Below are 60,948 nucleotides of genomic sequence, written 5' to 3'. Positions count from 1 at the left end.
TATGTTATGTTAAGGGGACAAAATGGGTTGCAAAATTCTAAAATCTATGCCCTTTAATAGTTTTATTCTCCAGTGAGATACAATTTCACATCCACAGTCCTGGCTATATAAAGTAATATCAAGTGCTGACAAGAACACGGAAAACTTGGAGGCTTCATACACAGCTGGGGGAACGCGAAAGAGTGCAGCGGGTTTGCAGGACAAGGGGCAGCTCCTCAGGAGGGGAAGGAGGTGAGCAGAAAGAGTAGCAGCTCATGCGGGTCACAAGCAGCCCAGATTTGAATTGTAAACTGTGCAGCCAGCCTCACTTCCAGCCCAAACCCAGGTGGCCCAAATGCAGATCCTAAGATTACTGAAACCTCAGGATGGTATACAAATAAAACATACTGACATCCTAGAAAGGGAGCCCAACAGTGGAAGAGGAAAGAGAAGAAAAATGAAGAAGTTTAAATCCATGAAACTAGGGACGCCTGGGTGGCTCAGTTGGTTAAGCGACTGCCTTCAGCTCAGGTCATGATCCTGGAGTCCTGGGATCGAGTCCCGCATCGGGCTCCCTGCTGAGCAGGGAGTCTGCTTCTCCCTCTGACCCTCCCCTCTCTCGTGTGCGTGCTCTCTCTCACTCATTCTCTCTCTCTCAAATAAATAAAATCTTAAAAAAAAAAAATCCATGAAACTAGCTTTCTGATTTTTAGTGGAAATGAAGTGATCAGTTTTATAATCGTTATAACTTGTGCATTTGTTTGTTTCGTTGGGGGTTTAAGATGTTTAAGAGCATCTTACATATCAGACTTGTGATCTTCATTAAATGCATCAATTAGTCTAAATGTGAACCAATATTTAATGTTTGCATAAATTTGGTTTATTAAGCCCATAAGTTTTTTACAGTAGTTGTGTAAGTAGTATGTAAATAGAGGAATGTTGGTTAATGCTTAAATGTTAATTGTTTAATAAATTCATAAGGGTAACTTTAAACAGAAGTGCCTTACAGTCCTTTAGACAAGGGCAGTCCCAGGAGAGGAGAACCTGAGTTTGAAGGCTGGGACACAGGCAGCTACGGGTCCACTAACATAGTAGACTGGTTTTATCTTTCTAAATTCATCACCTTTGCCCCGTCCGTCACGAACAGAGTTAGCTCTTCTGAGTTCCGCATATTACAACGTCACAGTGAACAGGGAGCCCGAAAGCAGTGGGTATAAGGAGAGGGGGGTAGAGTGGGGTGAGGCAAGGGGCAAAGCCCAGCACATGGGACGGGCGGTCAGACACATCCCAGGCGAGTACCGACGGGTGGTCCTGGGTAGCCAGGGAGTGGTTTGAGCACAGGAAAGGAGACAGAGAGGCAGTGGGAAAGGTGCTACAGAAAACAGCTTCCGCTCCGTCAGTCATGACTGCCATGCTGAGGCCAAGAAGGACTAAATGGCCTGGAAACTATTTCACAATTTGTTTCTCCCACATTTCCCCGGGGGGGCTTGCCTAGATGGGCCATCGGCGATCAAAACGTATTGCACATCGGCCCAATGTGCTCCTTTAGAACAAACAACACCTATAGCCCCAGCTTAACTACCAGCCTGGGATAAACCACATCCACCCTCTTGATCTCTGTCTCCGCGGGGCCTGGATCAACCCATAGAGCACCATTGCTGCTGGGAGCATGCAGACAGCTGTCCCTGCGTGGCCGCGGCCACCCCTCTCCTCCCACGACCCCTTCCCTGGACTGTACCGGCCTCCACGACCAGGATGCTCTGCACACGGAAAGCCTGCTGTGACCATATTCCTGACGGCCCGTGTGCTCACTCTCACGTGTGACAATATGGGTTAGTAAAAGTGTCTCCAGGGTGTGTGCACCAGCCTCCTGACAGCAAAAGGGAAATGCTGACCTAGAAAGAGGCAGGGAAAAGACAACAGGGGACATCTTTCCAACGGAGTAAGGGGAACCCAAGAGGTAAGCGTTTGGTCCAGAGAGAGAAAGAAAACCAGAACCTGACTGCTGGTCTTCGGTGGATTTGTTGGCGAAAGGACTGAAGGTGGCCGTGAAGCTGTGGGGGCTGGAGCGTCTCTCACCTGCTCTGCGCAGTCTGCCCAGCCATGTTTGCAGTTTCCAAATGGTACTATAACCAAGCTCCGCTGCCTACGGGCTGTGTGACCTTGGGCAAATTACCTACCCTTGCTGAGCCTCAGGTTCTTTGTCAGGAAGATGGAAATAATAAAACCTTACTTTTTATGTACTTATTTATCTAAGTACCTCCTGGAATTGTTGGAATGGAAATAACCCTGTAACACATTCTGTCTATGGTAAATACACGAAAAAGACCTTACCACCCAAGAGTATGTGTGTAAGTAAAGAACACCTGACTGAACACAGTTTGGGGAATGAAATACTTAAATGAGAAGCCAACTCTGCTTTCTGGATCTTGGAATAATTCTCCAGTGTAATTCCCATTGGGGAGCATCATGGGAGCATCACGCCAGCCTCAGCAGTCACCCGTGAAGTCAGCTACGGCCAGAGCAGCCTCCTGCTGGGGGCTCAGCACCATCCTTCTGTGTGGCCCCGCCTGACTGCCTTGGGGGGACCCCATACTGCATTGTCATCAATCCCTTGCAGGGCTTGGAGTTTTTCAGCCTCTAATGTACTTTGTCCTGATCTTAAACCGTGAGACAGACAGGATATCTGCTTTCATCCCATTTTACAGATGAGAAAACTCAGGTCCACAGAGGTAGGTGACTAGCTCACACTGGCGCAGCAGAGAGGCCGTGTGGGCACACGGAAGGAAACCCCGGCCTTCTGACTCTCGACGAGTGCGCTTCATACCCTCCCGGACACCTTCCCTCCTAGGAGCAGAGAAATGACTCCCGCTACTCCAGCCACCACTTCAACCGACGAACCACTAAGAGACACAGGAGAATCAGTAGACCAGCAGCACGTGCCCCCGCAGACCTTGGGACCTTTATCACGTCTCCAATCACTGACCTATCCCTGCTTAGTTGTTTGTTTGGGTGTTTTTTTAGCAACAACTGGCCTTAAGGCGAAGACCGCTCTGGTGGGTCTGGCCACAGGTACCCAGGACCGTCCATCAGCAGCAAGTGCCTGATGAACTTCACTCCCTTGGCTCAGTGTTACCTCTGTGCAGCCTTGACTCACTTCCCTCTCTGGGCCTCAGTATCTCCACCTGTACAGTGGGTCCAGCAGTGCCAGCCTGATGGAATTGTGGGGATTAGCTGGAAGGGTGGTGTGTGTGAGAGCACCCTATCCAGAGTCTGACACATAGTAAGTAGGTACTCAATAAAAGGTAGGTGGGTTTTTGTTAATTGCATATTGTACTTGAACACTCCCTGCACAGATAACGAGAAAATTTTGGTTTGAGTCACTGACTCTGTTCCTTGTTGGCTATATAACCTTGTGTAAATTGCTGAAGCTCTCCGGGCCTCAGTTTCTTCACCTTATAATACCTTCCTCACAGATAGTAATGAGGGTAAAATGATGGAGTATTCAGAGCATTTTATGAGCTGAGAAGGGCTGTGTGGGGTTTGTAAGGAAATGTCAGTGAGGCTCCGGGAAGCCCAGAAAGGAATACAGATTAGACTCAGTGTGCAGCCGTGTGGCTCAGGAATAAGGTAGAAGAAGAGAGAGAACAGGGAGTCGGAGAGGGTTCCTCGATCCAACCTTGGTCCAGACTTGCTGCTAGGGGTGCAGCAGTGAACAAAGTAGACACGGGGTGCTTACGCTCTAGGGAGTATGGGGAGCAGAAGAGGAGGGTTCTGACTTGGAAGTTAGAAGTGCAAATCGTCAACCAGAAAGAGGGAGAGAGAACTGAGACCCCAAGCCTGAGAGAATGAACTTGGACTTGTAGGAGAGACAGGTGCTGAAAACAGAACCACCTGCCCCAGAACAGGGAGAAACCAAGAGTCCAAGGTGGGAAAGAATTGGGGGAGCGAGGTTGAGGTGATACGGAAAGGAGTGTGGTTGGTGATGGGAAGGTGTCCTAAGAAGGAATTCTTGGCGTAGGATGGAGTATTGTGGCAGACACTGGGACGGGAGAAGTGTCTCTGAGAACACCCACCTCACGGGCAGGGGGTTCCCCATCCCTCCGATTCTGATGTTTATTCTTCTCCTACCTCCTCCCCACAACCTAACCAATTCCTGGGACTTGGGGTGATTCCCATGCTCTCTGAGGGTACACAGGCCTGGATCACTCTGTGAAGTACACAAATGGCACCGGGAAAGACATGGTGTGGCCACCAGGATTGTGCCCTTCTGGAAACCCCGTCACCCCCAGCTGGCTCCTGCTAACTTCCATCTGCACTTCCTGCAATGACCCTCCCCACTTCACTCCAACTTTGTGCAGGATGCTGAACTCCAGGGAAACCAAAGGGCGGCAGAGAGACAACTGTGTGACCAAAAGAAGAGACTGTGCCATCGCTTGGAATAAAGTGGCAAACCAGCTGCAGGTAAGATTGTTGACTCCAAGGTTTTTCTTTCCCTTTTCTTTCTCCCTTTGCTTTCTTTCCTCATTGAGGTCTACCATTCATTCGGCAAATGTTCAAAGTCTTGGTTCTCTAGGGCACAATGTGCCAAGTAATGCGTGTAAGGGAGGAGATCAACACATTCCTCCTGTTTCCAAGAAGCTTGCATTTTGGGGAAGAAAAGATAAGCAGAAACAAAATGACTTTCTCTGACTCTCTGTTTCTCTGTGAATCAAAGGCTATTCATTTCCCACTTGGCCCTGGTACTAGCTTCTTGGATCTCATCCTTCCCTCCTGCCACAGGTGCCATCTCTATTGGTCCTGCTGCCCCTCCTCCCCCTTCAGATTTCAGGACAATTCTGGAACCAGCTCTCCCACCTGGCTAGGGTGAGACCATGAAGCTCCACCCTCAAACACCTGGGCTTTGATCTTTTGCAAAGGATAGGGGACAGTAAGAGAGCATCTAGAGACCCTAGAGAGACACGGGGGTGGCTAGAGAATGAGGATGGACAAAACTCACTTCACTTTGCACCCAGAAACAAAGACACTGCAAAGGAGCAAATTTAATAACTGTTTGTGTTTTATTGGAGATCGGCATGGGGGGAGCAAGAGAGGCAGTGAAAAGTAGAGAGAATGCTATAAAACACTCATTGAATCTTCATTCAGCTCACACGCCATTCTTTTGATTTCCAACTTAGGGCTTTCCCCTCTGTCATTCTCCTAACCCCACTGTGACCCAGGGTTTGGAGGATTGGGGAGGCCAGCTGGGATGTTCCAAGAAGAGCCAGTAGGACGGAGAACTCTGGGAGGAAATTGATTATTAATACCTGGGCGTAGGTGAGTATTCCCCCAGCTGCCTCCTAGATACCGGTTAATATCTCCCCAGCTAGTACGTGGGTACTGATTATTGATACCCCAGATTCCCACAGGGTGTGGCATGGGCCTCGTTCCCCATCCAGTTCCAGGACCTCCACCTCCCCAGGACACTCCTGGATTCAGGGTTCCCCAGGGGTGCCCAGGCAGAAGTGGCTGCCGAATCCTGTTAATAAAAGAGGGTGGGTGTTGGACAAGGATTTCTCTCTGGGCTCCCAGCACATTAGAATGAGGCGACTGTCTAGACTTGGAGTCCTGGTAGAGGAGTGAAGCCTCAGGTATGGGGCCTGTGGAGCGTGCAGTGGGCCCTGCAGGCAAAGGACTGCTGCCCAGAGGGAGGGCGACAGCACCAGAAAGGTAAGACCACTTTTCAGGCAGCATGTCCCCCACGTGGTCCTCAATGGCAGCAGCCATCATCTGCCAAGGATCTTCAGAGGGCCAGGAATCCAGGGAGGGCAGCCCCTCAGTTGGGGGCCATCTCTGAACCCCAGAATCACCTGCAGGTTGGAAGCCAGCTGATGGAGAAGCATTGGGCTTCAAAGGAACCCTTGTTAAATCATTTGGCCGAGGGTCTGGTTTGGGCTGAGGAAGTTCAGAGTTGGAGTGGCTGGGCAAGGAAGGTTGTTCAAGCAGAGGCAAGTTGGTGCCCAGGTGTTGGAGAACTTTCTCCTCCACTGCACCAATGCTTCGGGCAAAGAAGCCTGAGGAAAAGGAAAGAGGAGGCAGCAAATGGACTGGGTATTTGGTTCCAATGCCCACCTTCCCTGATTCCCTGATGCTCTTTGCTCCAAGTCCCTTCATTTTCCCCAGGCACCCAAGGGACCCTCCTGCCTCTACCCCTTCCCTCAATCCCAGTTCCCCTGGGGCCCCAGTCTACCTGTGCAAGAGTTGGGCACAACCTCCATACCTGGGAGATGAAGACAGATCAGAAGAAGCAGGCCCAGAGGAACCCTGCTCCCCACCATGCAGCCCTGCACCTTGCTCAGCTCTAACATCTCTCTCTGCCCCAAGACAGCCAGCCCTTTATCCTCTTGGTGCGGTGGGGGACAGCAGAAACAAGCTGAACCAGTGGTTGTGCAGATAATAAGTCTGTACATTCCACTCTCATTCTTAATTCAGGCTGTGGCAACAGGTGCCACTTGAATGTCCCAGGGAAGCTGGGTGTTTCCGTCCCTGGTTCCTTTCCTAAAGTTCCCCACCCCTTCCTGACCCAGGTGTCCTGGTTCACAGCTCGTCACTGATTGCCAGTCCTGCCCTGCCCTGGCTCCCTACACCAAGCATAGGAGGACCTTCGCCCTTGGGGTCCCAATCTCTTCATTGCCTTCTCAGCAATAGAAACACTCACTTCTCTTCACTTTCTCTTTGGGATCCAGATCATTATCTTCCAGCACCCCTCATGCATCCCCATAGCTCCTTTACCTTGACCACAACCAATAGGAGTTCTGGAGTGCAGAAGTGCCCCGCATTGGAGAGGCTGCTCCTAGATGAGACCTTGTATGTAAGGAAATAGACCTGGTTCCCATCCTTAAGAGATGATGGTGTATTAATTTCCTACCACTGCTGTAACAAATAGTCACAAACTTAGCAGCTTACAACAATACAAGTTTATTATCTTACAGTTTTGAAGATCAGAAGTCCGACATAGTTCTCACTGGGTTAAAATCACGAGTCGCCAGGGTTGTGTTTCTTTCTAGAGGCTCTAGGGGAGAATCCATTTACTTGCGTTTTCCAGCCTCTGGAGGCCACCTACCCTCCTTGGCTCGTGGTCCCCTTCCTCCATGTTCAAAGCCAGAAACCAAGGACCTTCTTAGTTACATCACTCGACCTTTTCTTCTTTTTCCCTCTTCCACATTTAAAGACCCTTATGATTACACATTGACCCACCCAAATAATTCAGGATAATCTCTCTACTTTAAGGTCAGCTAACAACCTTAATTCCATCTGCAAACTTGATTTCCCTTTGCTGTGTAACCTAACACATTCACAGGTTCCAGGGATGATGTGGACATCTTTGGAGGTGCTGGGGAGGACAGCATTCAGTCTACTACAGAGGGTCAAATGGGTCCACAGAATATAAGAAATACTGAGAGGGAGTAGATGTTCCCAACTAACAGTAGAGGAGGGTGTTTAAATGCTGTTGTCAAATGGCCATGAATTGATAATTTTTGAAGCTGAGTTGTGGGGGCACAGGGATTCATTAATTCTTTTGTCCATTCTTAAATATGTTGGAAATTTTTACAATAAAAAGTGTTTAAATGCCTTCATTTTTTCTGTTGCTTTCAGGAGGTACCCAGACTAGGCGCCCCTGGTTACATGAAGTCTAAAATAAGCTGTTAGATTTTTCTTTTCCATCCTCATCCTCAGCACCTGATCACTAGCTACTGGATGAGTGGGGAGCTCCTCTTTGGAACTGGCCAGTGGAGGGCAGTGTCCTTTTTGAATGACATCCACCACATTTGCAAAAGCTTTTGACCTTGACCATACCACAGCCTAGAGGAGTCCCCACATCAGAGTCTGTATCCCTCCTGCATTTGTGGTGCGTGGAACCTCTAAGAGCCTTGATGCCTGTCATTGGCTGCAGTCCAGGGCCAGATGCTGGGCCAAGTGTAACTCACCAATGATGACAAAAACAGGACTATTCTGCAGCCCTTCTCTGTCTTCAGTCAACCCTGCAGTTTGGCTCAGCTGCCAGGTCATTTCTGATCAACAATAGCCCTAAATTTGGGACCAGCTAACACCATCCAATAGGAGGGAATGGATTAGATCCTAGGGTAGGGATAAATTCCTTTGTAGTCAAGCAGAGGTTCTGAGAAGTGACCTGTGCTTTGGGGTGAGGCCCTTCCTAAAGGGACAAGCATAGCCCACTCTCCCGTTCTTGGGCTATGAGGACTTCCTTGGCCAGAGCCTCAGTCTCCAGAACACAGTTGTTTGGCCCTCCCCACCCTCTGCTTTCTCTCACCCGTGGAGGCAACTCCCCTCCTCCACTATAGTGCTCTGCTCTCTCACCTCCCATAGAGCTCTCTCTAGAACTGCAGCAGAGGCAGCTAGAGTGTGAAGGTGGAGAGGACACTTGGCTCTGTTCTGCCATGGGCTGGGGCATTTTTATGTAGGCTAGTGAGTCACTATGCTTGGCGGCGCTCCTTGTCATGCTCCCATCCTCTCTTTTACTCTCTCCACCCCTAGTTCCCAGAACAACACCCACCTGGGCTCCCACTCAGTCACCAGGAATCCGGTCTGGTTGTTGTATTCCAGCCTTCCCAAGGTTCCAAATGTCCCAGAAACCCAGGAAATCAATGCTCAGATTCCTAGAGAGGATGGCATCTAGTAAATGAGGCAAACTAATGATAGAGAAGAAGGAGCCTGCATGGGGTGGGGAAGGGAAATATTAGGGCCCCATACAGGGAGAGGGGAAGACTCCAGGTGAATGGGGAGTAGAGAGAGATTTCCTGGAGCAGTGAGAGAGGAAAGAAGTGGGAGGAAGAATCTTGGAGACCAACCTCTGCTTTCAGTTCAACAAATATTTATTGTTTTCCTCCTTTGTGGGAGGAGCTATAAAGTATAAGAGAAATACTGTTCCAACTTATGAGTGAAAATGGGGGACATAGGGATCTCTAGAGGTATAGGAGAGCACCAAGCAGGTCCTAAGAGGAGACCCAGCACGCCAAGATGGCAAAAGTCTGCATCTAGTTCACACGGTTTATTGAATCATCTGTCCAGGGTCCAGAGAGAGCAGGGAAACTACTCTAGTGCCCAGGGGTACCCTGGTGTCTCCCTCACACAGGGAAGCATCTGAGCATTGAAGGAAGTGGCAACCAGGAAGGGGGACTGAGACAGAGACCTTGAGAGTCAAAAATGAGTGTTGGGAACTCACAGAGGGTGTGGTGGGCTCTATAGCGGAGGGTGGGAGTGGAATTGGGAGTGTGAGAAACCCATGGCGTGTCATGGTAGTTGACCAGATGGCAAAGAAGGTCAGTGAAAAGTGGTCATTGCTTTCAGGCAACAGTTTGGACAATGCTTTATTTGGCAAATAGGGAAAAGGGGGGATGACTTGTCCAGGAACCAGAGTTACTATGGGACATTTCAGGGGTTTCCCAGTCAAGAATCTGAATAGGTAGGGTTAGCTAATGGATTGTACCATCTCAAAGAAATGACAGAGGAAATTTTAGGGAATGGTTATCTGGCAGGGAGGGCACTGCACTACAAGGAGAATCTAAGCAGGAGAGAATGAGGAAAGGAATTTGGAGTCTACAATTTGGGGAGATGAAGAAAAAAGAGGTGATAAGGGGGGTCTGCCATATTGGAGCAATGGAGGAAATAGATCAGCTCTCTTGGGAAGGAAGAGGGAAACTGAGCTAACCCCATACCTGGGCCTCTGGACTTCTCCCAACTGAGAGATGGTGTGTGTGTGTGTGTGTGTGTGTGTGTGTGTGTGTGTGTACATGTATATGTCCACACATGCACTTATGCAAAAGCTCATTTATGGACTGTCAAGTGACTCTCCCTGGGGTAGGAAAACTTCAGGGTCAGCTAGCTGGGGCCCCAGAGGCTTTACTTGGGCCAGGATGTCCCGGATGGAGCGGCAGGGGAGCTTTCCGGAGCTGCTGGAGCCACAGGGCCTGGCACCAGCTGAAGGATCAGGTTGGGGAGAGCCATCGGGACCCCCACTCAATGTGGAGGAGGAGACAGAAATGCAAGGGTGACCAGAAGAGCTGGACTTGCTGCCACAGGGCTGAAGGATGATTTTGCCACTGGCCTGGGAGCTGGAGGTGCCACTGAAGGAGCCAGTGCCTGGTGGGAAACAGGGCCCCTGTGAAACATCACCGCAGGGATGGAAGGATGAACTACTGGAGACGCTAGAACTGCTCTGGGCTCCAGAACTCGAGAGGGAGCAGGGCCCCTTAGAGCCAACTCTGCAGGGCTGGACCCCACCAGAGCCCACTGGCTGGAACACAATGGCTGAGGAAGCTCCCGACTGGTAGATGTTGGAACTAGAAGAGCTGTGGCTGGGGATGATGGGGTTGCTGGAGAAGTATTTGCCCTCCGAGATGGGGGGCCCAGCTGCAAAGGAAGGGACACCTGGAGAGCCTTTGACAGGGTTATCTTTGGTGAAGTACCCCACAGGGTAGATTTTGCCCCCACTGTAGGTCATGCCTGGGACCAGATAACTGTCAGAAGAGCCACCCACCACTTCATAGCTGCCATAGGACTTGTCTACAGAGGTGATGGGGGGGCAGGGCTTGCCTGGAAGGCCACCACTGCCACAGCGGGCACCAGAGCCATGCTGCTCCACCACCACCACCACTGGCCTTTGACCTCCCGACACGGAGTCGTAGCTGGAGACGTAGGAGCCAGAGTGGGAGACAACAGGCCCCCCACTGCAGGGAGAGTCAGAGACATCTGAACTACAGGGGCGTAAGTTAGAGTTGACACTTTGGCCACCGCTGCTGGACATCCCAGAGCTTTGGGAAACAGATGAGGTCGAGCCGCCTCCAGACTGGGAAGAGCTTAATGGGGAAGAATCATCACTGGTTGATAGAGTTGAGCCAGATCCTGGTTGGGAGCTACTGCTTCCGTACTGGGAGCTGCTGCTGTCCGACTGGGAGGAGATGGATCCGGAGGAGTAGCTGATCTGGGAATACCCTGTTCCTGGCTTAGATAACGAAGATCTTGAAGAACCACCCTGGGTGACCCTGGAGCCACCAGAACCACTGGGGCCACCAGCAGAGCCACCAGCAGAGCCACTGGAACTGGAAATGGAGCTGCTGGAACTGCTGGAGTCACTGTGGCCGCTGAAGCTACTGGAACCACTCTTCCCAGTGAGACAGGGGTCTCTGGGGGAGGTGATACGCGCGTCCTTGCAGGGGTCTGAGAAGGTCCCGATGCTCTTAGCCGAGGCCCCTGGGGAAGAAGGAGTGGTTAGGAAGGGCCAGAGTGGCTTGGCTTCCTCCCTCAGCTTCCAAGCCCATCTCGGTCATCTGCTTCTGATTTCTCCCGAGAGGGCCCAGGGAGAGTCTGGGGCGAAACGGAAGGGAGAGCTGGCTGTTGTCTGTAAAGGAAAATGAGGTGGCAGAGGAAGGGCAGTTTCGGTGCTGGGAGGGGGCAGGGACAGAGAAAATGAGACTACAAAGGAGGGGGTGTTAAAAAAGGAGAAGAGGGGACGGAGGAGTAGCAGGAGCTCATGGGTCCAAAAGGAAGGACCCCGAAGAGACAGAGCATGGGGGAGACATCCTTGAGATGGGGCAGACACCATGAGGGGGGACATCCCAGGTGCGACTGAGGGGCCAAATGGAAGGAGGAGACAAGACAGGACAGTAACTGACCGGGGAGGAAAGGAAAAGTAGCAAAAGAGACTCTGAGAAAAGAGGAAGCCGGTGGCAGAGGGACTGAGGTAAGGGCGAGGGTCCTTGAGGACTAAGATCTGTCACCAGCCTCCTGGGAGAGTCCAGGCTTGGGTAGCGGGTGGGAGTTCTCTTCCCATTTAGTGCTGCCCATGCCAGGAAAGCTGGGTGGGGGCCAGGATGTGGGGGCACACGGTCGCTTCAGAACCTGCTGGTACCGCGTGACAGGACACCGCACCCTGAGCCAGCCCTGCTGTCCTGGCCCAGCCCAGGGACAGGGACACGAGGATGAAACCTGCCTCCGAGGCTCACCGCCATTATCAGCTTCCCCCTCTCCCCACCCAGCCAACAGCTGCCTGCCTGCCCCCCAGGCTCCCGCGTTTACATCCCTGGCAGATGCGGGACCACTTCTGTCCTTAACCAAGCCTTTGCTTCCAACCCCAGGCTCACCTTCCACCCATTCTTCCTCCGCTCCCTGCCTCACGGCCTTCAGGTCCCAAGCAGTGTGCGCCGAGCTTCACGCCAGCAAGTTACTAAACCTCTCTGAGCATTACTTTATACATTCGGAGAGGCCCAGTCTGTCCCCCAACAAGCAGTTTCTCCTCAGTCTGTGATGTCCCCATTCTCTCCTCAAAGAGAAGTTCTCTGTGGCCCCCTCCATACCAAACCCCAACTCTGCCCGCAGCCCCCCTCACCCGGCCGGCCACACTCATCATGGAGAATTCAAGCCACACAGCCTGCTCTCTTCCCCCGGGGGCCGTGGGCAGGATCTCCGCAAACACCTGCTGGCCCACAGCACAGCCCTGGTTTGGATCCCGGCTTTACTGCTTTCTAAGTTGTGATCTTGAGCCGGTTTCTTAACCTGTCCTAGCGTCCATGTCCTCCCCAGTACAGTGGAAATAACAAATCTCCCATACAGTTCTTCTAATGATCAGAAGTGCTAATGGAAAGTGCTAGAATAGTGTCTGGCACATAAAAAGCGCTCTATAGATGATAACAAGTATTCCTGTTAAATATCCAGTCTTCATCTTCTAATGCTCTAATAATTGATAAGAGCAATAACAACAACAACCAACATTTATGTAACCCTCTGGAATTTCCAAAGCACTTGTCACATACATTATTTAATTTGAGACTCAGAGAGACTAGAGCTAGGTGTTATCATTAACCCAGTTTTAGAGTTTCAGAAACTGTGGCTCGGGAAGTTCAAGTAACCTGCCTGGAGTGACAAGGCAGTGAGGGGCAGCCCTCAGGCCCCAGAGCCCCTGCCCTTCCCCCGCGCTGGGGGCTCTCCTGGCTTCTCCCCGGACGGCGATTCCTCCCACCTCCGCGCACCCGCACCACTGGATCCCTCGAGCCTTCTCTGACCTGGCATCTGCCTCCTTCCTCCCCACCTCTCCCCGCTTCCCTCCACTCCCGGGGCCTGCAGCCCCCTACCTGGCAGGAGGAGAGCGGCCAGCAGCAGGGCCATCGTTCCTCGCCCTCCCACACGCCCCGTCCGGGGTGCCCGCGAGGAGCCCATCTTGGCCTGTGCAGCCTGCTGACTGACAGCAGCTCGTGGACACCCAGGGCCTTTATGCCAGGGCTGGACATTCTCTGGGCAGGAGTCACCGTGGGGAGGGGTGGGGAGGTGGAGGGCAGGTGCCCGGGGCAACTTGGTGTGGCCGGGAGGAGCTGAAGTAATCAGTCAGGGCATCTGCCTACTCAGCGACAGAGGTGGCCTCAGTGTGGGGAACCCTGGCCACGGGGACCTTAACGATTCCCGCCTTCCAGCCAGCTGAGCGGCCTACGCACGGCTCTTCCCTGCTTCACCTGGAACCGGGCCCTCTGCCCACTCAGGAGGCTGCTCTCACCACAGGCCCCGGTCACCGGCTTCTTCGCTGTCCTGCCGCCCCTGGGGATGGCCTGTCTCAGTCCCCTCCTCCTTCCATGCACAGACGTGGACATTTCAACTTTCCCGTCCACAGCAAGGTAGCTGCTCTGGCCCCCCACCCCTGCCACCTGGCTTCTCATCCACAGCCCCTGGGTCTGCCCCTTTCCTTGGGATCCATCACTCAGCCCCCACTTTTCCCCTGCAGATCAAGGGGTCTGCACTGCACCCCCAGAGCCCCCCTGTTGTCACTGCCCAGGTTCATGCCTGCCACACACCTATCACGTGTTTCATCCATGAATGAGCCTTTTCCCTCTTACCAGCTGGGAATCTGCACTCCAGCTCCCTGACCTCTCCCTTCTGGGGGCTCCTGGGGTAGTCTGAGGGGCGCTGGGTGCCAGGGCCTCAGCCTGGGGAGAGGCCTGGGCTGGGAACCCTGTCATAGCTGGGTCTGAGCTTACTCACAGGCCACTCGCGGCCCCTCCCCCGCAGCTGGTGACCCTGACTCCAGTGGGTGTCAGAGCCAGTGGCTAATGAGGCTAATTGGGAAGGTGGTGGCCCTGCAGTCCATCAGCTGGCTCCCCGGCCCGGAAGAGGGGGCAGGAAACAGCCAGCTCTCGTCTGAGTGGGGTAAAGGAGGCCAGGCAGACTTCAGCGCCCCCGAAGGATGAAAGGCAGGACTGGCAGATCAGACTCCTGACTTCAGCCAGGAGGGAGGCAGGTCCTCCTGCATCCCATTCCCTCCCTCCTGCTTTGGTCCTGGCCCCACCCCAGCCAATTAATTGCTCACTAGTCCAGAGTATCAGTATCAGAGGGAGAGGCCTGGGAGTCGGGTCAAGCTGCCTCTCCTCCTCCCCCACCCTGCTCCCCTCGTCCAGACTCTCATCGCCATACTTCCCCACAAAGGCAGCCTGTGCCCCAGCCCTTGGCTGCCCTCTCCCATTCTCTCTCTCTCCTGTCCTGCCTTTCCCTCCAGCTCGGTCCTGCCCACGGGACTTTCTGTGATGATAGGGAAGTTCTGTATCTGCGCTGCCAAATTCAGTAGCCACATGTGGGCTCCTAAGCACTTGAAATGGGGCTAGTATGACCAACCTGAGGAACGGAATTTTTAATTTTACTTAATTTTCATTTAAATGTTAACAGCCACGTGCAGCTAGTGGCTTCCATCTAGTCTAGCGTTGACTCTGCCAGCACTCACATTGGGACTGGGAAGGGAGAGGGGCCTGGAGCCATGGTGAGAGGAGGTAATGGGACAGTGTCCCCTGAAAAACACAAACACTAGCTTTAGAATCAGGCTGACCTGGGCTCGAGTCCGGCTAACTTCCTGGCTTCAGGCAAGTCTCCAGACTTCTCTGAGCTTCAGTGTCGGCCTCTGTAAAAGGGAGGTGTTTTAAATCCCGCCTGCCTTACAGGGGAGTTGTGAGGATCAAACGGGAAATTATCAGAAAGATTAAATGGGCCTGAGGGCCTAGCGCTCCTGCCACAGGCGCTGAGCACATGGAGCCCCGCAGAGGCCTGGCTGGGTCCTCCTGGGCACGGCAAGCAGGACAGGCTCCCTCCACGGGCCCAGGCGCTCTTTTCAGAGTCTGCGGAGCAGCGACCAGCGGGCACACAGGGTGCTACTGAAAATGATGTCAGTCCCCCCAGCGGCCATCCCGGCCACTGGACTCCTGGGCCGCTGGGCCAGCGCTGGTCTCCCGGAGGTGGAGGGGAGGCCGTCGGGCAGGGAGCAGGGAGGGGAGTGCCCGAGAGAAGAGGCACCGGGAGCCTGGTGGGTGGGGAGAAGGGGAGGAACTGCAAGGCCTGCGGGAGACTCTTCTCCAGCCCCAGCAGAGGTGGGAAGTCTGTCCTGTTTTCCTCCTCTCCTTCCTCCCAGGTGCTGTCAGACCTCGGCCCGGACAGCCAGCGGTGGAGGAGGCACGATCTCTCTCGGCCTCTCTCCAGCCCTCCAGCCACCACAGCGCCCACTGTGCCGCGCAGTCCTCCCCCGTCCGCTCTGCCCGCCGCCTGCCACCCGATCCCACCACACACGCCTGCCCACTCGTGGGCCCTCCCAGCTCCTCTCCGCTCTCCCTGTGTCTTACTGGAATCCGCTCTGCTCTGCTGTGTTTCACTCTGCTACGTCCCTCGGACTCATCATTCACCCTTCTCTCAGCTGAGGCAGTGAAACGCTGAAGCTAATGGGGCTGAGGAGGGCAGGGCAGGGACACTGGCTGGGGGCCTGCCAGGCCAGGGCCGTCTTGTGGGCCAGCCGTCAATGAAACAATGCCCACGGGGGTGCGGGTGGGTCTGCTGTGTTCCCAGCAGCAAGGGCCCTGCCCAACACATGGTCTGGGCGAGAGAGCAGGGGCGGCCTGGGGCCACCCCACACACCCGAGGAAATCAGACTTAAAGCACGGGCCTTCCAAGGGCAGGAGACTGGGAGCCCGTGCCCCATACTTACGAGAAGGCAGGTTGTGTCGGCTTCTGGCCGCCCGGCGCTGCTCGGGGCTGCGTGGACCCCTGGTTCGGCTCCCGTGGCCCACACCGTGCTCCCCACACCGTGCTCCCCACACCGTGCTCCCCACACCGTGCTCCCCACACCGTGCTCCGGAAGGCGCCACAAGGAGGAAGATGACCTGTCCTTGCCCTTGAGGTGCTGAAGTCCAGCTGGGAACAGACAGCCTAGAGAGAAGCCTAGCAGGGAGAAAAGAGGCATCAGGACGTTCCCTGGGCCTTGGGGAATGATGGGAGCAGGCAGCTCAGACTCGGGGCCCTGGCAGCGCCGGAGGTGTGTTTAGAACAAGCGTCTGGCTTGGGAAGTATACACAGAGGAGCAGCGGGCTGTTGGGACCAAGGAGCAGAAGGGCGACTTGGACCAGCATCACAGGTGATGTGCAGCGGCAGGCTGAGGGAGGACTGCGGTCCGTGCAGGAGGATGCAGGGAACAGAGGGTCCTGAATGGGGGGACAGCACGGTCAGAGAGGAGGCGTGGCATAGAGGACCATGGCATCCTGCTGGCCAACTGCGGGCCACGTACTGTCCCGGGTACGCCCCACATGCTCTGGTGCTTAGACCTCACGACAGCCCTACAGGGTAAGAGTTTTTTCTCCCCCGTTTCACAGATGAGGAAACTGAGTTCAAATTGGTTGCTCAAACCAGCTGGTAGGTTGCACAAGAGTTTGGAAAGGACGCACCCAAGCCCGCTGGACTCCAGAGCCCATGTAGGTCCCATTTTCCAGCGGACACCAGGCCATACATTAATGGCAGTGGTCCATGGACAGACCTCAGAGGTTCCTTAGACCCTGGAAGGGTGTGTGCAAAATTCCTGTGTATCATCAAAGTCTCAAAGTTGAGAGGTCCTAAGTGAGGTCAACAGCACATGCTGTTCCTCCCACTCAATTTTGTCTCCTCTGCTTTTTATCCAGGACAGGAGTTCTAGAACAAGTGTTCCATGCAGGGGTGTTTGATAGACCTAGGGCTTCCGCTTGAGAGAAGGAACAAGGGAGTGAAAACACAGGAGGAGGGGCGCCTGGGTGGCTCAGCCATTAAGCGTCTGCCTTCGGCTCAGGTCATGATCCCAGGGTCCTGGGATCGAGCCCCACATTGGGCTTCCTGCTCCGTAGGAAGGCTGCTTCTCCCTCTCCCCCTCCCCCTGCTTGTGATCCCTCTCTCTCTGTGTCTCTCTCTGTCAAATAAATAAATAAAATCTTTAAAAAAAAAAAAAAAGAAAGAAAGAAAAGAAAACACAGGAAGAGAAGAAGCCCAAGAGAGGAGGTTGTTTTGTGGGGGCAGAAGGGAAGAGGCCGCTCTGCACCCCAGGACCTGAGGTATCCTCCGTCCTCTGAGCCTCTCCTCTCTGCTCCAGCCAAAGGCACTTTCTTCTCCTGCTTTCTTCCTCCGTCGCTCTTGCTCTGCCTGTGGTGGGCTCCTCTCTCCAGCAGTCACGGTTCCCTGCACACGGGGCAGGCTGACACCCCTGGCCCATTCCCAGGAGGGTCTCCCTGTTTCCCTGTAGTGGGGATGGGGGCCCCTGAGTCATCCACACTCTCCACCTGGTCGCTCTTGTGGCTGAGGATGTGGGTCCAGGAAGGAGAGGACGGATTTGCACATGGGACTTCCCACCTGGCCTGTGCCCTCTTCAGCCCAGCTGTGCCCATGGGACCGGCTAACCTTCCCTCAATTGTAATCTCTCTTCTCCGCCTGCCTCTGTGGTTTCTTCCCTGTGGGAGATGATCGAGCACAGAATCCACATGCCACGTGGCCTGACTCCTTTGCCCTCTGCTCAGATAGATTCGGCGGCACGTTGTGTGTGCGGCCCCCCCACAGCCATTGGCCCCGGACTGCGGGCTCCAGGACGGTTCACTGAATTCTGAGCACTTCCCTGTCGTAGGCTCTTGGTGACTCTTCCCCTCCTACCTTACTTACCCTGGAATGCGTCTCCTTCCTCTCTGCTCTCAGTGCCCTCCGCGCCTCCCAACCGCATCGTACGCGGCACACTCTAGGTGCCCAGTGGGATGCAACAGTGGCCAAGGCCTTGCCTCCAGGAGCACACGGCCTGTCCCGGCAGAGAGAGCAGCAGGCACGTGAACTTGGCTCCAACACAAAACGACTCTCCCGGGCTCTCTCGTGGGCCCCTCTGTCCCACCCTCATTCCTCATGGGTGAGTGTCTCCCCTGAGCCACTCTTCTCTCCACTGGATGATCTCTTTGCTCTGAGGGATGCAGCACACCATCCCGAACAAGGAGCAGAGCTCACGCGGCACCGTGACGAGGTCCAGGATGCCCCCCTGCACCCAGCGTGGACCTGAGGCCCAGGGTGGAGCGGGACAGGGCTGGGAACTTTAAGAATCCCTTAGGTGATTCTTGTTGGGAATGTCACCCAGGATACTATGTTGCCCTTAGCTAAGAATCACTGCTCTGGGGAGCAGTCTACACCTCATCAAAATATATTCTGCTCCCTCAAAACCTATTCAGTGGTGTTGTCTATACTCAGTTCTACCTTTTCCTCCTTCTCCATCAGCTCCCCAGTCCATCCATCCCTCCTCTAGGACTGACCTCCTGGAATTTGGCCTGGACAGCCTCCACTTCTGCGCTTCACATGCCCTGTCCTCACCCTCTCAGCAGCCTGCTGGTACCCTCCACGGGACCCGGGGGACCGCAGCTGGGATGCGGGAATGAGGACTGGAGCCCGAGACAGGGGCATCTTCAGGCAGTGAGTCCTGAAGACGAAGAATTCAGCAGGTGGGGGCTCTGCCCACCAGGCTCTCTGCTCACCCTTCCTTCCCTTCCCCATTTCCTGCAAGCCGCAGAGAGTCAGCTGAGTGCCGATCATGCTCCCTGGGCCCAAGACTGCCGGGTTCAAGTCACACCTGATTTGGCCACCATCTCTCTTGTCTTGTGAGGAGGTGACTGCAGGAGGTTGTGATTAGGTCACAGAGCAACAATAATATTTTCCCTCTTCTCTGTTCCGTGGAGTGAGTGCTAGGGAAACCAGCACCCATTGTCTGCTCATTATGCTCACCTTTAAAACAGTCATTCTTTCCACTGTAGCTATTAATGCTTTTTATTGTTATTGGTCCCCCAGAATTAGTGACTCAGCCTCCTCCCCAGCCCAGAGGACGGAGCCAGGGAGGGTGAAAGGGAAGGCCGGGGTATGGTGTGAAGGAGCTTTCGAGAGCACCTGGAAGGGCTTGTACCAAGAGGGACTCCCAGGCCAGGTGTGGCTCTCAGAGCTGCTGGGGGTGGATCGCGTGGGCCCATCTTCTCTCCTTCTTCTGGCCGGGAGCTCCACTCGGGCAGGGAGCTTCTCCTGTGTCTGTCCCTGGCACCTGATGTATCACCCACACACACAGGTGGCCGGAAAAGAGAGAGTCCTGTTGGAGAGACCGGCATCCCCAGTCCAGCTCTGTTCTCCCAGATGCCAGGGCTAGAACCAGAGAACAACAATGACTCCTCAACAGTGTGTAACAGTCAGATGATCACAGTCATCCATACGTGAGGGACTGATCTGGATGCTCTCAATGACCCCAGGAGATAGAAATTAGTACTTGTCCTTTGGCGCTGCAGACACAAGTCCAGGGAGTTAAGGCGATGCCTACCCCCATGGCTGGGGCTTCCCCGGCGCTCCGGATGCTATGCTCTGCACGCTGCGCCGAGCTGCTTTCTCTCCTTCTTCCTGGGTATTCCCATGGCCTGACTCCCTCCCTCATTTCATTCACTTCTTGTCACCTGCCATTTCCTCCAAAGGCCCCCCTCTGTCTTCTAGTTAAAATCACTCCCCAGGGACGCCTGGGTGGCTCAGTCGGTCATGATCCCGGGGTCCTGGGATCGAGCCCCGCGTCAGGCTCCCCGTTGAATGGGGAGTCTGCTTCTCCCTCTCCCCCTGCCCCTCTCTCCACTCATGCTCATTCTCTCTCTCTCTGTCTCTCTCAAATAAATAAATAAAATCTTTTATATAGTAAAACAAAATAGCACCCTGACCCCACATATGGGCCACCATGCTCCATTTCCTTCCTCTGCCTGAATTTTCTTTTCTTTTTTTTTTTTTTAAGATTTTATTTATGTATTTGTCAGAGAGAGAGCGCACAAGCAGGCGGTGCGGTAGGCAGAGGGCGAAGCAGGGTCCTCGCTGAGCAAGGATCCCGATGTGGGGGGCTCGATCCCAGGACCCCCGGGATCATGACCTGAGGCGAATCTGCCTGAATTTTCTTCAGAACACTTATCACAGCGGGACACCCGATTACATATGTCCTGTATACATGGGGTGTTGCTCCCTTCCCCCACTACAAGGTGAGCCCCCTGAGGGTAGGGCCCTCCTCTCTTTGACTCAACACTGAATCCACTGCCCAGAGCACTGCCCGGCTCATGGAAGGAACTCGGTACATAAGGAGAGAAAGAAGAAACAATGAGTATGTGAGCCGCTTGGCCAATCAGCCTGTGCCCCAATTTTCCTGAGGGCCCCAGAGCCTGCCTCATCTCACCTCAAGTGCCTGACTCACCTTAGAGGGGTCACCTTGGCGACCAAGAGGGTACTAGTCAGGGCAGTGGATGATGTTAGAGTCAAAGAGCAAGGAAGACTCTGGAGGGAAACACCTTGGAGGAGCCTCTAGACCACCCTCTGGTGGAAGAGTGTAGAATACCCAACACAAGGAATTCGGCTCTTAGAATTGGGTGGAAATTTAGAGATTATTAAAGAAATCCCCTCAGGTCACATCCCAAGGTCACACAGAGAATAGATAGCAGAGTAGGGACAAAGACTCGGGTCACAATCGGATGCTCTCACCACTATGCCATCCTGTCTGCCCCCATCACAGGAGTTGAGACTAAGCTGCCAAAAGGAAGGCTAAGGATATTTGGGGATATGGGGCGGGGCGGGGCGGGGGGGGACTTGGAAGGTGGATTTGGTTTAATTCAACAAGTTTTTTGAGCCAGTGCCAGGCACCCGGTGGGCACTTAATTGAAGATTAGAGGAAGAAAATGTATAGCAAGAGAGCTTAAATTTATACCAAAGCAAGTTTTCAAATGAATTCGAAACATGAAATTAGCAGAGGAGTTAGGCCTTCCCCTCCTCAGCACCTACCTCAGGGTGTGCCCCTCTGTAATTTAACTTCTATCACATTTCATTGCCATGATTTACATGTTTGTTTCCTCCCCAGACACAGAGCTCCTTGAGGGCAGGGAGGACTGGCACTATTTCCTGGGATCGTCACCACGGCCTAGCACCCCACACAGTAGATGCTCAATAAATGATTGTTGTATGGGCAAATGGATGAACAAATGAGTGGTTGGGGTTTCCCTGCCGAGAGATCTTCAAAGAAGAGCAGACAACCATCTCTTCTGCCCAGTCCAAAGACATGATTGGCCTGCCCAAAGGCTGAGGGCTGCGCCTGATGCCTTCTCAAGTTAAGTCAGCTTCTATAATTAGATTATACCATGATACAAGCTTAGGTTCTTTTCTTTCATTGGCCAAGCATTTATTTGACTACCTGCCGTGTCCAAGGTACTGAGCTATTGTTCTCTAACTCTGTGATCCTATTCTATTCTTTAATTCTCCGACTCCATGTTGACATAAGAAGCAACACTGTCCCTACCGCATTCACTCCTAGATGAGGTCAGCCAAAGTCGATGGGAAGGAAGCCGTATTGTCTAACCTGAACGGACCAGTTGGCACAGTGGGCTCCCCTGAGTTAATACTCCATACCCTTCAGTCCCACTCAGTCTCCTTCCCTGCTAATAAACATACCGTGTTTGCGTGTCAATACCTTCTGCCTATTAATACCTATTAAAATCTCCAGTTACCTCATGCCTCCCCCTTCTCTCTCCCACTCATCCACTTGTTGTGTCAAACTGGGAAGAACTGGTTTAGAGCCACGCCGTCCTGCACTGTCCTGACTTTGGCAAGACAGATGAGTTACCTCTCTCAGAGTAGCTTCCTCATCTGTGAAATGGGGCTAATAATTTGCTTTATTGAACACCTTCTGGCCAAGGACTAGGAGGAGAAGTAAGGCATAAAACACAGCCAAGACACAGTGTCTGCCCTCAAGAACCTCATACTTTACAAGAGGAGGAACACATGAAAACCACAATAATGTGCAAATTAAATAAGACAGCATGATGTAAAGAGCCCTAGATCCTTGCCTGGGCCACACCAAGAACGCAGTTCCTTTCCCTCACTTTTCCTCTCCTGTAAGTATTCTTTTCTCTTTCTTTTCCCAATGAACTTCATCTCACTGGCTTGGGGGGCTGCTACAGGTCAGTTTGAGGGGTCCAGATTTCTTCCCTTCCCTCCCATACCTCCCTGCCACAGCACACCCAGGTATGTGTGTGAGCCTCCGCACCACTGGGCACAATTCTATCAGAGGAGAAAGACTTTTGATATAAGCTCCCAAGCCTGGCTTCCCTAATTTCCCCCAAACTCACTTGTCCAACAATATCCCCCACTTTTCCAGGTTATAAGCCCTTCACTCTAACCATCGCAGTCTACTCTCTGTTGCCCAAACTTGCCATTTATTTTGTTTTAAGATTTTATTTGAGAGGGAGAGTGAGAGAGAGAAAGAGAAAGAACGAGCGAGCACACACGAGCCAGGGGTGGGGGGCTAGGGAGAGGGAGAAGCAGACTCCCCCCACTGAGCAGGGAGCCCCATGCAGGGCTGCATCCCAGGACCCCAGGATCATGACCTGAGCCGAAGGCAGACGCTTAACTGACTGAGCCACCCAGGCGCCCCACAAACTTGCCATTTACTAGTGAATTCAGCCATTTATAAAACATGTATGCAATGGTTAATTTTTTTTCAAGATTTTATTTATTTATTTGACAGAGAGAGAGACAGCGAGAGAGGGAACACAAGCAGGGGGAGTGGGAGAGGGAGAAGCAGGCTTCCCGCCGAGCAGGGAGCCCGATGCGGGGCTCGATCCCAGGACCCCGGGATCATGAAGGCAGACACTTAACAACTGAGCCACCCAGGCGCCCCTGCAATGGTTAATTTTATGTGTCAACTTGACTGGGCTAAGGGATGCCCAGATAGCTGGTAAAGCATTGTTTCTGGGTGCATCTGTGAGGTTGTTTCTTGGAAGAGATTAGCATTTGAATGGTGAACTGAGGGAAGAAGCTTGCTGCCACCATTGTGGGTGGACATCATCCAACCCGTGAGGGCTGAACTGAACAAACAGGAAGAGGGTGAATTTGCTCTGTTTGAGCTGGGACATCCATGTTCTCCTGGCCTCAGACATCATCGGCACTCCTGGTTCTCAGGCCTTTTGACCAGGACTGGGACCTACACCATCTGCTCCCCCGGTTCTCAGGCCTTTGGAACTACTCCACAGGCTGTCCTGGGTGTCCAGCTTGTAGATGGCAGACTGTGGGAATTCTCAGCCTCCACAATCTCAAGGGCCAGTTCCTATAATAAACCTCCATATATGTTCTGTTGGTTCTGTGTCTCTGGAGAACCCTAATATAACCTATTAAGACACTGTATTCAGTGTCAGGGTTACACCGATGAATAAAGGGGTGGGAAACTATAGTGGTTAAAATCAGAGACATTGGCATAGGACAGACGGGAGTTGAAATCCCAGCCTTGCCATTTGTGTCTCCTTGTATGCGTGTCACTACCTCTCCGGATCCAAAACGGCGAGGAGGATAGGGTTAGTGTGCGCATTAGGCGAGACGTTAATCTGGAGAGCATTGACGAGCGCGCCCTACAGCACATGCGCAGTCCTAAGTAGCTGCGGTGGTTGGTAGTGAACCCTACTTTGCGTCTTAGGCTGGGTTGCCCGGAAGTAGATCCTGAGACAAAGATTCAAGGAAAGGGGATATATTTTTAAAAAGCGGGGGTGGGGGGGGTGGCGCAGGGAGTGGGGAAATGGAAGGAGGCCAAGCAAAGTCTCATGGAGGGCAACTGGGGCTCAGAGGACTAGAGTGTTGCTACCCCCATATTTGTGGGTCATCCTTGAAGGGCTGCGGGCGCGGTGCGGGAGCGAGGATGTGAGGGAGACACATTTACAGGTGCTTCCAGCACTCCAGAGTCCCAGACGCGAGGCACAGGCGGGGCTGCTGTGAGAGAGGGGGAAGGCCCCCGAAATGGTGACGAGCTCCCAGAAGAAACGTTCGGGCCGCCTCTGGCCGCAAGAGGCTCGAGGCCTAGGAGGGGAGAACAGACGGAATAAATCATTTCCCGCCCGAGTTTTGTTCCAGGCACCGCCGCGCCCGCACACCGCGGTGGCGCAGGGCAGGGGGTGCAGGTGGGGGGGCTGCGGAGCGGAAGGCCTTCCCGGACAGCGCGAGCAGCAGGAGCCGGCGACCCCCTCCCTAACCTCCGGCTCACGGGCGCAGGGGCAGGTCCTGCCCGGAGTGGGCGGCGGGCAGCTTCGCGCCTGCGCCTTCCCCGGAGCCCCACAACCCCCTCACCCCGTCCGCCCCCTCCCGGCCGGACCCCCAGCCGCGGGGCTCCGGCCCTTCCTCCTGGAAGCCTCCCCTGACTACTGCAGCTCCCCGTGACTCCTTCTGAACTCACGGCGTTTATTGCCAAGGCTATTTGGTGCTTACTCATGTAATTATTTAGTCACATGCATCCTTACTGTGTGTGACACTGTTATTTAACTTTTCATGCAAATCCTTTCTTCCCCCAGCTGAATGTTAAGCTTCCTGAGAGCGGGAACTGTATGTTTTTTTATTTTCTATATTCCCCCGTGGCACCTGGCATTGATGGACATACTAAGGGAATAAATTTCGTGAACTTAGTCCACTTCGGTGCCTATTAAATTCTACTAGGCCCACCCCTACAATTCTTATATGTTCTAGGATTATTTCTAAACTCTAAAATTAGGTTTGGTTTGGTTTGGTTTTCAAACTGATCACATACAGATTTGGATGGGATTGCCACATAAACAAATTGGGTCCTAAGTGGTGAACACTCAGTTTCTTTTAACCCCTCTTCAGCCCCCGTCCCAGTAAGCCACTTGATTGACCTTAGGCCACTGAGATCTCTGGGCTCCTGACTTTTGAACTTTCCTGCTCTAATATTCCCGTAAAGAATTTGTTTAAATTATGTATGCCTTACACATTTTTAAGTCAACAGCTAACATTTTTAATCATAAGTTTAAATATTGTAAAGAGTATACTTTCCAGGGAATTGTACATACTCACCTGTTAAAAGTCACATCACTCTTTCAAATGTAGCAGATAGAATTTAATATGCCATAACATTTTTGTATCCACAATGCTTTTTTAATAAGTGAGCAAATCCTTTAAACAATCAGCAAATTTAACTTATATTTCTGTTTAGTTTTTTTCATTCCACTCTCCCTACAGTTTTATCCTAATGAAATACATTTCCATTGTATCACTTTTTTTGGTATTTTGTTGTATTTGGGGGAAGTCCTTTTGTATATCTCCGTAACAAAAATATGTATATAAATTGAAATTTATTTCCTGTGACTATAAGACCCTAAGTGCTAAAAACAATTACTCTGCAGCGGGTTTATTACTACAATTATTACAAGACACGATTTGTCAAAACTATAAATATTGACGGTAATGATTAAACAGAAAAGTAAGTTCTTATTTAAGATGCATCTCTTAAGTGAGATGGAAAGGGCTGATCTGTTTCCCACTTTTATTTGGCGACTCCAGGAAGAGCACTCCGGTCCTGTTCAGGGTGAGCAAGAGAGCCAGGCCTTTCTCCATCTAGAGGGAGAAGTGCGGTTTGTTAGTGGAGGCAGGTGGAAAAGGAAAACACAGTACAGTCCTCAGGCAGGTTCGTTTTAGGAAGGGATACATACACTTCTGGAAATTGATCCTCTTAGAACTTAGTCCTGCTCACATGCCTTTAAGAAAGTTTTCATGTTCAGCCAGGAGTGTGCAAACCATAAGCTATTAAAAAGAGACTTAATTTGGTTTCTCATTGTCCAAAATAGGAGTTCCAGAATGGGAGAAATGTGGGTCTGAATGTCCTTGTTACTCGATAGTTACATTTCCAACTTCCTCCTGCTGAGCTCCACATCCTTATGCATATGGACAAGACAGGAACTCAGACTACTTCCAGATCTCTGTAGGTTTGTGCTCTGAGGAGGGCATCTCAATATTCAAAGACCTAATCATTGGCAAAGAAGCAGCCGAGATTCAAAATTAAGAAAACACAGATTTTATTTTTCCATTTCATGGAAGTACCATCATGGTCTCCTGATAGTTCCCAGCTGTAGGCCACCAGGTGGCAGCAGAGAACACGGCGCAACCAGCCTGGCCCCAGGAGCCCCAGCAGTGGGGAAGAGGGAGGAGGTGGGAAGCAGGTAGAAGGGAGAGGACTGGACATGAGGTAGGGGTGTATGCTTTAGCTGTCAGAGAAAAAAGGAGAGGAAATGTGGGGCGGATCTCAAGAGTGGACAGAAAATATTGAGAATGACACTTTCAGAGTTCAGAATAAAATTGAAAGAATGAGGAAGGAAATTGAGGCTGATGGGAGAATTGAAGAGGAATCAGAAGGGTACAGATGGGCTTGAGGGGCACTCCGCCTGGAGGCCCAAGATGTCTCTGGGGGAATCCCTTTATCTGTACTCTTCCCGGGGTGGGTCAAGGTCTGGGTCCTCTTGAGATCCATGGTCCATTTCAGGGGCAGGTGGCCAGGGGTTTTCTGGAGGCTGGGGTCCTGCTGGCCAGGGGTCATCAGGTCGGGGAGGTTGAGGGGGATCGGTTCTCGGGGGCTCAGGAGGCCAGACTCCAGATTCCGGCAGGTCTCTCCAGGGACGACTGGGGCCTGGAGGTGGAGGGTCCTCAAAGAGAGGGGGTGGCCCTGGCCAGGGATCACCAGGGATTGGGGGTCCCTGAGGCAATGTTGGGGAGCCCTCCTCCTCTCCAGCCTCTGTGGGTGGGGGTGGGGGTTGCTCTCCGCTGCCTGAGATGCCTGTGGAGGAAGTAGGAGAAAGGGAAAAGGTGGTGAGGGCCAGATCCCTCCTCCCCCAGCTACAGACTCCAGAAGCCGAGCCTCTCTGGGGTGAACCACAGCCTGAGCTGACACCACAAATAAACCTGAAAGGTAACTCTCAAAGAGCTCTCCACACATTTACAAAATACCAAGTGATCTTAAAATGACATAAGAACCTTGACCAGAATCATTAACTTGACCAACTTTAAACCGACAGGAGCTGACATAAGCTCCATCCAACCCTGGTTGGGACTCCCACTGGCATGGCCTCTGTGCTGGTCTACACCTCCAAAGCCATCCACACCTTGGGCCCATGTGGCAGCCAGACCCCACCCTCTGCAAACACATCCACCCTCCACACAGTCCTCAGCTGTGATGAATACTCACCCACACACCTGGATTCTGACCTAAATTGCCACATGTACCTACACTTGAACCAGCAAAAACATTGAGCTAAAATGCACTTTTCTGCATCACCTTCAACCTCTTAACTCTTCCCCTCATGTGAAAACCCAGAATCTTCTGGAATCTCCTCCATATCTATGCATCCAATTCACCCTTGCCTCACTTGACATTGCAGCCCTGGCCTGTTCCCAGCTTACCTCCGGCATACAGGTAAAGGACCAGGATCCCCAGCAGCCTCCAGTTGAGCATCATGGCTGTCTCCTGGCCCCCAAAGTTGGGGGTGGGCTGAGTCTAGGTGCCTGGGAACCCCAAGAGGCTTTATAGGGGAGGGGTGAGAGGAGGTGTCCAACCTCTGGGGAGGGGCCAGCCCAGTGACACAAGGAATCCCATTAGAACCTACTGGTCAAACCTGTTTGGAAGGCCGTGGCTAATGCGTAACCTCTGACTGCGGCGTCCCTTATTTTGGGACCCAGCCACCCCAGCTCTATCAATGACCTGGACCTTGGTCACCCCACCCCTGTGTTCACATCCTCCTCCACACACACCCTGCAGGAATCAATACCCACCTGTCATCTCTATAATCACAAGGACTTCCACATTTCATCCCTTGAAGCCATTGGAAGCCAAGGAATGGGAGCAAACCATGCGTGGGGAAGCAGTGTAATTACAGGGGCCGGGAGGCAGGACGCCGGGGCAGGGGCAGGGACAGGTGCTCCTTCTAAACACACAGGATGCAGCTAGGATGGTCTCAGCCAGTACCCTGAGCCTCCCCCTTGGGACTCAGTTTTGTCCTTGCAACTTCCCCTCCCCTCAGGACTGGGCCCAATGTGGTGCTGCTTTCTAGCATGTGCCTCCCTCAGGCACCCAGGGGGCCTCCCAAGCGGTGACATCCAAAGAATTTCATCCAGGAGCCACCTGGGGTGATGGCAGGTGAGGAAGTATGAGGACATCCTGATTCCTAATCCCCACCCCAGAGCACGTTCCAACAGTCACAGCCCAGCGGCTCAGGAGGAAGCTGCCTCTGCTTCCTGTCCATCTCTGCCTCTTCCTCCTCCCTCTGGAATCCTGCTCCACGCTGGCTACTGCCCTGGTCCTCGGTGCCAGCTCTCTGTGCCCTCCCCACCCCCGTCCTTCAGATCTCAGTCCCAGTCTTGTCTAAGTCTCTCAGAGAGCCCTGGAACCTCTTCCTCAGGAAGGCCTCCTCTGGTCTGGAGGTCTAGTGCGCCTCTCAGAAGTAATGCCTCCCAAACAGAACTCCTTTCCTCCCCAGGCTGTTTTCCACCTGGTCGGCTCCCTCTGTGGCTCACTTCGAAGCCTTCATTCTGCTCCTTTCCCCCACCCCACCCCCCACAAGGCAAGCCCAGTCCATGTGCCCATTCTGGAGCCCATCTCTCCCCAGCCTCCCCAGCACCCTCCTAACTGGTCCCCCCCTTTTGTCCCTCCCCCACCCACACCCCATCCTCCATAGCCAGCCAACCTAGCTCTTAAACATGTCAGCCTAATTGCGTGGCCGCTTCTGTTTGATAGGTACTCCAAGGGCTTTCTACTGACTTAGAATAAACCCCCTGCGCTACCAGCCCCCCCACCCCGGGCCTCTGCCCGCACCACTGGCTCCTCACGGCAGGCAGGTCTCCACACATCCCCTCCTCAGGGAGGCCTTTCCTGTCCCCTCACCTAGCACCCACCCCCCCCCACCCGCCGTCAGGTTCTATCACGTCACTGTAGCTTTTCTCTTCATGGCAACGCTTGCCTGGTCAAGCCCACCACTGTGGCCCCTGAGCAAGGTCACTGGCTGGCTCTGAGATTCCCAGCGAATGAGTGATGTATATTCCTCCCTCCTGGCACTGATCATCTTCCAGAGGTAAAGAGTTTTCAAACAAAAGCTGAGAATAAAGAAAACTGGAGCTTCTCAAAAAACTTCCCAAGCAGCCTGGGAAAGGGGTTTTAAAAAAGGTACCACCAGGGCGCCTGGGTGGCTCAGTTGGTTAAGCGACTGCCTTCGGCTCAGGTCATGATCCTGGAGTCCCTGGATCGAGTCCCGCATCGGGCTCCCTGCTTGGCAGGGAGCCTGCTTCTCCCTCTGACCCTCCCCCCTCTCATGTGCTCTCTCTCTCTCTCTTTCTGTCTAAATAAATAAAATCTTTAAAAAAAAAAAAAAAAAAAGGTACCACCACCTAGAGAAATAGCTGCATGGGACCACTTCTCGCATTTTCCAGACAGAGATGGCCGCAGGGCGAATTCCCTCCCATTCCCAGAGACTGTAGTCATCTTTATTAAGCCACAGGGTTCACAGGCATCTTGGTGGCTGGTGTCCATGAGGGCAGCTGGCTGACCTCCCTGCCCCCGCCCCCCTTACCCCCAGCTGCGCAGAGTGCCCGGCTGCTCAGCGGCAGACCGGTGCAGGACAGTTCTGGTTGTCTCCTTGGGAGATAGCTTCCTCTTTGGAAATGGCCTCACTCAGGCCCTGCAGATCATCGAGCAAGACAGAGAGGGATCCTGGGAAAGAAGACCCCAAGGGATAGCAGCCGGACCGGAGAAGGCTGTTGGCAGCTCCGGTGCAGAGAACAGGGCTGCCATCAGATGGGAGGGTTATGAGGGGGAGGGTTCTCTGGTGCAAGGCTGGCATGGATGAGAGAGGCTGTGGGCCTCGAAGGTCATGGAGAACGACGCTCATGCATTAAGAGTGCCTAGAGGAGAGATTCCTCAAGTCCCACACATCTGTCCCTTCCTACATGGGCCATACCTTTTATGGACTCCCTGGTGGGGGGCGCTGCCGCTGGAGGTGCAGGCGCCGAAGGCCCTGGGGCCCGAGGGCTGGACTCCACACACTTCCCCTTATCCAGCAGGGAAGGAAAAACTGCCAACAGCCGCTGCTGCTTGTAACGGGAGAGGAGACCCTCCTGCTGCAAGGTGGCCTGGGAAGGAGAGGGTTAAACGCCACCTAGCCCAGGCAGAGCCGCCCCTCCTCCTTCTCCCCTCCACGCCCCAGCCAGCTCAAGGGCCCTGGCCTCTGCTCTCCCCTACCAGCATAAAGTTCTTGTCCCTCTCTAGCTCCTGCAGGCGCTGGGTCAGCCGCAGCCCCTCCTCCTTCCGGGCCTCATCTTGCAGGCGCCTGAGCTCCTGGTTCCGCTCCTTCTCCCGGGTGGCTTTGCGCTGCATCTGGCGCAGGGAGACCACTATGTGGAAGCCAGGGCACAGAGGGCACAGCTGTGGGGCAGCCCAGTGGCACTGAGGCACCGTGAGAACAGGACTGGAATCTTGGGCAGGAACACTGGGCCCTGAGCTCTACAGCTCAGGGAAACCGTTTTGCTCCAGGGCGGTCTCCTCTGTACGGTGGGAGCGGTGGCTGATGTTCTCCGACCCTGACTCCGTGAACCCAGAGTACCTTCCCCATCCCTGAGCCTGCCTGGAGCCGCTTAGGGGAAATCTGAATATGAACTGGATATTCGATTTTGTGCAATTAGTGTTTCCTTAATGGGTGACAATGACACTGAGGTTATATAAGAAAATTTCCTCTACATCCAAGTTATATCCTCTTTGTAGGAGATGCAGCTTGGTGATCGTGATGTTTGTAACTTACTTTAAATGATTCCCAAAAAAATGCATGTATCAGTGTATATGTATATATGGATAGAGCACATACGGCAAAAGATTAATAACTGCTGGGTGCCCGGCTGGCTCAGTCGGGGGAGCACATGACTCTTGATGTCGGGGTTGTGCGCTCCAGCCCCATGGTGGGTGTAGAGGTTACTTAAAGAAATAAATCTTTTAAAAAATTGGTTAATAGGGGCGCCTGGGTGGCTCAGTCGTTAAGCATCTGCCCTTGGCTCAGGTCATGATCCCGGGGTCCTGGGATCAAGCCCCACATCGGGCTCCCTGCTCGGCAGAAAGCCTGCTTCTCCCCCTCCCACTCCCCCTGCTTGTGTTCCCTCTCTCGCTGTGTCTCTCTCTATCAAATAAATAAATAAAATCTTTAAAAAAAATTGGTTAATAACTGTTCCATCTAGTCAGAGGAGGTACACAAGTGGGCATTATGTGGCTCTTGTAATCTGTCCAAGTATTTGAACTTTTTCCTAATAAAACGGGGAGGAGCACCTGGCTGGCTCAGTCAATAGAGCATATGACTCGATCTTAGGTTTGTGAGTTTGAGCCCCGTGTTGGGTGTGAAGATTACTTAAAAATAAAATCATAAAAAAAAAAAAGTTGGGGGTAGACACGCACAGCAGAGAACACCATGTAAAGATGGAGACGGAAGGGAGTGATGTGCCTACAAACCAAGGGATGCAACATATTGCCAGCAACCACTGGAAGGGAGGAGAGAATCATCAAATATAGACTGTCTCTCAGAACCTCTAGCAGGCAACCAACCCTGTCGGCCTCTTGAGTTCAGACTTCTAGCTTCCAGCTTCCAGTACTGTGAGAGAATAAATTTCTATTGTTTTAGGGGGAAAAAAAAAAAGAAAGAAAAAATCTGGGGCTAATGGTTGGTGTGAGGTTGGGATGGCCGTTGCCTTTGTGGAGGGGAATGGCTGCGCGGGACCCAGGGGGCTCCAGGGCCGGTCACATGCTGGTGCTGGGTATGGGTGCTGGCTAGAGGAGTGTGTTCACCGCCTGAGTATTGATCTGTACCATTTCTTGATAACTTCATTATTTGCAGCTTTAAAACAGCTTTAAAAAAACCTTGTGTCCACCACTTCCTTCTCCCCGGATGCCCACGCCCGTCCCAACAAATCTCACCTGCCTTGCCATGCTCCCTCCGAGCCTCGTTCAGTCTCCTCTCTGTTTCTAAGAGCTGTTCCCGCAGCCTAGTTTCCACTTCAGCCACCTTCTCTTGCAGAGCTGGGGGGAAGGTGCAGATGGGGTGTGTTGCGGGGAGCGTCGCTTCTCGGCTCCCCCCCACCAGCCCTCCACGGTACACCCATTGCCCCTGCTGCACACCTTGCCCATACATCTCCTGCTGCTGGGTCAGTTCCTGCCGGAGACTGGCAGCCTCCTCCGTGCTCTCCTGCTGGCCCTGGCGAGCGGCTTCCAGCTGCAGCCCCACACCAGCCAGGGACTCCTGGGTCCGCCGCAGCTCCTGCTCCAGCTGCTGGGCGACCTCGCTCAATTGCTGCCGCTCCGCTTCCCCTGTGAAAAGGTGGCGCTCACAGGCCTCTTGGTGCCCCAGGCGCCAGCTCTCCCCTCCTCTCCATCCCCAACACACCCAACTCTGGCCCCTGCTCCAGCTCAGTGACTCCAGGACCAGGCATACCCTGCTCGCGGGCCCGGCCCACCTCCTGCTGGATGATGTGGGCACTCAGCTGCAGTTCTGCATCCAGGCGGTTCCGTTCTTCCCGCAGCTGCTCCAACTCAAGGCTCACATCTGTGGCCGGCAGGGGTGGGGGACAGCTGGGGCGGGGAAGAGAAAGTCGGGAAATTACCCAGCCTGATCCCGAAGCCCCCATCCCTCTTCGGTCCTCACTGTTCGGGGTCCCAGCAAACAACACCTAACCCCCTCCCATCCACCTCCCAGCGCCCCAAACTTCACCTCTCCTGGCGCAGCCGAGCAAGGGCCAGTTTTCGAGCCATCAGGCCTGGGTGAGAAAAGGCAGAAAGCAACAGAGAGGAGTTCGAGGAGGAGAAAAGGGAAGGGGGGGAGTAGGGGGAAGAATGCCCAGACTGGTGACAAGTAGGCATGAGGATGGATGTGGGGGGCGAGAGCCGGAGGGGCGGGAGTACAGCGTGGCCGTCAGTCGCCCTACCCACCCCGAATGGTGTGGATCCTGCGGATGGCATAACTGACTCGGCTGCTGAGGCAGGGCAGCTGGGCTGTGGCGCGTTCCACTTCAGCCACGGTGCTCTGGAGCCAGGTCTGAAAGCTGGAGGAGGCACAAGGTCACTGACCCTTCAACCCCACCTCATTCCCTAAAGGACTTGATGTGACTTGTCGGGACAACTCCTTCTATCCTATATTGCTAAGTATGTGGAGAGCAGGGAAGAAAATCCTAGCAGGGAAGAGAGAAGCTGAAGCCAAGGGTTGGGGCCAGTCATGTCTGAGCTTTCTCAGCCGATGAAGAAGAAAACCTGAGAGCTTAAGCCCTTTAGTGTTTATTAAAAATAATCCCGTTACTCATAACGACAGCACAGCTATGCTTGGTCCCAAAACCTAGGGTAAGCTTCTCATCTGGGTCCTAGCAATCAGTGTCTTTAATAAGAGCAGTAAAAACAACAACAAACTTCAAGGAGTCACACCTGATTTGGACCCAGAGCCCATAACACAGCAGAGTTCAGTACAAACGATTCTGCGGGGGCTAAAACGAGTGCCATAAAGCTGGCTCATCTCTAGCCAATTTGGACTTTTCTGCCTGCAGGCCCCTGGACATGTCTCCTGGCTCTGGAAGTCTCCTGGTGCTGTATGCCACGTTTGGGTGTATGAACTTAGGTACATTTTCCTCAAGAACAAAGGGCATAGCTTCCATCAGTTTTCTAAGGAGCCCTTACCCCAAGAAGGCATTACATGGCAGTGTATCTTTTCAAGCAACCTGCAAAGTTTATTTCTCATAACCTATTTTTTGATCACTAATATGCATTAGAGATCAAAGCTATCCTAACAATTTCCCGATGACAGTGAAGGCCAGATCCATGTGCTTTATCAGCTGGCTGTGCCCAAAGCGGGACCAGCATGGCTCGTCAAAGCGGAGAAGCTTACACAGGCCCTGGGAGGAGGGCCAAGGCAGCATCCCGGGGCAAGGACGGAACTCTCCGGGAGAGTCCAAGTCTGTATCAACTGAAAAACAAGCAGACGACAAAGGCTGACAGCACAGCACAGACCCTTTATCTAAAAATTGTCTGAGCAGGTGTTTCCAACACCTCCTGTGGCTCTTACAAACCCATTTTCTGATAAAACCTCCAAGCCATCTAGACACACACAAACCTGACAACAATCTGAGTGTGGGTTGTTTCAAGCCTCGTGGACTGTGGCCATCAATCATTAGCAAGAACCATTTCAGTGATGTCCTAGTGCCAAAGTAAAACCCTGTGCACAGTGTACCTTCCCGTTCTCCTGGAAACAGGGGGCATGCACAATGAGTAGAATCTGGGTGGTTCATTATAGCTAGTCTAATTCTGTGCAAAGTGGAAATTTTTCATAATTTTTTAAGTGAAATTAGTCCTCAAGGTACTAGCCCAATAGAAAGTGATGGTGGAGGGGCGCCTGGGTGGCTCAGTTGGTTAAGTGTCTGCCTTCAGCTCAGGTCATGATCTGAGGGTCCTGGGATCGAGCCCCGCATCAGGCTCCCCGCTCAGTGGCAGTCTGCTTCTCCCTCACCCTCTCCCTCTGCTCCTCCCCCCTACTTGTACTTGCACTCTCCCTCTCTCTCTCAAATAAATAAAATCTTTAAAAAAAAAAAGTGATGGTGGGCAAGGACCTATCCGACACCACAATTTTGCTACACCGATAATTCTTCCGTGATCCGTCCAGAACAGCGTCACGGTAACAGTAAACATTTAGAGTCAGATGACACGCCAGGCACTGTGCTGGAGGTCTACGAGGACCACGTCAGTATCCCCAAGTCCAAAGCTGAGGAGGGCTGTTACCAGCACAAAGAAGTGTGTGTTCCTCCTCAGAGGTCTTTCTAAAGGTTATAAAACAGGCGTCGAGAAGGAAACACCCCGGAAGTGGGTATGAGAGACACAGGCTGGCAGACGATTAAGAAGGAAACCGGCATACATTTTAGATAGACCATCTAGTAAACCATAGGTGCATAGCTTTAGAATATAGGTTAAATTTGGTTGCAACGAAACAGTACCTGCAATATTTTAAAGAAAGAAAGATGGGAGTAGCCACACTCTCCATCCTCGAGCAACTCTGAAGGTGGCGATCCTCCCAGGTGAACCAAACTATAGGAGGAAGCGTGGCCTCACCTCCGACCAAACACGCATGCGAGGCCTAACAAGCAACCCTCGTGTGAACATGGAGCGGGCTGCCCCAGGGAAAGACAAGCACAGGGACTCTTATAGGGCCAGACACCTCTCACCCTGCACCCTCCAACGGCCAGCTTCCCAGCCCCTCTTGCCCGGGCTCTTAAACTCCATGGTGCCCAGGAAGCCGGGGAAGCAGAAATGCTACTGCACGCCCCTCCATCCCAGATACCTGCTCACAGAGCCGGCCACCAGCTTCAGCTGCTCCTCGGCCATGGCCGTGTGCTGCTGCTTCCGGCGCTGGACTTCCTGAGCCCGGCTCAGCTCCAGCTGCAGGGCCTGGGAGGGATGCAGTGAGGAGAGGGGTCCCCTCGCCGGTGTTTTGGGGGGAGTGGCGGGAGGGATCCCTGACCCGCCCCCTTAGCCTCTGCCTGGCTCAGCCACAGACCTTGGCGCCCATCCGCTCCACCTCCACCTCCGCGGCTTTGTCCTGTAGGGAGCGCTGCAGGATGGCCTGCTCCTGGCTCTGGGCCACAGCTCTTTCCTGGAGCTCTGCCACCTGGAGGGCAGTGGGGGGGGGGGGGAGGACAGGACAGGGCACAGCTAGAGCGGAAAGCTGCAGGGGGGCACTGGGGATGGAGGCGCTGGTGCCAAAGTCTCTGAAAGAACATCATGCAGGGAGACAAGCTTGGGTTCCTGAGAATGGAGTCTGAGTCCAGGTTTCCTTCCGGAAGCATGTTCCATGTGCCCACACCTTGAGGAAGCTCGCTGTGACATACCCACAAAGACTGACCGCCTCTGCCCATGCCACCCATGCTTGGCCACTGTCACCTCCTCAGAGAAGCCGTTCCTGAGCATCCTGCCTAAAGCCGGCCCACCCCATGGTCTCTTTCTGTCACACTTTTACACTTTTCTTGAAAACACACATAATTACTTGACATCATCTAAGTGCTTGCTCCAGAATGTAAGCTCCATAACAGCAGTGCTCGCCTCTGTCCCGGGCTGTGTTCCCAGCACATGGTAACCACTCAATAAATCTTTGTTGGATAAGTACCACCCCTACGTAAGGAGCCAGGAGCCGGGGGGAGAATTCGGGGAGAAAGAGAGTCAAGTGACCTGTCCCTTCAGCTGCTCCACGCAGCCTCTGTGCTCCAGCTCCTGGGCCTTTAGCTGCACCAGGAGGGCAAACACCTTCTCCCGCCAGCGCTTCAGCAGGGACTGGCACTTCCTGGTGAACTCGGGCTCCAGGGCATCTGAAGGCTGAACCTGCGGGGTGGAGGAGGGGTGGCAGTGTGGGCTCCTGGGGCAGCAGAGCAAGGAGGCGTGTTTTGGGCCTTTTTTTCTGTCCTGCCCAAGCAAGAAGAGGTGTTCACCGACAAGAAGATCCCAGCAGGTTCTGGCAGCACGCCGACCGCTGGTACCCACAGGAGCCCCTGGGGGCGAGGGGCCTACCTTCCTGGTCAGCTCCTCCTCCTGGATGGTGAGGATGTGCGTGAGGCTCTGCACACGCACCTGCAGCAGCTCCGCTGTGGTGCGCAGGCCGTCCCGGTCCTCCTGCAAGTGCTGCGGGTGCGAGAGGAAGGGACAGCAGTGGCCTCCGTGGGACCTTCACGCAGGCCCACAAGCGGCCTCCGGACGCTGCCCCTTGTCAGCACTGCCTTCTCTCCTGGCCACCCCTCTCCCAGGATCTGATCCCTGAGCCCCCCCCCACCCCACCTCCAGCCCCCACCCAGATGCACCCTATACTCTCTCACTTGCATGGTTTCTAGAAGCTCCTGTCGCTCCGATTCCCAGGTCTGTCTGTGGACCTCAGGCGGGACTTGCTCCCCCACATATCTCCTTAAATTCTCAACCAAGGTCACCTGTGCCTCTAAGTCTTCTTGGGTCTTGCTAGGGTTGGGGTGGGAAGAGGGCAGCCATCATGAGGCACCTGGGAGACCCGCCGCACCCACCACCCGCCAGGTCCCCCTTTAGCTGCCCACTCCCACCTCACCTCAGCTGCTTCTGTAGCACCTCAGCCTCCGTCTGGGCCGCAGCCAGCTCCTTGGCTTCCCCGGCCCTCCTGGTTTCCAGACTATTCAGAGACTTCTCCAGGCCCTCAGCTTTGTTGGTCAAACTGGAAAGAGCCTCCTGGTGAGCGTGGGTCAAGGAGGAGAGCTGTGGAGAGAAGAGAGGGCACAGCACGGGCCAGCTCGCTCCCACATCTGGACTTTCCAAATCTGCTCCTGCTCGGGCCTTGTCCCTGCACTCCCATCATCTGTAGCCTTAGACAACCACCCAGCAAATGGCCCAACTGCACATGGCAAAATGGAGACCAACCTCGGTGCCTCACCGCCCTCCATCCTCCTGCCAGTCCCTCAGCAGTTCCTGCCGGGTATCCCCACTAAAGAGCTCTTCACTTCTGTCTCCATTGCCACCGGCCCTTACAAGCCACCCTCATCTCTGCACAACAGCAACAAACTCCTGACCAGTCTTTGAAAGCCTTCAAGGCAGGGGGTGCATGGGGGGCTCAGTCGGTTAAGCGTCTGACTTTGGCTCAGGTCACGATCTTGGGGCCTGAGACAGGCCCCGGGCGCAGCGGGGAGTCTGCCTGTCCCTCTCCCTCTGCCCCTCCTCCCATTTATGCATTCTCTCTAATAAATAGAAGAAAAAAGTTTAAATAAATAAATAAACCCTTCAGTGGCTTATCACGGCACTCACAGCAAAGCCCAGCTTCTGCTCTCTGCCTGCAAAGTCAGACATGCCTTGGCCTCTGCCGCTTCTGAGTTCAGCTCCTACCACTTGGCTTCTCCCAACTCCTCAGACCTCGGGCGACGTCACCTCCTCAGAAGGCCTCACTGGGCCCCTACCACCTGCTCCATCCTACCACCTGTTCCAAGTCCTTTCAGCTCTTATCGTCATCGGGAATGATCTTCTCCACAGCTTAGTGTCTGCCACACTCTGTTCCAAAGGAAGCTCTAGGAACCTTGTCCTTTTCTCACTGTGGCTCCAACAGTGGTGAGGATGTGGGAGACACGGCAGGAGTGGAGGGATGGCTGGCCGAAGAAGGAGAGAGGCTGCCCTCTAGCCCTAGCTTCATACCCTGAAGTGGTCATTTTAGAATGAAATCACAAAACTGGTCTATCTATCCATCTATCTATCCATCCATCCATCCATCTATCTAAAGTAAGCTCTACACCCAACATGGGGCTTAAACTCACCGACTGAGCCAGCCAGGCACTCCACAAAACTGGCCTTTTTAGACATAAAATACAAATCTGATCATGTCATTTCCCTATTTAATACTTTTCAACAGCTGCTCATTGCTCTCAAGGTGAAGTACAAAGTTCGAACAGGTCTCGAGGCCTCCCCGTGCACACACCATCCAGGGCCCCTCTCATCTCCTCACTCCCCACATGCTGCCAAGTGTCGCCAGGTCCCATCACCTCCCCACATGCCAGCTCACCAGCCAAGTCCTATTCAGCTCAAATGACAATTTCTTATCATGAAGCATCTTTCATAAATCTAAAGGCCATTTATATTTTTCTTTGAACTATCTCCTGTGTCCATTTTCTGCCTAGATTGCTATCCTTCCCTTATCAACTTCTAGGCACACTGTATATGTTAGGGACATCACCCTTTTCCTGTGATATGAACTGTAAATATTTTTTATCATCTGTTCTTTAATTTTACTTTTATTTTGTCATTTCTAAATTTAGTATTATAAAGCCAGTGTATCAATCTCTCTTTTAACGACTCCGGATTTTGATTCATAGGCAGAAAAGCCTTCACCAATCTGAGGTTATAAAGGAATTCACCCAGGGGCACCCGGCTGGCTCGGTCAGTAGAGCATGCAACTTCTGATCATCAGGGTCATGAGTTCAAGCCCCATGTGGGGTGTGGAGATTACTTAAAAAAATAAAATCTTAGGGGCGCCTGGGTGGCTCAGTCATTAAGCGTCTGCCTTCGGCTCAGGTCATGGTCCCAGGGTCCGGGGATCAAGCCCCACATAGGGCTCCCTGCTCGGCGGGAAGCCTGCTTCTCCCTCTCCCACTCCCCCTGCTTGTGTTCCCTCTCTCGCTGTGTCTCTGTCAAATAAATAAAATCTTAAAAATAAAAAAAAAAAAAAAAAAAGGAATTCACCCATGTTTTCTTCCAATATCTTTATGGTTTCATTTCTTAACATGTCAACTGACTAAGGTGGTCGTATTCCCTAACCCTCCTGTCCATATTAGGGCTCCCTGTCCTTCTCCTGCATGGCATTTCTCCCAATTGCAATTAATTAATTAGGATTAAACTAGGTGTTGAATGTGCATGCCCTGCACTAGGCTGTCAGCTCCACCCACAAGGACTCAGGCTGATTTGCCCACCCCAGGGTCCTGGTTCCTACCTCAGAGATGGTAAAGAGTAAGCACTGATAAATGCTTCCTGAATGAGTCATCTCCCTTCCCCAGTCCACCCTCTCCCATCCTCCTCACCACCCCCACAATGCTCCCACATGAAGTGAGTACCCAGAGTGAAGTAGGAAGACAAAATACTTCCTACTGGAAGGGGAAGGAGGACTTCAAGTGGTGGGAGGTCACCTGAGTCCTGGGAGAAAAAGTACGACCTTTATTCAAAGACCAAAACACCCAAATCCATCTTTCCAGGTCCTCTGATCTCTCGCCTTCACCAAACATCTCATCACTCCACTGCTCACGGGGCCTTTTCTGTGGAACCTGCTCTTTGCTGGGAAGCTTCTGCCCAGTTCATCCACTGTGAAGCTAAGCCCTTCTCACCCCCACATTCACCTGCTCCTGGTGCAGCCTCTTAACCTCCTCCAATTCCCGCTGGCTCCCCTCTTCCAGGTTCTTTCGGACAACCTCGGCCCCAGCCAAGGCAGCACGCAGGCCCTCAGCCTCAGCTCGGCCGGCCTTCTCCGCCCGTGCCAGAGCCTCCAGCTCCATGGCCTGGGCCTCCAGCCTCATCTTCTGCTGCAGCGAGGTCTCCCGCAGGACTCGGACCTCCTCCTCAAGCCGCCGCAGCTCTTGCAGCTGCCGAGAGATCAGCTCAGCCTGCTGGCTCAGGGCATGTGACCCCTCTAGCTCCACAGACCTTCAAAGACAGGTTAGCACAGGTGAGACCTGTCTCTGGTGCTGGGAGGGTGGCGGAGGGCACAAAGGGACACAGGAGAAGGAGAGGAGGATCCCTCTGCTATTGTGTGTGGAGATGGTGAGGATGAAGTTGGGCCATGGGGGTCTCTGCATCTGTATCACCGCTGTCATGTATCATGGCCCTACTAAGCCTATTAGGTCCACTATCTGGGCTCACAGGACTTAACGGCTAGCTGAGATCATGGAACACGATCTCTGCTGAGCTACATACAGGCAGATGCATTAAACATCAAATGTGCACATCATTAGGCCACACATTCTAAAATGGAGGGGTTGGAAGACACCCAGAGACTTCTGAATTCTGATTTAAGGGCAAGGAAAAGTTGCGAGGCAGTTTCAGAGAAAGAGAGGTCATGGCTTCCAGTATCAATACAGTGAGACCAGATGCTAGTTAAAAGCATTTATTGAGTGTTAGATATCCTGTATGAGGAGTTGACAGCACATCAATAAATTACATAGTCTACTGGTGTCTTGTAAAGTTTAAACCAGCTTATGATAACATGGCTCTTGACATAACTCCCTCACTGAGGCCCAGAACCACTCCTTTTTTCTTTTAAAATGGTGGGGATCTACAGCCTAGAGCTATTAGTTGACTGGCCCAAGGACCCTAGTTGGTAGCCAAACTAGCATCAGAGTCTTTGTCTCCTGACACCCACTCCAGGGCTCCCCTTTTTGTCATCATGCTCCTTCCTCTTGGACAGGGTTCAAGGTAGACCCATGTGCAATCCCACTCCAGAGCAAAATGGCAGAATGACATTCCAGTACATTTGGGAAAAGACACACAATGAAACACCAAGAATAAGAATCAGAACTTTTACAGACAAAACATCAACAAATAGCATGGCCAGCTCTAATGGCAAGCACTCCATCAGAATGAATCCAACACTACCACAGTACAGTCTATACTCCTATTTTGCACTTCATTATCTTGCCTTCTATTATGCTTATTACTGTCAGCTGTTGGTCAATCTACCTCTTCCCTTAGGATTTTTAATTCACTGATATCAGGATCTCATTCATTTTTGTTACCCCCATTCCTAGCATCTAGCCCACTGCCTTATTACTTATACATTATAAGTTCCAGTAACTGCTTATGCAAAAATGCACAAATTAGGGAACTAAAGGCTGAAACGGGGTAAGGAATCTATTTCAGTGAAGAAAGGTCACTGGTAAGCAAGCCTGAGAAAAGAGCAACAATGAATCCCTACCTGCCTCTCCGCCCTGGCTCCTGCCCATTGCCAGAAACATCCTGTTCCCACATGACCACTTGAGGTCTCTGGTTGTCTGGCCGCCTCTCTGAGACATCTTGATGGGTTGAGGGTTGGACCAGGGGCATGTCTGAAACCCAGGTGGGAGCCATTCTTGGTACAGTTGGAAGGGGACGAGCTTGGAAGTGGGATGGGGGAATCAGCCCAGTGGAACCTGAGGAATCACAAGGACAAAGATGGTCAGTTTCCTAAGGAGAGACAATCACCAGTCCCCTTGCGTGGTCCCACTGACCTGAAGGTCGAAACATCTCCACATTATTTGAAGTCTCTAGATTCTGTGTCCAGCCATCTGTGTTTCCCTGGACAATAGGAGAAACAAGGACACCCCGGTTCAATTTTCAGGCCACCTTCCAAAGAGAAAGCCCCTACAATAATAAAGTCATAATCCTTTAGTAACTTCCCAAGAGAAGGAGGAAATACCCAAAGATCTCTTGCTTGACCCAACCTGGTTCCTGATAGAAGAACTATGGCAATAGCCATGAGATGGAGGGAATTCACTGAGACAGGCTGAGAGGGAGCTCTTGGGCTTTACTCATACTTTTAGAATTCCGGGCAGAGCCTTTACCCTCCTGCTTAAGTTTCTACGGTCTCTGCGGTTCCTTGTCGGAGGTGAGAAAGGAGGTGTGCGGCGCAGGGGCTGTGCACCCAGTCTCCAGAGTTCTCTCCATGGCTCAGCAAGGCCTTCCGGAAGCCCATCCAGACACCACCAAGCCATGACTCCTGGCTCCTTCCCTATTAAAGCACTGGCCCAAGGCCTGGCCCCAGATGAATGTGGCCACATAAAGGGCAGGACACCTCCACAGGTCCCCTGGGAATCCAGGCAGCCTAGACCCGTTGGCAGAAAAGCCAGCTTCCTCACATCTCATCCAAACCCTTCCAGCAACTTTCCTCAGTTTCTCTCTACTATGCCCTCAGCTGCCATTCCTGTCCCCTCCCCTCCTCTCTCCAGAGTCCTAGAGCACAAGAGAGGTCTCTTCAAGGTCTCCCTACCCTCCCACCAGAATTCACCTATTTCCCCCCGCTATCTGGGATTCCTATCAACCCTCCCTCACAAGCTCATCCGCTTTTTTCCTGAAGGAATTATTCTGGTCCCTCACTCCCCCCTCATCTCCCAACTGCCTGCTCCAGCTTCGCTGCACTCTAGCAGGCTCTCACTTCTCTTTCCACCCCACCTCCTCTCCCCCAGAAACCCGAGTCTTCACCCTGCTGGACCCCGGGCTCTAAGGCTGTTCGGACCACCTCATCTGTTCCTTTACCTGGTCCCTGTACCCCTCTCCCCCTATGGACCCCGGAACCCACCCCCGTACCCCCTCTCGGCCCCTTCCCGCCCCCAACCGACTCTTCCCGAACGCCCCTTACCCAGCGCGAGAACGCCCTCTGCCCTCCAGCCACAACCCCTACACCTCGCTCCTAGGCGCGGCCTCCGCCCCTGACCGCGCCTGCGCAAAGCGGGCAGCTTGGCAGGCCGCTCTAAAATCGTTTCATCCGGGGAGGAGGGCAAAGAGGTGCACGCAGGCGCAGTAGTGTCTAAAGCCGGGCCCAATTGCGGCGTTGAGGGACGTCTCCGCGCCCTGGCGGCTCCTCCCAACTCCGGGAACCCGGGAAAACTTGTGAACTAATCAGAAAAAGCGGAAGGCGGGAGGTCGGACACTCCCAGAGCGCCGCCCAATAGAGCGGAGGGGGATAAATGAGCTGGCCAATCAGGAGTGGCACGGAGGGCGGGCTCGCTCTGCGCGGAGTTCGGACCCGGGAATTCCGAAGGCGGGGCGGGCGCTGCCCGCGCGCGGAGACCGCGCCCCTCTCGATCCCGGCTTCCTCGCTGTCAAACAGCCGCGGTAGCGCCAGCTCGGGCCCGAGCCGGAGGGGTCCGGGGGCCACCGCACACTCTAGCACTGCCTGGAGAGGAGACTACTTGGAGACTGCACCGCGGTAGATCGGAAACGGGGCTCGCAGGGGAGGGAAAAGGCTGGGTTTGCCTTGCATGATCTCGGGGAGCTCTTTCCCCCGTTTTTGTCCCACCCGGAGAAGCTGGGAAGTCAGGGTTTAGATCTGCTTTGTCGGAGAACGTAGGGACCATTTTCACTGCCTTTTGGGGGATGACAGTGGATTCCCTTCCCACTGGGGTTAAAGATAACTAGTTATGAGTGAGGGATTGGCCCGAAGGGCGAGGCGTGAGCGAGCAGGAGGGTTACTCTATTTGGATAAGCGAGTCTGACAGGAAGCTTTTCTCCAAATTACACTGAGGTGACAAGTTAGTATTGTACAGAAGCAGGAATCCCTCTACACACATCTAGTTTGCATTTCCCTGGAAGCTGCCTAATATATTGTTGCCTTGCACAGATTGAGTCTCCCTGAATACTTTGTGGCCTGAGGATCCGGTTCAACTAAAGTGCCATAGGACGTGTTCGATTTTGCACTTCACTGGGATCTTCCCTGAATTTTTCAGTTGCAAAGCTGCTTGACAGTTTTGTTTGCAGCGCATGCCTAGGCTCCTTGCACTCTGAATTTGCACTACTCAGGCCTAGGTTCTCATCTGAGCTTTGCCACTGAACCCTGGTGAAAACTCAGGCCTGTGCTCAAAGTTGAAATTGCACAAAGCACAGCTCAAATTTGCATCAGACAGAAAGTGAACTCAGGCCAGCGTGCATGGCTCAGGTGTGGGAAAGGTGATGGACTCCTGAAGTGGAAGAGGTGGTGCAGAGGGGGTACCACCCATGCTGCCCTGCTTCCAGCTGCTGCGCATAGGGGGAGGCAGGGGTGGTGATCTCTACACCTTCCACCCCCCTAGCGGGGCTGGCTGCACCTACCGCTTGGGCCGTAGGGCCGACCTATGTGATGTGGCTCTGCAGCCCCAGCGGGAGCCTGGCCTCATCTCTGGAGTCCATGCGGAGCTGCACGCTGAGCGCCGGGGTGATGACTGGAGGGTCAGCCTGGAGGACCATAGCAGCCAAGGTGAGCAGTGAGCAAGGAGGCCTTGCGCCTGGGCAGTTGCAGTTCTGGGCTGGAATGAATTAAGGGGCTCCACAGGGACCCTGCCTGCCTCCCAAACTCCCTGTCAGGTTGGATGGACAGTTGTAGTCCAGACCTGCATCTTCCCACTAAAGGTGTGCAGTGTCAGAAGCTCTCTGTGGGGCTGACCCCTGATGGTCCCTGCCTAGCTGGAACCATCTAAACAGGGGCTGGGAGGTAGATCCAGGGCCTGGGCCATCATCAGGGAAGCATCACAGTGGGGATATTCTGGAGCCATTGGGGGCCAAGCTCAGATGACTCAGTTTCCAAATTTGCTGATGCACCTTGTTCTTGTCTGAAGGCAGTTATGATATGTTGGATTATGGGTGGTTTTTTTTTTTTTAATTTGAGAAAGAGAGTGAGTGAGAGGGAGCGGGAGAAGCAGACTCCCCGCTGAGCAGGAAGCCTCATGTGGGCTGGATCCCAGAACTCTGGGATCATGACCTAAGCCCAAGGCAGATGCTTAACCGACTGAGCCACCGAGGTGCCCCTTGGATTATGTTTTAATGATCAGGGCATATGTCTTACTCCCTGACTTGCAGGCATTTGCAGTCAACCTCAGAAGGCCTGGGTTTGCCACTGTCCCCAGGTGAAACTTCAGGCCTGTCCCTTCACCTCTCTGGGTCTCAATTTCCTCATAGGTAAAATGTAAGGCTTTGTAAAGTTTGTTTTGGGAACGTTGTGGAGATTAGATAATTATAGTAGCCAACATTCGTTTAGTGCTTACTGAATGAGCCAGGTACTGTTTTAAGTGCATTGAAGGTAGGTGAGCACTAATATCATTCCCATTTTATAGACTAGGCAAATGAGGCACAAGGTTAACTTGTCCAGGTAACATAGCTGGTAAGGGTGGAGCCAAGATCTCAACCCAGATAGTCTAAGGTATGCCAATAACTGTTTCTGCACTGAAGCTGAGTGCGTCTGAGAATGGGACCTCAGCAGTGAGGGAAGGAGTCCATTCCTCCGTGTGCCCTGTGGGAGGGCATAAAAATTAAACTTGTTCCCAAATCACAAGGAGCTTAATATCTGATATCACCTGCTCAGGGACTTCAGAGTGAGAATTTGATGACAGGTGTCATGTTCTCATGTTCCCTAGAAAATCAAAGGAGGCCAGATTTCTTCACTCCTGACTGGTCATTTCTGTTTTTGTCATTCTCTGTATCTGTCTGGTGCCCTGCCATCAACAGGGACTCTGGTCAATAATGTCCGACTCCCAAGGGGTCACAGGCTGGAGTTGAGTGATGGGGACCTTGTGACTTTTGGCCCTGAAGGGCCCCCAGGAACCAGCCCTTCGGAGTTCTACTTCATGTTTCAGCAAGTCCGAGTCAAACCTCAAGATTTTGCGGCCATTACCATCCCGAGGTCTAGTGGTGAAGAGGGAACCAGGGCTGGCTTCCAGCCTATGCTGCCCCCCCAGGGGGCCCCACAGCGCCCCCTCAGCACCCTTTCCCCTGCCCCGAAAGCCACATTGATCCTCAATTCCATCGGTAGTCTCAGCAAGCTCAGACCTCTGCCCCTCACCTTCTCCAGGAGTGGGGGTGAGCCACAGAGCCTGCCTGTTCCCACTCCTCCTAGGGAGGTGGGGACCACCCCTTCTGCCCCACCCCCAAGAAATCGGAGGAAATCGGCTCACCGAGTGTTGGCAGAGCTGGATGATGAGGGCGAGACTCCTGAGGGCCCCCCACCAGTCTTTATGGAGCCCAGGAAGAAACTCCGTGTAGAGACAACCCCACGGACACCTGGTGGGTAAGTGGAGAGATCTTTCTCAATTTTTAACTCCTTTTTGATTCCTTTTTAGAGCCCCAGGCTGGGAGGTGGCCCTCTGCTCTGGGGATAGGAATGGGAATGGGACTGGGAAGTGGACAGAGCTGGAACAGATGTTGGATTGGCAAAACCTGGGTTAGTTCTACTTTTGTGTTTCACCACTAGTCTAGTGAGTCTATTGAGGTTCACTCTAAGATTATCCAGGGCAAAGTTCTAGGCTTCTTCAGGTTTCCAGTGACCTGGTTTTTGTGTCACTTTCTTCAGAAATCGACGTGGACGTCCTCGGAAGCACCCAGTGAGCACTCCCAGGGCTCCCCCTGCAGTTGGGGGTGGGGAGCCCTGTGCAGCCCCTTGTTGCTACCTACCCGAAGAAGAAACAGTTGCCTGGGTTCAGTGTGATGGTTGTGACGTCTGGTTCCATGTGGCCTGTGTTGGCTATAGTATCCAGGATGCCAGGGAGGCTGACTTCCGGTGCCCAGGGTGTCGTGTAGGCATCCAGACCTAAGGCCCACCACCAGGGCACCAGAAGACAGAGAGCTGGCATCTCCAGGCCACAGGTGGACACGGTGGGGCACCAATGGACCTCCTAAGAAATGCCCCCTTCTTCCCTTGCCTCCCCAGGGTGGGGAATGACTATAGGGGAAGTGTCCACTGCTATGGATATTGACTCAAGGCCTGAAGCAGGCCCTCATGGCCAAGGTGACAGAAGAGATGGTTTCCTGCCAAAGATACTGTGGCCTCCGGGAAGTTGCCAACAAGCTGGAAATTCCGTTACAAGCTGTAGTTCCTTGTCATAGGCACTAGAATGTCTGTGGTCAGAGCACGCATCAATTGCAGAGGCCGTGCCTGGGCGGATAGAAGCCTCAGTCTAGGAACAAACAAGTGCTTAATGATCTTGGATGGCATCACTAAGGCATTCTGGGAAAACCTAAGGCACGGCCTCAAAACTTTTACATTGTGGCTAAACCACTGCCACTGGCCGTGATCATGACCTGGTTTTTTAGAGCTTTGCTTCTATTTCCAAATAAAGAACAAGCAGCTTCATTCACTCCTAGATATTTATTCTTTTTCCAGGCCTGGTACTCCTTGCTTTCCTGTTCTTGAGAATGGTTATGGTCTGGAAAGCTTAATTGACTCTTAGGGGAAGAGACGAGCAAAGCACAGAGGAGTATGAACCTGCTCACTTGACACAGAATGGGCTGGAGGTGGGAGACTGGAGAAAAAGTAATTCAGGTTCCTAGTTTAAAGGAAAAACAGATCCACGGCCATTAAAATAAAGTAGATGGAGTTTGGCAGAGGATGCCAGAGGATACCTACCCGAAGAAGAAACAGTTGGATGGCAGATGGATCTGGCAGAACCTTTGGAAAAGGTACTACCAGGGGAAAAGAGAAAACCTGGTACACCAGCTAGAGCAGGTGCTCACCGGTCTAGTGTGGACCAGCCTTGTACAGTACCGGATTCTCTTCTGTGAGCCTTACACCAAGCCAACAGTGTCAAAACGGTATTTCTGGAGCTCTTATGAGGAAAGCCTTATCCTGACCTACTGCAATCTTTAGGTCCATTGCCTTCTATCCCTACTTGACTTACCGACCCAAGTGCCCTCCCCATCAAGGACAAGGGCCCCGATTAAGTAATAGCAGAACCAGGACAAAAACATGGGTGTTTGTTGAGTCACTCATGGACAAGGTAGGCCAAACCCTTAAGTGGAAACCAAATGGACTTTGGTATCAACAAAGCACGAGATGGAGTTTCTAAGTTGGGACAATATGCAGAAGCAAAGCATCTAAAGATGATTCCTTAGTATAAAGCCATTAAGGACACTTCCAGAGTTGAGCGGGGAAAGCAAAAAGTCCGCTCCTAATAGGGAATGGGCTATAAAAATCAGGCATTCCAGGGGCGCCTGGGTGGCTCACTCAGTTGAGTGACTCTTGATTTCAGCTCAGGTTGTGATCTCAGGGTCCTGGGAGGGAGCCATGCCTGGAGTCTGCTGCTCTTTCTCTGCCCACCCCACCCCCCCCACTCATATTCTCTCTCTTAAATAAAATCTTTAAAAAATAAAATAAAAATAAGGCATTCCACTTAAATTTCCCCAGGATTCTAAGTCATAGGCTCCGAGGAACTAGCTCACACCTATCGGGGTCTTTTACAAATCAGTGGGTTCCAATACCGGCTCTCCCTCTGACATCATATGACTGAGCAGTTTAAATGGCACCTTGGTTTCAGGGTCACTGGGTTCTAAGAGCTATTAATATCTAACTATTGGGTATCCCCATCCCCTCTTTAGTAACCAAAGGAGGACAAACCAAAGACAAAAGTTATCTACCTACTGTGTCCCAGGCTTCTTTATTTAAGAAAGTGATGTGGGGATTAAAAACAAGAGCATCCTTGAACTTCACCTTCCCTCCAACCAGTCCCCCCAAACTCCCTGCCCCCACACCCTTTGTGTTCCCAAATCCTTTCTTAGTGAATGAAGAACTTAATCCCAAAGCCCTGGTACAAACCCCAGGTTCTCTTTCCCTCGCTCTCCCCCTTCCTCGGGCCCCCACTCCTGGGAAGGCCCGGCATCTCAGTTTGAATGCATGGGAGAGCCCAGAGTGGTGACAGACACAGAGGGAAAGCCTTCACCCTCAGGGAAAGGGACTGAGGAGTACAGCGTGGTGAAGTGAGGGCCCCCATAGCCTGGGGTACCAAAATGGGGCCCTGGTGCCAGAGGAAAGGACACTGGTGCCCCTGAGAAAGGGGCCCCAGCAGCCTCAAAATCCTCTCGTTGTGAATAGTCACTGCTTGATCGTTTGCCCTTCTGCCGACGATTGCAGAACCACACTCGGACCACCTGGGATGGAAGACACAACGTAGAGTGACACTCGATCCTAAGCTCCAGGAAGCGGGGCTGGCTTTGCTTAGTCATTTGGCCCAAAGCCGACAGATCTAGAGCGGTTGGAGGGCAAGAGGCAGAGCCAGCGAAAGGGCGGCGGTGACCGGGAAGGAGGGGGGCACACAGGGACGGGGCACTCACGTCCTTCTCAAGGCCGAGCTGCTGGGCAATGTGGCTGATCTGCTGCAGGGTAGGCTTCGGGCACTGCAGGAACATGTTCTCCAGGTTGCCCCTCACGCGGTTCTCGATACTCGTTCGCTTTCTCTTTCGGGCCTGCACGAGGGTCTCTGCTTTGCATATCTGGCGAGGCAGGGAGGGGGGGAGTGGCAAGGGAGGCAAATGGAATGGCAGGCTTTGAACGTGCTGAGCACCACCAGGGTAGTGACTCAAGAGCAAATTGCTAAGGGGGCACTGCCCGGAGGGGTCGCCAGCACCAGATGGTGTGAGAAGGAATCCTGGAAGGGTGGGTCTAGACAGGCGGTTCTGGAGAATCCTGAGGAATTCTACTCCATCCCATTGAGGTAAGATTACGGCCCCCATGAAGGAGAGCAGCAAACCAGGGAAGGAAGCATCGACAACCGGGCTAAGACTCGGCAGATCCCTGAGCCTTCCTCCCCACCCTCACCTCCTGTAGATTTTCGTTGTTGTCAGCTTCCTCCACCCACTTCTGCAGCAGGGGCCGCAGCTTACACATGTTCTTGAAACTGAGCTGCAGAGCCTCAAAACGGCAGATGGTCGTTTGGCTGAACACCTTCCCTGCGGAGGCCAGGTGCAAGAGAAGCAAGGTGAGGCAGAAGGCAATACCTTCATGACCCCAAGACCCAGGGCCTCCTCATTGTTTCCTGCCTTCCCAAGATCCCACACCGGGATCCCACTTCCTCCCAGAGGGAACTCAAGGTCCAAGTATGTTTTCCCCCTCCCTCTCTACCCTCTTTTATATGGGGGGGGGTGAAGCCTGCCCCTGAAACACCCTTCCCTTGCTCCCCTGGTGGGAAGAAAAGCCCCAAGTCCAGGCATGTTCTTCCAGGGGAGATGTGGCCCCTGTGTTCTGTGGGACAGGACGTGGTGAGGGAGACCCACCAAAGAGAACCCCCAGGGTGAGCCCCACATCGGCCTGAGTATATCCCAGGGTGATCCTCTTCTGCTTAAGGAGCTTGGCAAATTGTTCCAGGTCTTTCTGCAGAGCTTTGATGTCTTGGGACTGCAGTCAAAAAGGCAGAGGACATGTAAGAACACAAACGCATCAGCTGTCAACCCCCCTTCCCATCTGGGCCCCAAGGAATGGTCTGTGGGAGTATCTGCACCCAGACTGCCCACCAAATATGGAGTAATAACCTATCTACCAAAGTTGTTCACCCCAGAAAACACATCCAGCAGATGCAGAGCACCACGCATGCACAGACAGAAAGGCAGGCCCTGCCTCCACGAGAATGAACACCTGTCAGCTTATGAAGGGAGCTGCTGCCTCTTCGCTCATTAATACAAAAGATTTCTGACTCAAATATTATCCCAATTTGAGGCAGTTTTGAGACTAGAAAAGTAAACGGCACCATGTCTCTAATTCTCATTTCCATATACTCTGCCCCAGTTTGCTTCCAGGGGATGACATGGCATGTATACGCAAACACACTACAAAATACATGTCCAAAAAGTGAAGGGTATACAGTTCGTGCTCATTTTTAAAACTGGGTTATTCCTTATTTTTACTGTATCTTTTTGCAACATATAGGCATTCTCCTTGATTAATTCAACAGATGTATTGCCCTTTTTATAAGCCAGCAGCTGTGCAAACTGGACAGAAAGCCCTGGCTTCAGGGGGCTTCCATTCTAACAGGGAGAGACAATTATCCAGTACGTTACTATGTTAGAAGCACTAGGGACAAAAGCGAAGCAGGGTGGAGGACTACAGAGTACAGCAGTGTAGGAGATGATGGGGATGGGGAGAGTTTTAAGTAAGATAGAGAAAGTGATGCTTGAGCAAAGGGAAAGAGCCAAGTGGAAAGGCCCCGCGGTGGGTGGAGCAGGGTGAAAGAGTGAGGAGGCAAGGGATGAGGTGAGGAGCTAAGTCAGGGGGCGCAGGGCAGATCTTGTGGATGCTGCAGTGCATGAGATAGGGAGCTGCTGGATGGATGTGTGGAGTAAAATGATCCGATTTTAAAATGTTCACTCCAGAGGCACCTGGGTGGCGCAGTCGTTAAGCGTCTGCCTTTGGCTCAGGTCATGATCCCAGGGTCCTGGGATCGAGCCCCGCAACGGGCTGCCGGCTCAGCAGGAAGCCTGCTTCTCCCTCTCCCACTCCCCCTCCCTGCTTGTGTTCCCTCTCTCACTGTGTCTCTGTCAAATAAATAAAATCTTTAAAAAAAAAAAAAGTTCACTCCAGTTGACGTGTTTACAACAGACTAAGGAGGCAACTGCAGTGCGCCCACCCCACCCCCAACAGACGGGGCGGCTGGGACCAGGGCGGTAGTGATTGCTTCAGGGTGTATTTCCAAGACCAAGATAGCTGGGTTTCCAAAAGATGGGATGTAGAATGTGAAAGCAATGAGGATGACTGGTTGGGGCCTTGAGCGACTGGGTGATGGTCGGGGTGGAGCAGTTCATGAGCCATCCCAGCAGGAGACAGAAAATGTGGTAGTCCTGTCTACAAGGGTAGATGAGAGGAAGGGAGGAAGGAAAGGTAGACAGAACAGAGGGTGATGGACTTAGCCCTGGGGCACTCCCATGAGGGCGGGTGGCCAAAGGGACCAGAAGAGCAGCTAAACTTATGTGCAGTCCTGGAAGCTTTGAGGGAAGGATTCCAAGGATGGTCGATCACACCAAATTCAATAGGCCAACTTCGGCTCAGTCAAGGCTTCAGAGCGCTAAATGTCCTCCGCTCCCCATCATGGCTTGTCCAAATCCTACTTACGGGATCTGAAATAAGGTAACCCCGGCTCAGATCCTAACTTCATCATTTGGTAGTTAGGACCCGTGAAATAGGCTGGTAATACCTCCCTGGGAGATTTTGTGCCGGTTAATGAGATAATGATGTAGGCACTGAGCACACAGCCAAGCACTTAGGAAATGGACCACAATTGGCAGCCATTATCATTCAAGGCTCAAACAAAGTCTAGGGCCACTGGGTCGGCTGAAGCGCTCACACCTCCTTCTGTGAGGTCTAAGGGCTTAGTACTTGATCTCTAATTGCTTACACTTGTCTTTGGAGGACAGGAAGACACATCCTTAAGAGTCCTTTGGCAGGGCTGAACGCATAAGTCTTTCAGTGCCTCAGCAGACCCTATGTTTGGGGAATGGCCTGGAGAGGAGTTCTTCCACCACTTGGTTTTTGTCTTGTCCACAACTTACGGAATTAAGGCTGAAATCGGTTAAGTTCTCTACAAGTGGGGGCCAGGGTGTGCACTTTGCATAATGGTGACTCACTAGCCCCGAGGCAGAGGTCAAGGGAAGACAAGCCCTAAACTTGACGGGAGGTAAACCCAACCCCACATGTCCGCACACACAGCCCAAACAGGAGCTTCTATCAGAAATCAGTCCCACCCTAGACTTTCAGGAACAATAACCCTGGGATAAGCACTGTTTTTGCCCTCAGGCCACACTCAACCCTAAGGCCAAGATCCTGAACCTGGTGGTAAGGATCAAATTTTCAAGAAGGGCTAAGGGTGGGAGAAGGGGCTCAAACCCCAAGCTGGGTCTGGTGCTGGGCTGGTAATAAGTGAGTGATCGTACCCTGCTCAGGCCAGGCCTAAAAGTGGAAAGCAGCTACTTGACAAGGGCCAGGCGGGAAGAAGGCCAGTCTGGGGCAGCTTCCGACTCCCCCCAGGGCTGCCCCAGCCCTCACCTTCCCCTTCTCTCTGAATTCCGGCTTCTGGTTCCCACCTTGCCCGTGCTCTCAAGCCACACAGCCCTCTCTGCCCCGGGCGCCGCCCCAGCCTGCTCCCCTCTTGCGTTCCAGGCCTAGGCAGCTGTAGGCGACCACCTCCCCCTCCCGTGGCCGCCCCCTGCCCAGCCCGGCCACCTCCCCCGCCAGCCCCGTTTCAGCTCACTCGCCTCCTCGGGGTTTTGCTCCAGCTTCTCCTTGTCCGGCTTCACAGCCGCAGGTGGGGCAGCGCAGGGCTCGGGGGAGGCCCCCTCGGAGTTGCTCTCCACCCCGGCTCCCCGCTCGCCCTCCGGCTGAGAGGTCTCCAGGCCGCCTTGGGGCACCAGCCCCACTCCAACCTGAGGTCCACAGTAGGCCATCCCTCCGCAGAAGTCGTATGGCGGGGGGCACGGGGGAATCCCCCACACCTCCGCGCCCGGCCCAACCCCCGGCCCGATTCCCGACCCGCCGGGAGGGCCTGGGAAGCTCAGCCAGGTCCGAGGGTCAACCCAGCCGGGCTCCGGCCCTCCCGGCCCATCGCCTCCACCGCCCGGCGGGGGCGAGAAGGCCAAGTCGGAAGACAGGTGTCCCGCCATGGGGAACGGAGGCGCCCCAAGCCGGGGGCCTGGAAAAATGAGGGCTCTCCAAAGAACTGCTCAACACCTCTCTCCCTCCCCAATCCCACCCACTAGCCTTGACCTCTGGCCCCGCCCCCTGGATGGGTGGAGGAGAGGGCGGTCGGGGTGGGAGAAACTGAGGCGAAGGGCGTTTGCCTGATGGTGGCGGTGGTCCGTCGCGAGGGCGGAAAGCCGGGGACCTCCGCCTGGGTGCCTCTGCAGGCCCTGGACCCTTGATGCAAGCCCGCCATTCGGACCTTCACGTCCAACTCCCGACGGCTGCCCACCCTTCTCTGGGGCTCTGCACGCCTTAGGACTGTCTGGGGCCGCTTGGACACCTCCTCCCCCGTGTTCAGGAGCCCAGGTGCTTGACCCCTTTCCAAAGACCCTGCGCCCATCTCCTGACCGGGGCCTCGCCATCCTCTCAGCCCCTGAAACATTTCTGAGTGTGCATGTCCCCGGACTGCATGTCCCACCCCTCAATTCTTTAACGGCCACCCTCTGCTGTCCTCCCTCCTTCCCAATCCCTTCCCCCACTCCCCCACTGGGACTTTGGCATTCCCATCCCAATTACTGGCAGGTTCAGTTACCCCAAAGCCACAGATGCCCTGTGCCCATCAGCCCAGCCGGCCGACTTCCACTCCATCTCCAAGGGCTGACTGCCAGACAAGGCCTCTCTTCCAGGCCTCAAGTCTTCTGCTCCAGAGGCCCTTACCTACCAGACCCAGGGTCTGACCTCCCCTTCCCCTTCTAAGGGTCAGACTCTGGACTGACTGGGCCCGCGTTCTCTAACCTTTGTCTGGCCGGAGGGATCAGACACATCTACCCCACAGGCCCCCCACTGGGAGACCCCCACCTCAGCTTCCTTGTCCCCCATCAGCGACCCGAACATCTAGCCCCATCGTTGGCTGTTCCTCCCCAGCCCAGGCCTCCAGCCCTAGGCCCTGGGTGGAGAAAGCCAAAGCAGAGAGATGGGCAGAAAAACGTATCTGACTTCAGGTTCAAAGAAGCTGGGAAGGGACTGGGGGAAGGGGGCAGGACAATGGCCTTGGCTGGACAATCCCAGTCCCCAGAGGGGGCAGCTCTAACCCTAAACAAGTGCTCAACCCTTGAATGGGCCTGGATGGCTCCCCTGGGGACTGCTTCCTGCCCCCCAACCCCCAGCCCCAAACCCCCACACAGAATCCCTCTCAGAGCAGCTAAAAGAACTCCAGCAACACCATCCCCCCCAATCCCCTCAAAGCCTGAGCCTCAGACAGGGCCCCCCACTGGGACCTAGGTATCCCGCTCCCCTTCCTCTGGAAGACTGGGGCGTCCAGCCTTGTCAACCACCCCTCCCCCAGACCCCCAGGCCAAGGGATGCACTTTGTTTAGTGGGGCTGGTGGAAAGATGCAGAAGAGGTGGAGAGCGATTTGGGGAGGGGGTGCAGGAAGCCTGTCCTAAGCTCTCCCCCACCAGGGTCTATTTTTCTAGGCTTCCCTGACTGTCCACACTGTTGGCCTAGTACTTGATTCTGTTTGCAAGAGAATAGCCCTCAGAGATCCTGTCTATGAAGGATGATGTTTGCTCCCAAAACTTATCCTAAATGGAGGCTCTAGGGCAAATTGGGGGCTGGATCAGAGTTCTCCACAGCTGGGAAGGTCAGAATCCTGAGCCGAGGGACACTGACCTCTGCCGACTTGAAGGCAGCTCTTCAGCTCGGCCCTGTCTGCGGTTGTTTGCTGGGGTCAGTGGCTCAGTGTCTGGTTTCTGAGGGGCTGGGTGTCCTGGTGGGGGCCCTCCTGACTGTGGCCTGCTGTCTTTACCTTGGTATCAGTGAGTTTTTTGAGCCTGGTTTTTTTTTTTCTTCTGAGTCTGTATAACACAGCCCCGTTCGTGTGCCCATCTGTATGAGCTTTTTGGACAGCTAACCGTACGCATGCACGTCCACACTTCACAGAGGACTGCCGAAAGATCCACGGGGCAGTGGGGCGGGAACTGTATTCACCTCTAAGCCACTAACTGCCCAAAAGGCAGATAGATTAAGAGGCCTGGTGGGGGTGGAGAGACGTGCTTTAGAACAGGAGGGGGCCCCTCCCCCGCCATCTCCCCCACCCCCAGGACAGAGCCATCACGGCACCTTTGTCATGCATCTATCTGCTGTCTGCCAAGAAGACAGCCTCCTGGAGGAGCGGGAGGGGGAGGGGCAGGCCCAGGACTTGGCTGAAATCCCCCACACCGGTGCTTCTCAGCTCGCCACGCTCTACGTTCCCAGAAACCCCTCTCCCCATGCCAGTCCCGAGAGCCCCTGCTGCCCATCTTCCCAGCGACTCCTCAAACACCTTCCCATTTCCCCACTAACACCACCCTCTTATTTTTTAGATTACAATTTGCAGTTGCTGTAGGTGGTGTTTCTGGTCTGGGCAAGAGGCCCATTCCACAGAGAGAACCAGAAGAGGGGCGGGTGCTCGGATCCCTGGTTGGCTTGTGGTGGGACCCCCGCGCTAGGTCAGCCCCGTGCTTACCTGGAGTCTGACCCAGAACCTTAATGACAAGTGAAGTTTGGAGCCCAAGCCAGCCCCTCCTGGGGTTCTCAGGGCTGACCCAGGCTGAGACAAGCTCCCCTCCTCACCCCCACCCTCCTGTTGAGCCTGAAGTCTAGGGGGCTGTCTGCAGGGCAGCCCAAGGTTGTTGGCCTCGAGGAGACTAGAAGTGAGGTTGAGTCACCAGACCTGGCTCGACTTTCCTGGGTCTTATAGACTCACTAAAAAACTTCAAGTCCCAAAGCCAATTTAGAACTGGGCTCACAAACTCTCCACATACACGTTTACTGTAGTGCAATGTCAAGGCCCCTCCTAGAGACAGATGGGAATATCTGGTTGCGGGGCATTGCCAGGAGACCGAGGGAGGGCAGGTGAGGGCCGGCTCTCCCCAGCTGCGGCTGGCTGGCGTGGCTGCAGAGGGGTCAGGCCGTCCATCCCCTCGCTGGGGCATCGGGGTGCCGTTTGGTTGGGAAAACCAGCGGAAAGGGCTCAGATGGAGACCAGGGGAGATACTCTACACCATTTATTTTGATTTCTGGGTTCTATTGATCTGTAGGCAGAAGAAAGCAAGGAGGGCTGAGGAGAGAAGGGTTCAGGTTTTGCCTCCTCTGGGAGATTTTCTCAATCTCAACATACACATGTTCCACTGCTCCCTGTAAGCCACCAACTCCGCTTCTCACAGCGATCAAGCCTTCCATCTCTCCCCCCAGATCTGCAAACTGAAGTCTTCCTTTGCCCAGTCCAGACACTCTGACTCAGACAGAGGAGCCAGCTCTCCGGTTGTAGTCTGCGGGGAAAGTGTGAGGGGTGGGAGGTCCGGGAGCAGTAGTCGGGAGTAAACTAAATGTCTGTAGAGCAGGATCCTTGGCCCTGCTCTGACTCCCCAGCCAATGGCCCCTCCCCCATCTGTGCCTCAGTTTCCTCACCTAACAAGGAGGAATTGGACTAAAAGAGCTCTACCTTTCCTTCCAGCCCCAACATAAAATTGCTGCCCCACTCCCATACATCCTTCTATCTACCTGGGTCACGTCCTTGCCATGGGAATATAGATTTCTCTCTGCACACTTGTGAAGAGAAACTGGGGTTGGAGGGGTGGGGGAGGAACTGAGTGAGAGGCTGGCACACGCCTTTCTGCCACCCCCTTCCCCCCCCCCAGCAGCCCTCCTGGAAGAACACAGGTATTCCCACCAAGTCTCATCAAGTTACGTATGAGGATTTTGAGAGGCCAGTTTGGACTTGGTTTTCAGGGCTTGGGAAGTTACAAGAAACATGCTTCAGGAGCTAAAACTCGTCATGGAAAACAGAGCTGAGGTGGATGTGTACGTGCATGTGTGTATACTGGGAGGGAGACACCCAGGCCGAAAGCTAGAGAGGAACACAAATCCGAACCTACTCCCTCCTCTTTTCCTATTCCTTCAGTTGCTCTCTTTATTTTTTATTTTTTTTTAAAGATTTTATTTATTTATTCGACAGAGAGAGAGAGAGAGACAGCAAGAGAGGGAACACAAGCAGGGAAGTTGGAGAGGGAGAAGCAGACTCCCCGCTGAGCAGGGAGCCGGATGTGGGACTTGATCCCAGGACCCTGGGATCATGACCTGAGCCGAAGACAGATGCTTAACGACTGAGCCACCCAGGCGCCCCAGTTGCTCTCTTTAAATCCCTGCCTCAGCATCCTAGAGAGAGGGATGCCAGAAGATCACTCCCAGCTCTACAATTCTGAGCGTCCCTGCTGTCCTGCCCTTCTTCCAGAGAAAGGTGTACTGCAGCGCCCACAATGATCACTGTGGAAGGCAGGAGCCCACAGAAGATCCAGACTGTGTGTATGTTGGAGGGGTGCTTAGAACAAGGAGGTTCTGAAAGGTGAGGGCATGTGGGCCCCTGACAGACCAGCTGGACTCCCCCCTCTTCCACATTTCCCTGGGCCACCCTGGCTGCTCATCTGAGGTCCTGCCGAGACCCCCCAGCATTGGCCTGGTGCTCCCCAAGACAGGGGGGCCTCTGCTCCTGTCAAAGGGCATCTCAGTGGACTGCTGGCTGCAAGCAGTCCCATCCCCTGGGGATCAGGTGGCTTGAGGTCCCCGGGATTCAGGGTTCAGAGGCGGCCTGTCCCTCAGCCAGGTTAGCTGGAATACTACTGGAGGACAGAAGCCAAGGGCCCCACATGTTGGGATGGGCTCCCTTCCAGGGGTTTTATGGAGAGTCACACACACTAGTGGGACAGGGAGGAGCTGCGGCAAAGGAGACCAAAAGACCTGGACCAGGGAACTTGCTGCCCCTGGTCTTGCCCAACTGTCATGCATCCATACCAGGTCATGCCCTATCCTGAGTGCTTGTGGATGCTAAGCCCTGCATCAGAACTTGAAGACCAAGTGGAGAAAGGGTTCACCAAGTACAAACGAGAGAAGGCAAGCAAAATGGCTAGGCCGCTCAGCAATGGAACTATGCTCACAAAGAGCACAGGTAATCTGATGGAAGTAATGAAGTCATGGTTGGCTGAGAGGCCTGCTCTCCCCGTCTTCCCCCTCCCCCTCTTCCCCTGACACTGATCAGTCCACACCTATCACTTCTATCCCAGGCCAGGGCCCCGCCCCAGCTTCCAGGTACTTCTGGAGAGAGTAGATGCAGCTCTGGGTCAGGAAGGGCTGCTCTTTTCCCTTCTCCCCACATGCAGTTCTGCTTGTTCCCCGGCTTGCTTTTGCTGGAGTGGAAGGACTCCACCGTGCTGAGAAGGAAGTCCTGGCCAGTGTTCTCAGCTGCTCTGGTTCCCTAGCAACTCACAAACGACCATTGTCTAGAGGATGTGTGACTCCGAAACGCCAAAGCTCCTGAACTCCAAAGTTACAGGAGAGCAAAACAGTGGCTTTTCTCCACCTCCACTCCCACCACTTCCCAAAATGCCTGGAATTCCCTTCTCCAACTGATTAACCTTCGCTCATTCTCCGAGACACAGCTTCTCCCTCATGCATGAATTGGAGATAATAATAGTCCTTACCTTACAAGTGAAGATCCAATGAGCGATGCATGCCAGTGTTCATGTAAAACCCGCCAATAAGAATTCAAGAACTAGCAGCTGCTACTGTAATGTTTTATATTGGTGATGCACAATGAACAGCACTTAGTAGACCCTCAGATGTTCGCTAGATGAAAAAAAGAAAAGAAGATATAAGTTAGAAGTGTACTTCACTTTGGACCCTGACCGGTCTCCAGGGTTCCTATAAACTACTGGTGGGGGTAGGGAGGTGACTGTCAGAAAAAGGCCAGTTAGGGGCGCCTGGGTGGCTCAGATGGTTAAGCGTCTGCCTTCGGCTCAGGTCATGATCCCATGGTCCTGGGATCGAGCCCCACATCGGGCTCCTGGCTCAGCGGGGAGTCTGTTTCTTCCTCTCCCTCTGCCTCTCTCCCTGCTCATGCTTTCTCTCTCTGTATCTCTGTCTCAAATGAATAAATAAAAATCTTAAAAAAAAAAAAAAAAGAAAAAGGCCAGTTATTTCCCAGACTTTGATTTGAAAAAGTTGAATTTTTTTTTTTCACCCGAAGAGAAGGGTTGGGAACCCAGAGGCAATGGGGGGTTCTCTAGTGCTATTCCTCGGCTGGGGGAAGGGCCGGGATTACACTTGTGTCCTACATTTGCCAATACTCAACGCCTAATATCCAGTCTTATTGGCACCACTGGGCATTTAATAGGGTTTGGAGTCAGGGATATGATCCCTCAGACGGAAGGAGGAGATAATATCAAATCTCAGTGAAGGGTACTGTATCTAGAGTGCCTGGCATATTTTTTTCAGTGCCCGAACTGATTCAATAGTTGAACAATAATGAATGCATGGCTCCATATCTTTAGAACTGTACTGAGTCTTCCACCACAACCACCCCCTCCCCACCCCACCACCACCACCCCACCCTTGCCCCCCAATCACCTTTGTTCTAGTTGTTCTGCTTCATTGTGCTCCTTGGGATGATGACAAGGTGCTGGGCTCTGACCTTCAGTCTGAGAATCAACTTCTCCCAAGCCCCAGGACCCTGGCCTGAGACCTAGAAGCCGGGGGTTCTGCCCACATGCTCTCCTTGCAGCACCATAAGAAAGGGTGGTCATCTAAGTAGCTTGGGAATTCCTAAGAGGCTTGCCCAGGGCTGAGCTGGGAAGGAGCAATGAAGATCTATTGCAGAGAGTACATCACTGAAAAGAAATGGTGGGAAGGGTTCATCTCTCACAGGCATTGACATGGAGATGGCCCCACAAGGTTCCCGTGAAAAGGTGAGGCTGTATGACTATTTTTAGGGCACCAAAAGAGGGGATAAAGGGAATGGGGAGTGAACAGTGGGAAGGAAAACCCTTAAAAAAAAAAAAAAGATTGTATTTATTTATTTATTTGACAGAGAGAGCACAAGCACGGGGAGCGGCAGGCAAAGGCAGAGGGAAAAGCAGGCTTCCCGCTGAGTGGGGAGCCCAATGTGGGGCTCGATCCCAGGACCTCAGGATCATGACCTGAGCTGAAGGCAAATGCTTAACCAACTGAGCCACCCAGGCGCCCCAAGGAGTTATGCCAGGAAAACTTGTTTCTCCATGGGATCTCATCCAAGCTCATCGCTTTAAATAGTAATGACTACCAATATCTAAGTCCCTGTACTTCACATCAGTATATCCAACCACCTGTTGGCCATCT

The 60,948-nt window shown here is 53.4% G+C and overlaps 6 protein-coding genes across 13 annotated transcripts; 1 reads left to right on the top strand and 5 right to left on the bottom strand.

The window, feature by feature from the left end:
• Positions 1-5,016: 5,016 nt before the first annotated feature.
• Positions 5,017-6,389, bottom strand: C9H6orf15 (chromosome 9 C6orf15 homolog). Its single transcript, XM_036117327.2, has 2 exons — positions 6,239-6,389; positions 5,017-6,032 (listed from the first exon to the last, which is right to left on the bottom strand). The coding sequence occupies exons 1-2, from the start codon at positions 6,324-6,326 to the stop codon at positions 5,179-5,181; spliced, it is 942 nt and encodes a 313-aa protein (XP_035973220.1). The 5' UTR covers positions 6,327-6,389; the 3' UTR covers positions 5,017-5,178.
• A 2,445-nt stretch (positions 6,390-8,834) lies between these two features.
• CDSN (corneodesmosin) lies at positions 8,835-13,221 on the bottom strand. Its single transcript, XM_036117326.2, has 2 exons — positions 13,107-13,221; positions 8,835-11,229 (listed from the first exon to the last, which is right to left on the bottom strand). The coding sequence occupies exons 1-2, from the start codon at positions 13,189-13,191 to the stop codon at positions 9,809-9,811; spliced, it is 1,506 nt and encodes a 501-aa protein (XP_035973219.1). The 5' UTR covers positions 13,192-13,221; the 3' UTR covers positions 8,835-9,808.
• Positions 13,222-26,142: 12,921 nt separating this feature from the next.
• Positions 26,143-28,650, bottom strand: PSORS1C2 (psoriasis susceptibility 1 candidate 2). Its single transcript, XM_036117325.2, has 2 exons — positions 27,538-28,650; positions 26,143-26,914 (listed from the first exon to the last, which is right to left on the bottom strand). The coding sequence occupies exons 1-2, from the start codon at positions 27,590-27,592 to the stop codon at positions 26,559-26,561; spliced, it is 411 nt and encodes a 136-aa protein (XP_035973218.1). The 5' UTR covers positions 27,593-28,650; the 3' UTR covers positions 26,143-26,558.
• Positions 28,651-29,597: 947 nt separating this feature from the next.
• CCHCR1 (coiled-coil alpha-helical rod protein 1) lies at positions 29,598-43,137 on the bottom strand. Of its 8 annotated transcripts, none has more exons than XM_036117315.2 (18): positions 42,999-43,137; positions 41,872-41,938; positions 41,580-41,793; positions 40,009-40,312; positions 37,233-37,396; positions 36,994-37,129; positions 36,692-36,802; positions 36,356-36,505; positions 35,688-35,798; positions 35,472-35,578; positions 33,086-33,198; positions 32,868-32,913; positions 32,592-32,728; positions 32,279-32,467; positions 32,078-32,179; positions 30,365-30,516; positions 30,084-30,255; positions 29,598-29,836 (listed from the first exon to the last, which is right to left on the bottom strand). In XM_036117315.2, the coding sequence occupies exons 2-18, from the start codon at positions 41,885-41,887 to the stop codon at positions 29,724-29,726; spliced, it is 2,337 nt and encodes a 778-aa protein (XP_035973208.2). In that variant the 5' UTR covers positions 41,888-41,938; positions 42,999-43,137; the 3' UTR covers positions 29,598-29,723. The 8 variants fall into 8 exon arrangements, 5 of the variants coding, with proteins under 5 accessions (XP_035973208.2, XP_035973210.2, XP_077911713.1 ...); XM_036117317.2 differs by having other exon boundaries at positions 30,084-30,213; XM_078055587.1 differs by having other exon boundaries at positions 41,872-42,004; positions 42,999-43,128.
• A 244-nt stretch (positions 43,138-43,381) lies between these two features.
• Positions 43,382-47,460, top strand: TCF19 (transcription factor 19). Its single transcript, XM_036117324.2, has 4 exons — positions 43,382-43,568; positions 43,980-44,591; positions 45,836-46,394; positions 46,677-47,460. Exons 2-4 carry the CDS (start codon positions 44,354-44,356, stop codon positions 46,915-46,917), a joined length of 1,038 nt encoding a protein of 345 aa, XP_035973217.2. The 5' UTR covers positions 43,382-43,568; positions 43,980-44,353; the 3' UTR covers positions 46,918-47,460.
• Positions 47,461-48,979: 1,519 nt separating this feature from the next.
• POU5F1 (POU class 5 homeobox 1) lies at positions 48,980-53,841 on the bottom strand. Its single transcript, XM_036117320.2, has 5 exons — positions 53,336-53,841; positions 50,369-50,489; positions 49,914-50,044; positions 49,430-49,588; positions 48,980-49,246 (listed from the first exon to the last, which is right to left on the bottom strand). The coding sequence occupies exons 1-5, from the start codon at positions 53,738-53,740 to the stop codon at positions 48,980-48,982; spliced, it is 1,083 nt and encodes a 360-aa protein (XP_035973213.1). The 5' UTR covers positions 53,741-53,841.
• Between the last annotated feature and the right edge of the window lie 7,107 nt (positions 53,842-60,948).

The sequence above is a fragment of the Halichoerus grypus genome, chromosome 9 (assembly GCF_964656455.1).
Source record: "Halichoerus grypus chromosome 9, mHalGry1.hap1.1, whole genome shotgun sequence".
NCBI lineage: Eukaryota > Metazoa > Chordata > Mammalia > Carnivora > Phocidae > Halichoerus > Halichoerus grypus.
This window is presented reverse-complemented; position numbering and strand designations above follow the sequence as displayed.

Bases quoted from the DNA above. Each gene is read 5' to 3' on its own strand.
- PSORS1C2 (XM_036117325.2), bottom strand. From the start codon at position 27,592: ATGATGCTCAACTGGAGGCTGCTGGGGATCCTGGTCCTTTACCTGTAT. The intron at 26,915-27,537 runs GTAAGCTGGGAA...CTTCCTCCACAG, and splicing joins CCTTTACCTGTATGCCGGAG to GCATCTCAGGCAGCGGAGAG.
- CDSN (XM_036117326.2), bottom strand. From the start codon at position 13,191: ATGGGCTCCTCGCGGGCACCCCGGACGGGGCGTGTGGGAGGGCGAGGA. The intron at 11,230-13,106 runs GTAGGGGGCTGC...CTTCTTCCCCAG, and splicing joins GGCCGCTCTCCTCCTGCCAG to GGGCCTCGGCTAAGAGCATC.
- CCHCR1 (XM_036117319.2), bottom strand. From the start codon at position 42,420: ATGTGGCCACATTCATCTGGGGCCAGGCCTTGGGCCAGTGCTTTAATA. The intron at 32,180-32,278 runs GTGTGCAGCAGG...CCTTCCCCCCAG, and splicing joins GCAGGAGATGTATGGGCAAG to CTCTGCAAGAGAAGGTGGCT. The intron at 29,837-30,083 runs GTATGGCCCATG...CTTCTTTCCCAG, and splicing joins CACCAGGGAGTCCATAAAAG to GATCCCTCTCTGTCTTGCTC.
- TCF19 (XM_036117324.2), top strand. From the start codon at position 44,354: ATGCTGCCCTGCTTCCAGCTGCTGCGCATAGGGGGAGGCAGGGGTGGT. The intron at 44,592-45,835 runs GTGAGCAGTGAG...TGCCATCAACAG, and splicing joins GGAGGACCATAGCAGCCAAG to GGACTCTGGTCAATAATGTC. The intron at 46,395-46,676 runs GTAAGTGGAGAG...CACTTTCTTCAG, and splicing joins ACCCCACGGACACCTGGTGG to AAATCGACGTGGACGTCCTC.
- C9H6orf15 (XM_036117327.2), bottom strand. From the start codon at position 6,326: ATGTTAGAGCTGAGCAAGGTGCAGGGCTGCATGGTGGGGAGCAGGGTT. The intron at 6,033-6,238 runs GTATGGAGGTTG...CCTTTTCCTCAG, and splicing joins GATCTGTCTTCATCTCCCAG to GCTTCTTTGCCCGAAGCATT.
- POU5F1 (XM_036117320.2), bottom strand. From the start codon at position 53,740: ATGGCGGGACACCTGTCTTCCGACTTGGCCTTCTCGCCCCCGCCGGGC. The intron at 50,490-53,335 runs GCGAGTGAGCTG...TTTTGACTGCAG, and splicing joins TGGAGCAAAACCCCGAGGAG to TCCCAAGACATCAAAGCTCT. The intron at 49,589-49,913 runs GTGAGGGTGGGG...CTGCCTCGCCAG, and splicing joins ACAACGAAAATCTACAGGAG to ATATGCAAAGCAGAGACCCT.